The sequence below is a fragment of the Oncorhynchus kisutch genome, linkage group LG28 (assembly GCF_002021735.2).
Source record: "Oncorhynchus kisutch isolate 150728-3 linkage group LG28, Okis_V2, whole genome shotgun sequence".
In the NCBI taxonomy this organism is placed as follows: Eukaryota; Metazoa; Chordata; class Actinopteri; order Salmoniformes; family Salmonidae; genus Oncorhynchus; species Oncorhynchus kisutch.
Window position 1 is genome coordinate 43,193,249 of NC_034201.2, and position 72,089 is coordinate 43,265,337.

A 72,089-nucleotide genomic window follows, 5' to 3' on the forward strand; every position below is an offset into this window, starting at 1 on the left:
TACAACATTAACAATGCCTACACTGATCAATTTGATGTTATTTTAATTGACAGAAAAATGTGATTTTCTTTCAAAAATGTCTAAGTGACCCCAAGCTTCTGAACGGTGGTGTATATGTTCAATTGCATGGATGTTCTCCATTACTGGTTCCATCTGAGCGTGAACAGGATATAATGGAAGAGAATGTAGTTCCATGATCAGAAAGTGCCTCTAAACACTAACGTCACTAAATACTGAATGAGGTGTCGATCCATGTAGCCTGTTCTCTCTCCCTGTTTTTCAACAGGACAATGACCCAACACACTTCCAGGCTGTGTAAGGGCTATTTGCCCAAGAAGGAGAGTGATGGAGTGCTGCATCAGATGACCTGGCCTCCACGATCACCCAACCTCAACCCAATTGAGATGGTTTGGGATGAGTTGGGGAAAATCAGCCAACAAGTGCTCAGCATATGTGGGTAGTCCTTCAAAACTGTTGGAAAGCATTCCAGGTGAAGCTGGTTGAGAGAATGCCAGGAGTGTGCAAAGCTGTCATAAAGGCATAGGGTGGCTACTTTAAAGAATATAAAATATATTTTGATTTGTTTAACACTTTTTTGGTTACTACATGATTCCACATGTGTTATTTCCTTGTGTTGATGTCTTCACTATTATTCTACAATGTCGTAAATAGTCCAAATAAAGAAATACCCTGAATGAGTAGGTGTGTCCAGACTTAGTCTGGTACTGTATTTATATTTAAATGTGCAGTATGTCATTCTGTCCTTGAGCTGTTCTTGTTTACTAATGTTCTGTATTATATCATGTTTTATGTTTTTGTGGACCCCAGAAGAGTAGCTGCTGCTTTCACAACAGATAATAGGATCCCAATAAAATGACAATAACAAATGTCACCTTAATAACTCACTAATGAAAATGGGATTAGGGATCATTGAGCAGCTACTATTTGAAAATAGCCTGGGTTGATATCTTTGCTTCGTGCGGATGATATTACAGCATCCTGTTACATGTCGTTACAACACCATCCCTGGACATGTTACATGTAAGGACAACACCATCCCTGGACATGTTACATGTAAGGACAACACCATCCCTGGACATGTTACATGTAAGGACAACACCATCCCTGGACATGTTACATGTAAGGACAACACCATCCCTGGACATGTTACATGTACGGACAACACCATCCCTGGACATGTTACATGTAAGGACAACACCATCCCTGGACATGTTACATGTAAGGACAACACCATCCCTGGACATGTGACATGTAAGGACAACACCATCCCTGGACATGTTACATGTCTTTACAATACCATCCCTGGACATGTTACATGGAAGGACAACACCATCCCTGGACATGTTACATGTAAGGACAACACCATCCCTGGACATGTTACATGTAAGGACAACACCATCCCTGGACATGTTACATGTCATTACAGCACCATCCCTGAACATGTTACATGTCTTTACAACACCATCCCTGGACATGTTACATGTCTTTACAACACCATCCCTGGACATGTTACATGTAAGGACAACACCATCCCTGGACATGTTACATGTCTCTACAACACCATCCCTGGACATGTTACATGTTTTTACAACACCATCCCTGGACATGTTACATGTCTTTACAACACCATCCCTGGACATGTTACATGTCTTTACAACACCATCCCTGGACATGTTACATGTAAGGACAACACCATCCCTGGACATGTTACATGTAAGGACAACACCATCCCTGGACATGTTACATGTAAGGACAACACCATCCCTGGACATGTTACATGTCTTTACAACACCATCCCTGGACATGTTACATGTCTATACAACACCATCCCTGGACATGTTACATGTCTTTACAACACCATCCCTGGACATGTTACATGTCTATACAACACCATCCCTGGACATGTTACATGTCTCTACAACACCATCCCTGGACATGTTACATGTCTTTACAACACCATCCCTGGACATGTTACATGTAAGGACAACACCATCCCTGGACATGTTACATGTCTTTACAACACCATACCTGGACATGTTACATGTCTATACAACACCATCCCTGGACATGTTACATGTCTCTACAACACCATCCCTGGACATGTTACATGTCTCTACAACACCATCCCTGGACATGTTACATGTCTTTACAACACCATCCCTGGACATGTTACATGTCTTTACAACACCATCCCTGGACATGTTACATGTAAGGACAACACCATCCCTGGACATGTTACATGTAAGGACAACACCATCCCTGGACATGTTACATGTAAGGACAACACCATCCCTGGACATGTTACATGTAAGGACAACACCATCCCTGGACATGTTACATGTAAAGACAACACCATCCCTGGACATGTTACATGTAAGGACAACACCATCCCTGGACATGTTACATGTCTTTACAACACCATCCCTGGACATGTTACATGTCTATACAACACCATCCCTGGACATGTTACTTGTCTCTACAACACCATCCCTGGACATGTTACATGTCTTTACAACACCATCCCTGGACATGTTACATGTCTTTACAACACCATCCCTGGACATGTTACATGACTTTACAACACCATCCCTGGACATGTTACATGTAAGGACAACACCATCCCTGGACATGTTACATGTAAGGACAACACCATCCCTGGACATGTTACATGTAAGGACAACACCATCCCTGGACATGTTACATGTAAGGACAACACCATCCCTGGACATGTTACATGTCTATACAACACCATCCCTGGACATGTTACATGTAAGGACAACACCATCCCTGGACATGTTACATGTCTTTACAACACCATCCCTGGACATGTTACATGTCTATACAACACCATCCCTGGACATGTTACATGTAAGGACAACACCATCCCTGGACATGTTACATGTAAGGACAACACCATCCCTGGACATGTTACATGTCTCTACAACACCATCCCTGGACATGTTACATGTCTTACAACACCATCCCTGGACATGTTACATGTCTCTACAACACCATCCCTGGACATGTTACGTGTCTTTACAACACCATCCCTGGACATGTTACATGTCTTTACAACACCATCCCTGGACATGTTACATGTAAGGACAACACCATCCCTGGACATGTTACATGTAAGGACAACACCATCCCTGGACATGTTACATGTAAGGACAACACCATCCCTGGACATGTTACATGTAAGGACAACACCATCCCTGGACATGTTACATGTAAGGACAACACCATCCCTGGACATGTTACATGTAAGGACAACACCATCCCTGGACATGTTACATGTCTTTACAACACCATCCCTGGACATGGTACATGTAAGGACAACACCATCCCTGGACATGTTACATGTCTTTACAACACCATCCCTGGACATGTTACATGTCTTTACAACACCATCCCTGGACATGTTACATGTCTTTACAACACCATCCCTGGACATGTTACATGTCTTTACAACACCATCCCTGGACATGTTACATGTCTTTACAACACCATCCCTGGACATGTTACATGTCTTTACAACACCATCCTGGACATGTTACATGTCTCTACAACACCATCCCTGGACATGTTACATGTAAGGACAACACCATCCCTGGACATGTTACATGTCTTTACAACACCATCCCTGGACATGTTACATGTAAGGACAACACCATCGCTGGACATGTTACATGTCTTTATAACACCATCCCTGGACATGTTACATGTAAGGACAACACCATCCCTGGACATGTTACATGTAAGGACAACACCATCCCTGGACATGTTACATGTCTTTACAACACCATCCCTGGACATGTTACATGTCTATACAACACCATCCCTGGACATGTTACATGTCTCTACAACACCATCCCTGGACATGTTACATGTCTTTACAACACCATCCCTGGACATGTTACATGTAAGGACAACACCATCCCTGGACATGTTACATGTCTTTATAACACCATCCCTGGACATGTTACATGTAAGGACAACACCATCCCTGGACATGTTACATGTAAGGACAACACCATCCCTGGACATGTTACATGTCTTTACAACACCATCCCTGGACATGTTACATGTCTTTACAACACCATCCCTGGACATGTTACATGTCTTTACAACACCATCCCTGGACATGTTACATGTAAGGACAACACCATCCCTGGACATGTTACATGTAAGGACAACACCATCCCTGGACATGTTACATGTAAGGACAACACCATCCCTGGACATGTTACATGTAAGGACAACACCATCCCTGGACATGTTACATGTAAAGACAACACCATCCCTGGACATGTTACATGTAAGGACAACACCATCCCTGGACATGTTACATGTCTTTACAACACCATCCCTGGACATGTTACATGTCTATACAACACCATCCCTGGACATGTTACTTGTCTCTACAACACCATCCCTGGACATGTTACATGTCTTTACAACACCATCCCTGGACATGTTACATGTCTTTACAACACCATCCCTGGACATGTTACATGACTTTACAACACCATCCCTGGACATGTTACATGTAAGGACAACACCATCCCTGGACATGTTACATGTAAGGACAACACCATCCCTGGACATGTTACATGTAAGGACAACACCATCCCTGGACATGTTACATGTAAGGACAACACCATCCCTGGACATGTTACATGTCTATACAACACCATCCCTGGACATGTTACATGTAAGGACAACACCATCCCTGGACATGTTACATGTCTTTACAACACCATCCCTGGACATGTTACATGTCTATACAACACCATCCCTGGACATGTTACATGTCTATACAACACCATCCCTGGACATGTTACATGTAAGGACAACACCATCCCTGGACATGTTACATGTAAGGACAACACCATCCCTGGACATGTTACATGTCTCTACAACACCATCCCTGGACATGTTACATGTCTTTACAACACCATCCCTGGACATGTTACATGTCTCTACAACACCATCCCTGGACATGTTACATGTCTTTACAACACCATCCCTGGACATGTTACATGTCTTTACAACACCATCCCTGGACATGTTACATGTAAGGACAACACCATCCCTGGACATGTTACATGTAAGGACAACACCATCCCTGGACATGTTACATGTAAGGACAACACCATCCCTGGACATGTTACATGTAAGGACAACACCATCCCTGGACATGTTACATGTAAGGACAAACACCATCCCTGGACATGTTACATGTCTTTACAACACCATCCTGGACATGGTACATGTAAGGACAACACCATCCCTGGACATGTTACATGTCTTTACAACACCATCCCTGGACATGTTACATGTCTTTACAACACCATCCCTGGACATGTTACATGTCTTTACAACACCATCCCTGGACATGTTACATGTCTTTACAACACCATCCCTGGACATGTTACATGTCTTTACAACACCATCCCTGGACATGTTACATGTCTTTACAACACCATCCCTGGACATGTTACATGTCTCTACAACACCATCCCTGGACATGTTACATGTAAGGACAACACCATCCCTGGACATGTTACATGTCTTTACAACACCATCCCTGGACATGTTACATGTAAGGACAACACCATCGCTGGACATGTTACATGTAAGGACAACACCATCCCTGGACATGTTACATGTAAGGACAACACCATCCCTGGACATGTTACATGTAAGGACAACACCATCCCTGGACATGTTACATGTAAGGACAACACCATCCCTGGACATGTTACATGTCTTTACAACACCATCCCTGGACATGGTACATGTAAGGACAACACCATCCCTGGACATGTTACATGTCTTTACAACACCATCCCTGGACATGTTACATGTCTTTACAACACCATCCCTGGACATGTTACATGTCTTTACAACACCATCCCTGGACATGTTACATGTCTTTACAAACACCATCCCTGGACATGTTACATGTCTTTACAACACCATCCCTGGACATGTTACATGTCTCTACAACACCATCCCTGGACATGTTACATGTCTTTACAAACACCATCCCTGGACATGTTACATGTAAGGACAACACCATCCCTGGACATGTTACATGTCTTTACAACACCATACCTGGACATGTTACATGTCTATACAACACCATCCCTGGACATGTTACATGTCTCTACAACACCATCCCTGGACATGTTACATGTCTCTACAACACCATCCCTGGACATGTTACATGTCTTTACAACACCATCCCTGGACATGTTACATGTCTTTACAACACCATCCCTGGACATGTTACATGTAAGGACAACACCATCCCTGGACATGTTACATGTAAGGACAACACCATCCCTGGACATGTTACATGTAAGGACAACACCATCCCTGGACATGTTACATGTAAGGACAACACCATCCCTGGACATGTTACATGTAAAGACAACACCATCCCTGGACATGTTACATGTAAGGACAACACCATCACTGGACATGTTACATGTCTTTACAACACCATCCCTGGACATGTTACATGTCTATACAACACCATCCCTGGACATGTTACATGTCTCTACAACACCATCCCTGGACATTTTACATGTCTTTACAACACCATCCCTGGACATGTTACATGTCTTTACAACACCATCCCTGGACATGTTACATGACTTTACAACACCATCCCTGGACATGTTACATGTAAGGACAACACCATCCCTGGACATGTTACATGTAAGGACAACACCATCCCTGGACATGTTACATGTAAGGACAACACCATCCCTGGACATGTTACATGTAAGAACAACACCATCCCTGGACATGTTACATGTAAGGACAACACCATCCCTGGACATGTTACATGTAAGGACAACACCATCCCTGGACATGTTACATGTCTTTACAACACCATCCCTGGACATGGTACATGTAAGGACAACACCATCCCTGGACATGTTACATGTCTTTACAACACCATCCCTGGACATGTTACATGTCTTTACAACACCATCCCTGGACATGTTACATGTCTTTACAACACCATCCCTGGACATGTTACATGTCTTTACAACACCATCCCTGGACATGTTACATGTCTTTACAACACCATCCCTGGACATGTTACATGTCTTTACAACACCATCCCTGGACATGGTACATGTCTCTACAACACCATCCCTGGACATGTTACATGTCTTTACAACACCATCCCTGGACATGTTACATGTAAGGACAACACCATCCCTGGACATGTTACATGTAAGGACAACACCATCCCTGGACATGTTACATGTAAGGACAACACCATCCCTGGACATGTTACATGTCTTTACAACACCATCCCTGGACATGTTACATGTCTCTACAACACCATCCCTGGACATGTTACATGTCTTTACAACACCATCCCTGGACATGTTACATGTAAGGACAACACCATCCCTGGACATGTTACATGTAAGGACAACACCATCCCTGGACATGTTACATGTAAGGACAACACCATCCCTGGACATGTTACATGTAAGGACAACACCATCCCTGGACATGTTACATGTAAGGACAACACCATCCTGGACATGTTACATGTAAGGACAACACCATCCCTGGACATGTTACATGTAAGGACAACACCATCCCTGGACATGTTACATGTCTTTACAACACCATCCCTGGACATGGTACATGTAAGGACAACACCATCCCTGGACATGTTACATGTCTTTACAACACCATCCCTGGACATGTTACATGTCTTTACAACACCATCCCTGGACATGTTACATGTCTTTACAACACCATCCCTGGACATGTTACATGTCTTTATAACACCATCCCTGGACATGTTACATGTCTTTACAACACCATCCCTGGACATGTTACATGTCTTTACAACACCATCCCTGGACATGTTACATGTCTCTACAACACCATCCCTGGACATGTTACATGTAAGGACAACACCATCCCTGGACATGTTACATGTCTTTACAACACCATCCCTGGACATGTTACATGTAAGGACAACACCATCCCTGGACATGTTACATGTCTTTAAAACACCATCCCTGGACATGTTACATGTCTTTACAACACCATCCCTGGACATGTTACATGTCTTTACAACACCATCCCTGGACATGTTACATGTAAGGACAACACCATCCCTGGACATGTTACATGTAAGGACAACACCATCCCTGGATATGTTACATGTAAGGACAACACCATCCCTGGACATGTTACATGTCTTTACAACACCATCCCTGGACATGTTACATGTAAGGACAACACCATCCCTGGACATGTTACATGTAAGGACAACACCATTCCTGGACATGTTTACATGTCTCTACAACACCATCCCTGGACATGTTACATGTAAGGACAACACCATCCCTGGACATGTTACATGTAAGGACAACACCATCCCTGGACATGTTACATGTAAGGACAACACCATCCCTGGACATGTTACATGTCTCTACAACACCATCCCTGGACATGTTACATGTCTTTACAACACCATCCCTGGACATGTTACATGTCTTTACAACACCATCCCTGGACATGTTACATGTCTTTACAACACCATCCCTGGACATGTTACATGTCTCTACAACACCATCCCTGGACATGTTACATGTCTTTACAACACCATCCCTGAACATGTTACATGTCTCTACAACACCATCCCTGGACATGTTACATGTCTATACAACACCATCCCTGGACATGTTACATGTCTCTACAACACCATCCCTGGACATGTTACATGTCTCTACAACACCATCCCTGGACATGTTACATGTCTCTACAACACCATCCCTGGACATGTTACATGTCTTTACAACACCATCCCTGGACATGTTACATGTCTTTACAACACCATCCCTGGACATGTTACATGTCTCTACAACACCATCCCTGGACATGTTACATGTCTTTACAACACCATCCCTGGACATGTTACATGTAAGGACAACACCATCCCTGGACATGTTACATGTAAGGACAACACCATCCCTGGACATGTTTACATGTCTCTACAACACCATCCCTGGACATGTTACATGTAAGGACAACACCATCCCTGGACATGTTACATGTAAGGACAACACCATCCCTGGACATGTTACATGTAAGGACAACACCATCCCTGGACATGTTACATGTCTCTACAACACCATCCCTGGACATGTTACATGTCTTTACAACACCATCCCTGGACATGTTACATGTCTTTACAACACCATCCCTGACATGTTACATGTCTTTACAACACCATCCCTGGACATGTTACATGTCTCTACAACACCATCCCTGGACATGTTACATGTCTTTACAACACCATCCCTGAACATGTTACATGTCTCTACAACACCATCCCTGGACATGTTACATGTCTATACAACACCATCCCTGGACATGTTACATGTCTCTACAACACCATCCCTGGACATGTTACATGTCTTTACAACACCATCCCTGGACATGTTACATGTCTCTACAACACCATCCATGGACATGTTACATGTCTCTACAACACCATCCCTGGACATGTTACATGTCTCTACAACACCATCCCTGGACATGTTACATGTCTCTACAACACCATCCCTGGACATGTTACATGTCTTTACAACACCATCCCTGGACATGTTACATGTCTCTACAACACCATCCCTGGACATGTTACATGTCTTTACAACACCATCCCTAAACATGTTACATGTCTCTACAAACACCATCCCTGGACATGTTACATGTCTCTACAACACCATCCCTGGACATGTTACATGTCTCTACAAACACCATCCCTGGACATGTTACATGTCTATACAACACCATCCCTGGACATGTTACATGTCTCTACAACACCATCCCTGGACATGTTACATGTCTCTACAACACCATCCCTGGACATGTTACATGTCTCTACAACACCATCCCTGGACATGTTACATGTCTTTACAACACCATCCCTGGACATGTTACATGTCTCTACAACACCATCCCTGGACATGTTACATGTCTTTACAACACCATCCCTGGACATGTTACATGTAGGACAACACCATCCCTGGACATGTTACATGTAAGGACAACACCATCCCTGGACATGTTACATGTAAGGACAACACCATCCCTGGACATGTTACATGTCTTTACAACACCATCCCTGGACATGTTACATGTCTCTACAACACCATTCCTGGACATGTTACATGTCTTTACAACACCATCCCTGGACATGTTACATGTAAGGACAACACCATCCCTGGACATGTTACATGTAAGGACAACACCATCCCTGGACATGTTACATGTAAGGACAACACCATCCCTGGACATGTTACATGTAAGGACAACACCATCCCTGGACATGTTACATGTAAGGACAACACCATCCCTGGACATGTTACATGTAAGGACAACACCATCCCTGGACATGTTACATGTAAGGACAACACCATCCCTGGACATGTTACATGTCTTTACAACACCATCCCTGGACATGGTACATGTAAGGACAACACCATCCCTGGACATGTTACATGTCTTTACAACACCATCCCTGGACATGTTACATGTCTTTACAACACCATCCCTGGACATGTTACATGTCTTTATAACACCATCCCTGGACATGTTACATGTCTTTACAACACCATCCCTGGACATGTTACATGTCTTTACAACACCATCCCTGGACATGTTACATGTCTCTACAACACCATCCCTGGACATGTTACATGTAAGGACAACACCATCCCTGGACATGTTACATGTCTTTACAACACCATCCCTGGACATGTTACATGTAAGGACAACACCATCCCTGGACATGTTACATGTCTTTAAAACACCATCCCTGGACATGTTACATGTCTCTACAACACCATCCCTGGACATGTTACATGTCTTTACAACACCATCCCTGAACATGTTACATGTCTCTACAACACCATCCCTGGACATGTTACATGTCTCTACAACACCATCCCTGGACATGTTACATGTCTCTACAACACCATCCCTGGACATGTTACATGTCTCTACAACACCATCCCTGGACATGTTACATGTCTTTACAACACCATCCCTGGACATGTTACATGTCTATACAACACCATCCCTGGACATGTTACATGTCTTTACAACACCATCCCTGGACATGTTACATGTCTATACAACACCATCCCTGGACATGTTACATGTCTTTACAACACCATCCTGACATGGTACATGTCTATACAACACCATCCCTGGACATGGTACATGTCTTTACAACACCATCCCTGGACATGTTACATGTCTATACAACACCATCCCTGGACATGTTACATGTCTTTACAACACCATCCCTGGACATGTTACATGTCTATACAACACCATCCCTGGACATGTTACATGTCTTTACAACACCATCCCTGGACATGGTACATGTCTATACAACACCATCCCTGGACATGTTACATGTCTATACAACACCATCCCTGGACATGTTACATGTCTTTACAACACCATCCCTGGACATGGTACATGTCTCTACAACACCATCCCTGGACATGTTACATGTCTATACAACACCATCCCTGGACATGTTACATGTCTCTACAACACCATCCCTGGACATGGTGCATGTCTTTACAACACCATCCCTGGACATGTTACATGTCTATACAACACCATCCCTGGACATGTTACATGTCTTTACAACACCATCCCTGGACATGTTACATGTCTTTACAACACCATCCCTGGACATGTTACATGTCTTTACAACACCATCCCTGGACTGTTACATGTCTTTACAACACCATCCCTGGACATGTTACATGTCTTTACATCACCATCCCTGGACATGTTACATGTCTTTACAACACCATCCCTGGACATGTTACATGTCTTTACAACACCATCCCTGGACATGTTACATGTCTATACAACACCATCCCTGGACATGTTACATGTCTTTACAACACCATCCCTGGACATGGTACATGTCTATACAACACCATCCCTGGACATGGTACATGTCTTTACACACCATCCCTGGACATGTTACATGTCTATACAACACCATCCCTGGACATGTTACATGTCTTTACAACACCATCCCTGGACATGGTACATGTCTCTACAACACCATCCCTGGACATGTTACATGTCTATACAACCCCATCCCTGGACATGTTACATGTCTATACAACACCATCCCTGGACATGTTACATGTCTATACAACACCATCCCTGGACATGTACATGTCTTTACAACACCATCCCTGGACATGTTACATGTCTATACAACACCATCCCGTGACATGTTACATGTCTTTACAACACCATCCCTGGACATGGTACATGTCTCTACAACACCATCCCTGGACATGTACATGTCTATACAACACCATCCCTGGACATGTTACATGTCTATACAACACCATCCCTGGACATGTTACATGTCTTTACAACACCATCCCTGGACATGGTACATGTCTCTACAACACCATCCCTGGACATGTTACATGTCTATCAACCACCATCCCTGGACATGTTACATGTCTCTACAACACCATCCCTGGACATGGTAACATGTCTTTACAACACCAATCCCTGGACATGTTACATGTCTATACAACACCATCCTGGACATGTTACATGTCTTTACAACACCATCCCTGGACATGTTACATGTCTTTACAACACCATCCCGTGGACATGTACATGTCTTTACAACACCATCCCTGGACATGTTACATGTCTTTAGAACACCATCCCTGGACATGTTACATGTCTTTACAACACATCCCTGGGACATGTTACATGTCTTTACAACACCATCCCTGGACATGTTACATGTCTTTACAACACCATCCCTGGACATGTTACATGTCTTTACAACACCATCCCTGGACATGTTACATGTCTATACAACACCATCACTGGACATGTTACATGTCTATACAACACCATCCTGTACTGTTACATGTCTATACAACACATCCTGGACATTTACATGTCATACAACCCATCCCTGGACATGTTACATGTCTATACAACACCATCCCTGGACATGTTACATGTCTATACAACACCATCCCTGGACATGTTACATGTCTATACAACACCACACCATCCCTGGACATGTTACATGTCTATACAACACCATCCCCTGGACATGTTACATGGTCTATACAACACCATCCCTGGACATGTTACATGTCTATACAACACCATCCCTGGACATGTTACATGTCTATACAACACCATCCCTGGACATGTTACATGTCTATACAACACCATCCCTGGACATGTTACATGTCTATACAACACCATCCCTGGACATGTTACATGTCTCTACAACACCATCCTGGACATGTTACATGTCTCTACAAACACCATCCCTGGACATGTTACATGTCTATACAACACCATCCCTGGACATGTTACATGTCTATACAACACCATCCCTGGACATGTTACATGTCTATACAACACCATCCCTGGACATGTTACATGTCTTACAACACCATCCCTGGTTACATGTCTATACAACACCATCCCTGGACATGTTACATGTCTTACAACACCATCCCTGGACATGTTACATGTCTTTACAACACCATCCCTGGACATGTTACATGTCTTTACAACACCATCCCTGGACATGTTACATGTCTTTACAACACCATCCCTGGACATGTTACATGTCTTTACAACACCATCCCTGGACATGTTACATGTCTTTACAACACCATCCCTGGACATGTTACATGTCTATACAACACCATCCCTGGACATGTTACATGTCTTTACAACACCATCCCTGGACATGTTACATGTCTTACAACACCATCCCTGGACATGTTACATGTCTTTACAACACCATCCCTGGACATGTTACATGTCTTTACAACACCATCCCTGGACATGTTACATGTCTATACAACACCATCCCTGGACATGTTACATGTCTATACAACACCATCCCTGGACATGTTACATGTCTTTACAACACCATCCCTGGACATGTTACATGTCTTACAACACCATCCCTGGACATGTTACATGTCTTTACAACACCATCCCTGGACATGTTACATGTCTTTACAACACCATCCCTGGACATGTTACATGTCTTTACAACACCATCCCTGGACATGTTACATGTCTTTACAACACCATCCCTGGACATGTTACATGTCTATACAACACCATCCCTGGACATGTTACATGTCTTTACAACACCATCCCTGGACATGTTACATGTCTTTACAACACCATCCCTGGACATGTTACATGTCTTTACAACACCATCCCTGGACATGTTACATGTCTTTACAACACCATCCCTGGACATGTTACATGTCTATACAACACCATCCCTGGACATGTTACATGTCTATACAACACCATCCCTGGACATGTTACATGTCTTTACAACACCATCCCTGGACATGTTACATGTCTATACAACACCATCCCTGGACATGTTACATGTCTATACAACACCATCCCTGGACATGTTACATGTCTTTACAACACCATCCCTGGACATGTTACATGTCTTTACAACACCATCCCTGGACATGTTACATGTCTTTACAACACCATCCCTGGACATGTTACATGTCTTTACAACACCATCCCTGGACATGTTACATGTCTTTACAACACCATCCCTGGACATGTTACATGTCTTTACAACACCATCCCTGGACATGTTACATGTCTATACAACACCATCCCTGGACATGTTACATGTCTTTACAACACCATCCCTGGACATGTTACATGTCTATACAACACCATCCCTGGACATGTTACATGTCTTTACAACACCATCCCTGGACATGTTACATGTCTTTACAACACCATCCCTGGACATGTTACATGTCTCTACAACACCATCCCTGGACATGTTACATGTCTATACAACACCATCCCTGGACATGTTACATGTCTCTACAACACCATCCCTGGACATGTTACATGTCTACAACAACCCATCCCTGGACATGTTACATGTCTATACAACACCAGCCCTGGACTGTTTACATGTCTTTACAACACCCCATCCCTGGACATGTACCATGTCTTACAACACCATCCCTGGTCATGTACATGTCTACAACACCAGTCCCTGGAACATGTTACATGTCTATACAACACCATCCCTGGACATGTTACAATGGTCTTTACAACCACCATCCCTGGACATGTTACATGTCTATACAACACCATCCCTGGACATGTTACATGCTTTACAACACCATCCCTGGGAATGACATGTCTTACAACCACCATCCCTGGAACATGTTACATGTCTATACAACACCCATCCCTGGGACATGTATACATGTTCTTTACAACACCATCCCTGGACATGGTACATGGTCTCCTACAACCACCATCCCTGGGACATGTTACATATCTATACAACACCATCCCCTGGACATGTTACCTGTCTCTACAACACCATCCCTGGACATGCGTACAATGGTCTTTACAACACCATCCCTGGACATGTTACATGTCTATACAACACCATCCCTGGACATGTTACATGTCTTTACAACACCATCCCTGGACATGTTACATGTCTTTACAACACCATCCCTGGACATGTTACATTCTTTAGAACACCATCCCTGGACATGTTACATGTCTTTACAACACCATCCCTGGACATGTTACATGTCTTTACAAACACCATCCCTGGACATGTTACATGTCTTTTACAACACCATCCCTGGACATGTTACATGTCTTTACAACACCATCCCTGGACATGTTACATGTCTATACAACACCATCCCTGGACATGTTACATGTCTATACAACACCATCCCTGGACATGTTACATGTCTATACAACACCATCCCTGGACATGTTACATGTCTATACAACACCATCCCTGACATGTTACATGTCTATACAACACCATCCCTGGACATGTTACATGTCTATACAACACCATCCCTGGACATGTTACATGTCTATAAACACCATCCCTGGACATGTACATGTCTATACAACACCATCCCTGGGGGAAAAAAAAATGTTACATGTCTATACAACACCATCCCTGGACATGTTACATGTCTATACAACACCATCCCTGGACATGTTACATGTCTATACAACACCATCCCTGGACATGTTACATGTCTATACAACACCATCCCTGGACATGTACATGTCTATACAAACACCATCCCTGGACATGTTACATGTCTATACAACACCATCCCTGGACATGTTACATGTCTCTACAACACCATCCCTGGACATGTTACATGTCTATACAACACCATCCCTGGACATGTTACATGTCTATACAACACCATCCCTGGACATGTTACATGTCTATACAACACCATCCCTGGACATGTACATGTCTATAACAACCATCCCTGGACATGTTACATGTCTATACAACACCATCCCTGGACATGTTACATGTCTCTACAACACCATCCCTGGACATGTTACATGTCTTTACAACACCATCCCTGGACGTGTTACATGTCTTTACAACACCATCCCTGGACATGTTACATGTCTTTACAACACCATCCCTGGACATGTTACATGTCTTTACAACACCATCCCTGGACATGTTACATGTCTTTACAACACCATCCCTGGACATGTTACATGTCTTTACAACACCATCCCTGGACATGTTACATGTCTATACAACACCATCCCTGGACATTCATGTCTTACAACACCATCCCCTGACATTTACATTCTACAACCCATCCCTGGACATGTTACATGTTCTCTACAACCACCATCCCTGGACATGTTACATGTCTTTACAACACCATCCCTGGACATGTACATGTCTTTACAACACCATCCCTGGACATGGTACATGTCTATACAACACCATCCCTGGACATGGTACCATGTCTATAACAACACCATCCCTGGACATGTTACATGTCTTTACAACACCATCCCTGGACATGTTACATGTCTATACAACACCATCCCTGGACATGTTTACATGTCTTTAACAACACCATCCCTGGACATGTTACATGTCTTTACAACACCCATCCCTGGACATGGTACATGTCTATACAACACCATCCCTGGACATGGTACATGTCTTTACAACACCATCCCTGGACATGTTACATGTCTATACAACACCATCCCTGGACATGTTACATGTCTTTACAACACCATCCCTGGACATGTTACATGTCTCTACAACACCATCCCTGGACATGTTACATGTCTATACAACACCATCCCTGGACATGTTACATGTCTATACAACACCATCCCTGGACATGTTACATGTCTTTACAACACCATCCCTGGACATGTTACATGTCTATACAACACCATCCCTGGACATGTTACATGTCTTTACAACACCATCCCTGGACATGTTACATGTCTTTACAACACCATCCCTGGACATGTTACATGTCTATACAACACCATCCCTGGACATGTTACATGTCTATACAACACCATCCCTGGACATGTTACATGTCTTTACAACACCATCCCTGGACATGTTACATGTCTTACAACACCATCCCTGGACATGTTACATGTCTATACAACACCATCCCTGGACATGTTACATGTCTCTACAACACCATCCCTGGACCATCGGTACATGTCTTTACAACACCATCCCTGGCACATGTTACATGTCTATACAACACCATCCCTGGACATGTTACATGTCTTTACAACACCATCCTGGACATGTTACATGTCTTTACAACACCATCCTGGACATGTTACATGTCTTTACAACACCATTCCCTGGACATGTTACATGTCTTTTACAACACCATCCCTGGACATGTTACATGTCTTTACATCACCATCCCTGGACATGTTACATGTCTTTACAACACCATCCCTGGACATGTTACATGTCTTTACAACACCATCCCTGGACATGTTACATGTCTATACAACACCATCCCTGGGACATGTTACATGTCTTTACAACACATCCCTGGACATGGTACATGTCTTACAACACCATCCCTGGACATGGTACAGGTCTTTACAACACCATCCCTGGACATGTTACATGTCTATACAACACCATCCCCTGGACATGTTACATGTCTTTACAACACCATCCCTGGACATGGTACATGTCTCTACAACACCATCCCGGACATGTTACATGTCTTACCACAACACCATCCCTGGACATGTTACATGTCTATACACCACCATCCCTGGACTATGTTACATGTCTATAACAACCACCATCCCTGGACATGTTTACATGTCTTTACAACACCATCCCTGGAACATGTTACATGTCTATACACACCATCCCTGGAACATGTTACCATGTCTTTACAAACCACCATCCCTGGACATGGTACAATGTCTACTACAATCCCATCCGCTGGACATGTTACATGTCTATACAACACCCATCCCTGGACATGTTACATGTTATAACAACACCCATCCCGGGACATGTTAATGTCTTTTACAACACCATCCCATGGACATGGTACAATGTCTCTACAACACCATCCCTGGACATGTTACAATGTCTATACAACACCTCCCTGGACATGTTTACATGTCTCTACAAACACCCCATCCCTGGACATGGTACATGTCTTTACCAACACCATCCCTGGACATTCTTAACACCATTCCCTGGACATGTACATGTCTTTACAACACCATCCCCTGGACATGTTACATGCTCTTTACAACACCATCCCTGGACATGTTACATGTCTTTACAACACCATCCCTGGACATGTTACATGTCTTTACAACACCATCCCTGGACATGTTACATGTCTTTACAACACCTCCCTGGACATGTTACATGTCTTTACAACCACCATCCCTGGACATGTTACATGTCTTTACAACACCCATCCCTGGACATGTTACATGTCTTTACAACACCCATCCCTGGACATGTTACATGTCTATACAACACCATCCCTGGACATGTTACATGTCTATACAACACCATCCCTGGACATGTTACATGTCTATACAACACCATCCCTGGACATGTTACATGTCTATACACCACCATCCCTGACATGTACATGTCTATACAACCCATCCCTGACATGTTACATGTCTATACAACACCATCCCTGGACATGTTACATGTCTATACAACACCATCCCTGGACATGTTACATGTCTATACAAACCACCATCCCTGGACATGTTACATGTCTATACAACACCATCCCTGGACATGTTACATGTCTATACAACACCATCCTCTGGACATGTTACATGTCTATACAACACCATCCTGGACATGTTACATGTCTATACAACCCCATCCCTGACATGTACATGTCTATACAACACCATCCCTGGACATGTTACATGTCTATACAACACCATCCCTGGACATGTTACATGTCTATACAACACCATCCCTGGACATGTTACATGTCTCTACAACACCATCCCTGGACATGTTACATGTCTCTACAACACCATCCCTGGACATGTTACATGGTCTCTACAACACCATCCTGGACATGTTACATGTCTCTACAACACCATCCTGGACATGTTACATGTCTCTACAACACCATCCCTGGACATGTTACATGTCTCTAAACACCATCCCTGGACATGTTACATGGTCTATACAACACCATCCCTGGACATCCCTGGACATTACATGTCTATACAACACCATCCCTGGACATGTTACATGTCTATACAACACCATCCCTGGACATGTTACATGTCTCTACAACACCATCCCTGGACATGTTACATGTCTTTACAACACCATCCCTGGACATGTTACATGTCTTTACAACACCATCCCTGGACATGTTACATGTCTTTACAACACCATCCCTGGACATGTTACATGTCTATACAAACCATCCCTGGACATGTTACATGTCTCTACAACACCATCCCTGGACATGTTACATGTCTCTACAACACCATCCCTGAACATGTTACATGTCTTTACAACACCATCCCTGGACATGTTACATGTCTCTACAACACCATCCCTGGACATGTTACATGTCTCTACAACACCATCCCTGGACATGTTACATGTCTTTACAACACCATCCCTGAACATGTTACATGTCTATACAACACCATCCCTGGACATGTTACATGTCTTTACAACACCATCCCTGGACATGTTACATGTCTTTACAACACCATCCCTGGACATGTTACATGTCTTTATAACACCATCCCTGGACATGTTACATGTCTTACAACACCATCCCTGGACATGTTACATGTCTATACAACACCATCCCTGGACATGTTACATGTCTATACAACCACCATCCCTGGACATGTTACATGTCTTTACAAACACCATCCCTGGACATGTTACATGTCTTTATAACACCATCCCTGGACATGTTACATGTCTATACAACACCATCCCTGGACATGTTACATGTCTTTACAACACCATCCCTGGACATGTTACATGTCTCTACAACACCATCCCTGGACATGTTACATGTCTTTACAACACCATCCCTGGACATGTTACATATCTTTACAACACCATCCCTGGGACATGTTACATGTCTTTACAACACCATCCCTGGACATGTTACATGTCTCTACAACACCATCCCTGGACATGTTACATGTCTTTACAACACCATCCCTGGACATGTTACATGTAAGGACAAACACCATCCCTGGACAGTTACATGTCTTTACAAACACCATCCCTGGACATGTTACATGTAAGGACAACACCATCCCTGGACATGTTACATGTCTTTACACCACCATCCCTGGACATGTTACATGTAAGGACAACACCATCCCTGGACATGTTACATGTAAGGACAACACCATCCCTGGACATGTTACATGTAAGGACAACACCATCCCTGGACATGTTACATGTCTCTACAACACCATCCCTGGACATGTTACATGTCTCTACAACACCATCCCTGGACATGTTACATGTCTTTACAACACCATCCCTGGACATGTTACATGTCTTTACAACACCATCCCTGGACATGTTACATGTCTCTACAACACCATCCCTGGACATGTTATATGTCTCTACAACACCATCCCTGGACATGTTACATGTCTCTACAACACCATCCCTGGACATGTTACATGTCTCTACAACACCATCCCTGGACATGTTACATGTCTTTACAACACCATCCCTGGACATGTTACATGTCTTTACAACACCATCCCTGGACATGTTACATGTCTTTACAACACCATCCCTGGACATGTTACATGTCTATACAACACCATCCCTGGACATGTTACATGTCTTTACAACACCATCCCTGGACATGGTACATGTCTCTACAACACCATCCCTGGACATGTTACATGTCTATACAACACCATCCCTGGACATGTTACATGTCTTTACAACACCATCCCTGGACATGTTACATGTCTTTATAACACCATCCCTGGACATGTTACATGTCTATACAACACCATCCCTGGACATGTTACATGTCTTTACAACACCATCCCTGGACATGTTACATGTCTCTACAACACCATCCCTGGACATGTTACATGTCTTTACAACACCATCCCTGGACATGTTACATATCTTTACAACACCATCCCTGGACATGTTACATGTCTTTACAACACCATCCCTGGACATGTTACATGTCTCTACAACACCATCCCTGGACATGTTACATGTCTTTACAACACCATCCCTGGACATGTTACATGTAAGGACAACACCATCCCTGGACATGTTACATGTCTTTACAACACCATCCCTGGACATGTTACATGTAAGGACAACACCATCCCTGGACATGTTACATGTCTTTACAACACCATCCCTGGACATGTTACATGTAAGGACAACACCATCCCTGGACATGTTACATGTAAGGACAACACCATCCCTGGACATGTTACATGTAAGGACAACACCATCCCTGGACATGTTACATGTCTCTACAACACCATCCCTGGACATGTTACATGTCTCTACAACACCATCCCTGGACATGTTACATGTCTTTACAACACCATCCCTGGACATGTTACATGTCTTTACAACACCATCCCTGGACATGTTACATGTCTCTACAACACCATCCCTGGACATGTTATATGTCTCTACAACACCATCCCTGGACATGTTACATGTCTCTACAACACCATCCCTGGACATGTTACATGTCTCTACAACACCATCCCTGGACATGTTACATGTCTTTACAACACCATCCCTGGACATGTTACATGTCTTTACAACACCATCCCTGGACATGTTACATGTCTTTACAACACCATCCCTGGACATGTTACATGTCTATACAACACCATCCCTGGACATGTTACATGTCTTTACAAACACCATCCCTGGACATGGTACATGTCTCTACAACACCATCCCTGGACATGTTACATGTCTATACAACACCATCCCTGGACATGTTACATGTCTATACAACACCATCCCTGGACATGTTACATGTCTTTACAACACCATCCCTGGACATGTTACATATCTTTACAACACCATCCCTGGACATGTTACATGTCTTTACAACACCATCCCTGGACATGTTACATGTCTCTACAACACCATCCCTGGACATGTTACATGTCTTTACAACACCATCCCTGGACATGTTACATGTAAGGACAACACCATCCCTGGACATGTTACATGTCTTTACAACACCATCCCTGGACATGTTACATGTAAGGACAACACCATCCCTGGACATGTTACATGTCTTTACAACACCATCCCTGGACATGTTACATGTAAGGACAACACCATCCCTGGACATGTTACATGTAAGGACAACACCATCCCTGGACATGTTACATGTCTCTACAACACCATCCCTGGACATGTTACATGTCTCTACAACACCATCCCTGGACATGTTACATGTCTTTACAACACCATCCCTGGACATGTTACATGTCTTTACAACACCATCCCTGGACATGTTACATGTCTCTACAACACCATCCCTGGACATGTTACATGTCTCTACAACACCATCCCTGGACATGTTACATGTCTCTACAACACCATCCCTGGACATGTTACATGCCTCTACAACACCATCCCTGGACATGTTACATGTCTATACAACACCATCCCTGGACATGTTACATGTCTATACAACACCATCCCTGGACATGTTACATGTCTTTACAACACCATCCCTGGACATGTTACATGTCTTTACAACACCATCCCTGGACATGTTACATGTCTTTACAACACCATCCCTGGACATGTTACATGTCTATACAACACCATCCCTGGACATGTTACATGTCTATACAACACCATCCCTGGACATGTTACATGCCTCTACAACACCATCCCTGGACATGTTACATGTCTCTACAACACCATCCCTGGACATGTTACATGTCTCTACAACACCATCCCTGGACATGTTACATCCTTTTGAACAAACTCCTTCAAAGTGATATTTAGCCACTCCGAATTTTCATTATTATTGAAAAGAGGAAATCCAAAGGTAATTGGTGACACTGGTGAGTCACGGAACATTGATAGTGGAATATAAAGTCAAAGGTTTTAGTCATTTCCCCCCCATTTTTAAAATAATTAACTTCTCCAGATGTCTCTCATTATTATGCATCACGCTCTACTTCTGATTGGCTCCAGGGGCGCAGTACTGCACCTATGTGACAATAAAACATACTGTATGTAGTATATTTAAGCAATAAGGCACCAGGGGGGTGTGGTATATTGGCCATATACCACAAACCCCCAAGGTGCCTTATTGCTATTATAAACTGCTTACCAACGTAATTAGAACAGTAAAATTACATGTTTTGTCATACCCGTGGTATACGGTCTGATATACCATGGCTGTCAGCCAATCAGCATTCAGAGCTCGAACCACCCAGGTAATAAACACTGACATTAACCCAAACATTAAGAACACCTTCCTAATATTGAGTAGTTCAGTTCTCGACACGAACCGGTGCACCTGGCACCTGCTACCAAACCCCGTTCAAAGGCACTTCAGTCTTTGTCTTGCCCCATTCACCCTCTGAATGACACACACACACAATCCATGTCTCAATTGTCTCAAGGCTTAAAAATCCTTCTTTAACCTGTCTCCCCCTCTTCATGGATAGTCTATGTCACGGAAAGAGCAGGTGTTCATAATGTTTTTTACACTCAGTGTATATGTAAATTAATCTGCAGAAATTCTGAATCCCTCAAAAAAAAAATTACTGTGTCACTGGTTTCATTTAAAGTTTTAATGATGTTACGCTCAGTAAATCAATGGTTTCCATATGGGATTCAGTAATGTTGCACAACCCAGTAGACTTGCTACATCTGTGCATTAGCTGCTTTCAGAGATGTGGTGAACACGTGAAGTACAATACAATTTAAATTCATATACAAGGGTTTCAATAAAAGACAATCATCATATCGACTTCTTTTCAAGACACGAAAAACAACACAATAGAATATACTGAGGGTGTCATTGATGTTTAGCTCAGAGATCTTTTTTTTTTACATACAGTAGGTGATCCACTTCATGGGAAAAGGCCAAGACCGGCAAGGATATCTCACATCGTGTGAGATCATTGTCTATCTACTCCACTCCCAGCAATTATTAACCCACATTAGAATTAAGGTTACATTACGACAAGCCACACTTACTGTTAAGACACCGCTAAAGGTCTGATCTGACTTGTGGAAATGTGTGGGACTTACAAGCCAGAGTTTCAGGAGAGGGGTGCTGTGGTCGGGGTCAGGCCTAACTGTACACTTCAGGCCTGGTTTGAGTGGGCAGCTGGGGAACCAGTATGTGTCAGCGTCACACCTCAGCCCCACACATGTTCCAGTGCAGGCAGATGATTAAATCTGTACTGTAGCACAGGATTAATAGAGTTGGCTGTTGGCGAGGGAAAGTTAATGTCATTTCAGACTGAACTGTTTCTTCTCACGAAAACAATGAGAGTGGGCACCACAGGGTAAACACTGTTCACTGTTATACATTTCAGAGACCAGCACTGTTGTTCTTGGCCAAACAACGGCTACAGTTACTGTGTTGCTATGTCTAAACTCACTGATAGTTTCTACATATTACATACAGGTTGACAATCGGACTACCACAACCCTCATTGATTTCCTAATAAACCATGTGACACTCTAAATACAGATGCAGTATGTACTGTATGCACGGTAATTTGCATCTTATAGAATACATCGAATTTGGAAAGTTCTGTCTGTGTCAGTATTCTAGAGCTTTCTGTTTTTATTCTTTGTGGGCGGGGTCAACTAAGACAAGTAGTCAAGCACCGCCCACTTCTTCCTGATCACACAGAACCATGGCATCCTGTAAACAACATCTTAATGTCAACGATATGTAGGCCACATTATCTAAGGATTTAAGACTTTTATCTCAGTGTGAAACTGCGATTGATCTTGAAAACACACATGGGGTGCGAGGTTGTTCAGAGTGAGGAAGGAGGAATCATAACTATAGGCCACACATGGCAATGCCATTTAGTCCAAACACACACACACACACACACGCACGCACACACACAAACACGCATGCACGCACACACGCACGCACGCACGCACACACACACACACACACACACACACAGATGCTGTGTGCATGTTACTGTCACAGGAGGTTGGTGGCACCTTAATTGGTTAATGACTGGAGCAGAAAGAGTGGAATGGAATCAAATACATCAAACACATTGTTTCCATGGTTTCCAGGTGTTTGATGCCATTCCATTTGCACCGTTCCAGACATTTTTTATGAGCCGTCCTCCCCTCAGCAGCCTCCTGTGGTTACTGTATACAGAAACACAATATTTACAGTTGGTCTATTCCTGTCGTTTATATGAGGAATCGTTCAAGTTAAACCACAACTTGTTTTGCCCTGAGCCGTGTCACTTCCCTTGTGTTTTTCCCCATGCAGTGCACGGTACACACAGGAAGTATCGCAGCAGAAGAGTCCCTGTCACAGTTTCCACACTCTTCAGAAAACCACAGGGGGCTAAATTTGTCAGCCAACCACACCAATAACAGGATGATAGGGTCTCAAAATACAGTATCTATTATTCAATGCTCTTTCAGATATATTTACAGAACTGCTTTGATCATGTACTTGGTTACCCTTTGGTATGTGTTTCTGTATACTGTGACATAGGATAGTAGAGGCCCTGCAGTCATGCATAGCATACACGCACGCACGCATGCACACACACACACACACCCATGCCTGCATTTCCACTTCGCCTATTCTGATAACATCTGTCTAGATCTTAAAAAATGTGAACTACGGCCATATTACAAACGACTAAAGTATTTTCTGTTGTAAGAAAACACACACAAAAAAAGGAATACAGCCTTTATTTCTCAGCTTTGATGTGAATTCTTTGTGTCATGTGAAGTGGGGGGAGGGGGGAGTGGGGGGGAGGGGGAGGGGGGGGTTGAGGAATAGAACAACTTTCAGACTAGACAGACAAGTCTAGGAGCTGGGCAAGATGAACGGTTTGCATGCCAGGAATTACTGGACCAAATGCTACCTAGAATGAGCGCACACACATGCACACACACACACGCACACTCTATTCTTTCACTCTCCCAGAATCCTTTTCTTTTATCTCTCTGAGTTCCTATTATAACTGACATATACACTGCTCAAAAAAATAAAGGGAACACTTAAACAACACAATGTAACTCCAAGTCAATCACACTTCTGTGAAATCAAACTGTCCACTTAGGAAGCAACACTGATTGACAATAAATTTCACATGCTGTTGTGCAAATGGAATAGACAACAGGTGGAAATTATAGGCAATTAGCAAGACACCCCCAATAAAGGAGTGGTTCTGCAGGTGGTGACCACAAATGTGGGTTGTAGAGACGGACTCTACAACCCACATAAGTGGCTCAGGTAGTGCAGCTCATCCAGGATGGCACATCAATGCGAGCTGTGGCAAGAAGGTTTGTTGTGTCTGTCAGCGTAGTGTCCAGAGCATGGAGGTGCTACCAGGAGACAGGCCAGTACATCAGGAGACGTGGAGGAGGCCGTAGGAGGGCAACAACCCAGCAGCAGGACCGCAGGACCGCTACCTCCAGCAAAATGACCTCCAGCAGGCCACAAATGTGCATGTGTCTGTTCAAACGGTCAGAAACAGACTCCATGAGGGTGGTATGAGGGCCCGACGTCCACAGGTGAGGGTTGTGCTTACAGCCCAACACCGTGCAGGATGTTTGGCATTTGTCAGAGAACACCAAGATTGGTAAATATGCTACTGGCGCCCTGTGCTCTTCACAGATGAAAGCAGGTTCACACTGAGCACATGTGACAGACGTGACAGAGTCTGGAGACGCCATGGAGAACGTTCTGCTGCCTGAAACATCCACCAGCATGACCGGTTTGGCGGTGGGTCATTCATGGTGTGGGGTGGCATTTCTTTGGGGGGCCGCACAGCCCTCCATGTGCTCGTAGCCTGACTGCCATTAGGTACCGAGATGAGATCCTAAGACCCCTTGTGAGACCATACGCTGGTGCGGTTGGCCCTGGGTTCCTCCTAATGCAAGACAATGCTAGACCTCATGTGGCTGGAGTGTGTCAGCAGTTCCTGCAAGAGGGAGGCATTGATGCTATGTACTGGCCCGCCTGTTCCTCAGACCTGAATCCAATTGAGCACATCTGGGACATCATGTCTCGCTCCATCCACCAACGCCACGTTGCACCACAGACTGTCCAGGAGTTGGCGGATGCTTTAGTCCAGGTCTGGGAGGAGATCGCTCAGGAGACCATCCGCCACCTCATCAGAAGCATGCCCAGGCGTTGTAGGGAGGTCATACAGGCACGTGGAATCCACACACACTACTGAGCCTCATTTTGACTTGTTTTAAGGACATTACATCAAAGTTGGATCAGCCTGTAGTGTGGTTTTCCACTTTAATTTTGAGTGTGACTCCAAATCCAGACCTCCATGGGTTGATACATTTGATTTCCATTGATCATTTTTGTGTGATTTTGTTGTCAGCACATTCAACTATGTAAAGAAAAAAGTATTTAATAAGAATATTTCATTCATTCAGATCTAGGATGTGTTATTTTAGTGTTCCCTTTATTTTTTTGAGCAGTGTATATATATAGACCCAGTGACCGACACAGAGCTGGCCCTCAGTAGTAAAGCCTGTTATAACTAACATATATATATATATATATATATGTATATAGACCCATGACCGATACAGAGCTGGCCCTCAGTAGTAAAGCCTGTTAAAAGGAAAAGGGAAGAATGGAGAGGCTGATGGAGAGGCTAGAAAGAGTTATATCCTTCTACGTCTGAATAGGGGTCTGTGAAAACAGCCAATTGTAGCTGGGAACTGTTGTTGACTGCCTCACCCCTTCTGTGGGCTCCTTAGCATTCCTCACCACTTCTGTGGGCTCATTAGCCTTCCTCACCACTGCTGTGGGCTCCTTAGCCTTCCTCACCACTTCTGTGGGCTCTTTAGCCTTCCTCACCACTGCTGTGGGCTCCTTAGCCTTCCTCACCACTTCTGTGGGCTCCTTAGCCTTCCTCGCCACTTCTGTGGGATCATTAGCCTTCCTCCGATGTGGAACGATCCACTGGGCTCTCAACTGGGCCTGACACACATGAGCACTGTAAAACTCAGACAGCTGAGCGATCACCAACTTATTAACTAACCTTATAGCTATTCGGGTGGCGGCAGGTTAGCGTAGTGGTTAGAGCGTTGGACTAGTAACCCACTGTTCCTAGATATAAAGTAAAAAATAAAAAATAAAAAAATACATTCTAAAGTCAGAACACAGACGTCCTTTGATACAAGGGCATTGCTAAGAATAATAACACCAATTGAAATAGGATACAGATAAATATGAATGGGAGTATGCAGACACTCCCACGATATCAATAGAAACCAAGGAGATAGTGTGACAACACGCTGGCCTCATAATAAATAAATAACTATGTGAAGTAGTACCACTGTGCAGTAGACTAGTCTTTACATCTAGATTCAGAGTAGTGTTATGTTGACCATCAATCAGTCCTGGCCTAGAGGGGAACTGCTGTACAGTAGAGAGGCCCGACTGACCGCATGCCAATGGCTAACTTACTGATATACAGTAAGCCCTGGTCTGTGTGATTCACTGAGGACCGTGCACGGGCAGCTCATCTACATTATGGCCCTCTTGGAAGAGCTCCAGTACGCTGTCCCTCTCTAGCAAATCACACGGTCTTTACTAGGCCTGTTTAATGACAAACAATGGAGAGTTATTTCCTTATTGATGTGAATAGCACTTATCCAGTCAGACATCCTCTGAATAGGACCAGTGATAATCAGGAGTGATAATCAGGCTCCCTTTGTCACAAGGCTTTTCTGATCTTAACTTTGTGAGTAATATGTGAATTTACATTTTGACTTTTTGGTTTCACTCTGTGTGTTCTTTCCTAGAAATAGATAAATCATTGACAACTCAGTATGAAGAAAGAAAGAACACAATAGGTACAATTGTCCATCCAAGGGCATGTTGGTCCATAATTAATAAAAATCAACATAAAGCTCAAATGTATTAAGTGGAAGTCTATACATCTGATTCTCTTACAGCACAGCAACCACTCCTTCTAGTCCAATAAGTGTCTGTTTGTTTCCTGGAATAGTCATTACATTAAGTTCAAAAAGACGACAAAAGACAAGGCAGAAAGATCACTCGATCAGTATTGGGAGATTACATCTGTTGAGAACTATAACACTCGAGATGTGTAATGTGAAAGCTCAGTTGTGGGTGATAGAACGAAAGGGAAAAGGCTGTGCTCATACATTTGACTCTGGTCTGGTATTCCGCTGTGACAACACGGAGAGCAGGAAACATCATCACTTCCTGTTTTGTGAACTCTGGTACAATGTAAAACGTTAAGACGAAATGTGATGCAGATTATCTCAGATGGAACCCCCCCCCCCCCCCGCTGCCCCATTAGACTGTACCTTGTCACGTCTATTCTCTTTGTAGCAATGCTCCATAATGACCAATAATGTGTCATGTTTGCAATTATCCTTAATGATCATCATTGTGCAGGGAACTTATTTATGAGGCCTTATTTATGATGAGTTCAAAATAGATTTCTATTAAGAAAAATACCCTGATCATATGACGTGGATACCATGGAGACTGGTAATGCTCCCTACTATGGTAACCATTTGAAGTGATTATATAGGCCTGCAGAGTTCTCTCTAAGGACTTCGAAAGCCAAGTTAACAAACAGATCACCGACCATTTTGAATACCACCGTACCTTCTCCGCTATGCAATCTGGTTTCCGAGCTGGTCATGGGTGGACCTCAGCCACGCTCAAGATCCTAAACAAGATCATAACCACCATTGATAAAAGACAATACTATGCAGTCGCATTCATCGACCTGACAAGGCTTTCGACTCTGTCAATCATCACATTCTTATCGGCAGACTCAACGGCCTTGATTTCTCAAATGACTGCCTCGCCTGGTTCACCAACTACTTATCAGACAGAGTTCAGTGTGTCAAATCGGAGGGCCTGTTGTCCGGACCTCTGGCAGTGTCTATGGGGGTGCCACAGGGTTCAATTCTCGGGCCGACTCTTCTCTCTGTATACACCAATGATGTCGCTCTTGCTGCTGGTTGATTCTCTGATCCACCTCTATGCAGACGACACCATTCTGTATACCTCTGGCCCTTCTTTGGACACTGTGTTAACAAACCTCCAGATGAGCTTCAATGCCATACAACTCTCCTTCCGTGGCCTCCAACTGCTCTTAAATGCAAGTAAAATTAAATGCATGCTTTTCAACCGATCGCTGCCTGCACCTACCCACCCGTCCAGCATCATTACTCTGGATGGATCTGACTTAGAATATGTGGACAACTACAAATATCTAGGTGTCTGGTTAGACTGTAAACTCTTGTTCCAGACTCACATTAAGCATCTCCAATCCAAAAGTAAATCTAGAATTGGCTTCCTATTTCGCAACAAAGCATCCTTCACAAATGCTGCCAAACATACCCTTGTAAAACTGACCATCCTACTGATCCTTGACTTCGGCAATGTCATTTACAAAATAGCCTCCAACTCTCTACTCAGCAAATTGGATGCAGTCTATCACAGTGCCATCCGTTCTGTCAACAAAGCCCCATATACTAGCCACCACTGCGACCTGTATGCTCTCGTTGGCTGGCCCTCGCTTCATATTTGTTGCCAAAGCCACTGGCTCCAGGTCATCTATAAGTCTTTGCTAGGTAAAGCCCCGCCTTATCTCAGCTCACTGGTCACCATAGCAGCACCCACTCATAGCACACGCTACAGCAAGTATATTTCACTGGTCACCCCCAAAGCCTTTTCCTCCTTTGGCTGCCTTTCCTTCCAGTTCTCTGCTGCCAATGACTGGAACAAATTGCAAAAATCCCTGAAGCCAGAGACTCATATCTCCCTCACTAACTTTAAGCATCAGCTGTCAGAGCAGCTCACAGGTCATTTTACCTGTACATAGCCCATCTGTAAATAGCCCATCCAACTACCTCATCCCCATATTGTTATTTAAAAAGTGCTCATTTGCACTCCAGTATTTTTACTTGCACATTCATCTTCTGCACATCTATCACTCCAGTGTTTAATTGCTAAATTGTAATTACTTCGCCACTACGGCCTATGTATTGCCTTACCTCCCTAATCTTACCTCATTTGTACACACTGTATGTATATTTTTTCTATTGTGTTATTGACTGTACACTTGTTTATTCCATGTGTTGTTTGTGTCGCACTGCTTTGCTTTATCTTGGCCAGGTCACAGTTGTAAATGAGACCTTGTTCTCAGCTAGTCTACCTGGTTAAATAAAGGTGTTCTCAGCTAGTCTACCTGGTTAAATAAAGGTGTTCTCAGCTAGTCTACCTGGTTAAATAAAGGTGTTCTCAGCTAGTCTACCTGGTTAAATAAAGGTGTTCTCAGCTAGTCTACCTGGTTAAATAAAGGTGTTCTCAGCTAGTCTACCTGGTTAAATAAAGGTGTTCTCAGCTAGTCTACCTGGTTAAATAAAGGTGTTCTCAGCTAGTCTACCTGGTTAAATAAAGGTGTTCTCAGCTAGTCTACCTGGTGAAATAAAGGTGTTCTCAGCTAGTCTACCTGGTGAAATAAAGGTGTTCTCAGCTAGTCTACCTGGTTAAATAAAGGTGTTCTCAGCTAGTCTACCTGGTTAAATAAAGGTGTTCTCAGCTAGTCTACCTGGTTAAATAAAGGTGTTCTCAGCTAGTCTACCTGGTTAAATAAAGGTGTTCTCAGCTAGTCTACCTGGTTAAATAAAGGTGTTCTCAGCTAGTCTACCTGGTTAAATAAAGGTGTTCTCAGCTAGTCTACCTGGTTAAATAAAGGTGTTCTCAGCTAGTCTACCTGGTTAAATAAAGGTGTTCTCAACTAGTCTACCTGGTTAAATAAAGGTGTTCTCAGCTAGTCTACCTGGTGAAATAAAGGTGTTCTCAGCTAGTCTACCTGGTGAAATAAAGGTGTTCTCAGCTAGTCTACCTGGTTAAATAAAGGTGTTCTCAGTTAGTCTACCTGGTTAAATAAAGGTGTTCTCAGCTAGTCTACCTGGTTAAATAAAGGTGTTCTCAGCTAGTCTACCTGGTTAAATAAAGGTGTTCTCAGCTAGTCTACCTGGTTAAATAAAGGTGTTCTCAGCTAGTCTACCTGGTTAAATAAAGGTGTTCTCAGCTAGTCTACCTGGTTAAATAAAGGTGTTCTCAGCTAGTCTACCTGGTTAAATAAAGGTGTTCTCAGCTAGTCTACCTGGTTAAATAAAGGTGTTCTCAGCTAGTCTACCTGGTTAAATAAAGGTGTTCTCAGCTAGCCTATCTGGTTAAATAAAGGTGTTCTCAGCTAGTCTACCTGGTTAAATAAAGGTGTTCTCAGCTAGTCTACCTGGTTAAATAAAGGTGTTCTCAGCTAGTCTACCTGGTTAAATAAAGGTGTTCTCAGCTAGTCTACCTGGTTAAATAAAGGTGTTCTCAGCTAGTCTACCTGGTTAAATAAAGGTGTTCTCAGCTAGTCTACCTGGTTAAATAAAGGTGAAATAAAAATACAATAAAAAACTTGCTCAGTGAATCGACCTCAGTGCATTTTTAATATAGTACGGTGTCTGCCAACATGGTGACATCCTGTAGCTGAGCCAATGCAAACACACTAGACACTTGACTAGTCTGACTGATGTTCATGTGTTTTACGTAGAGCTGCAGAAGATGGGAGAGCCGAGAGTGAGCCTCTCCTCTCTCTCTTATCTGCTGCACTTTATGGGCCGTTGCCATGGGGACACAATGATGCTAAGGAGAGGGGATGGGAAGGGTTTCCCACCTCCGCCCAAACCAATAGAGGAAAATACCACAACAATTTACTGGTCTTAAGCAATGATGTACCACCCCTATATGCATTTTCCACTTGCATCTTCCCTGACTCCCGTCTCTTATCTGAAATACTGGCCTGCATGTTTTAACTTCACATTATATCAAATCAAAGTTTATTGGTTGCATACACAGTTTTACAGATGTTAGGTGCAGCAAAATGGTTATGTTTTTAGCTCCAACATTGCAGGAATATCTAGCAATACAATACCAATGCACACATAATCTAAAAGTTACAAAAAAGAACAAGAAATTAAGACATATCAGAATTAGCCATATCAGAGTTCGGGAATATACATAAATATATATGAATGTGAATGGTGTGTATTGACCAATGATGTATATAAACCCTGGATTGCTGATGCTATGTATTGCTCATTAAGAGGCTTTGAAGCCAACGGTCGGCCATATTGGTACTCCCCAGTAGAAGCAGTGCTCCATAGGTATGAATGGAATTCTACAGTAAGGCTCTCCAGAGGGTAGTGAGGTCTGCACAACGCATCACCGGGGGCAAACTACCTGCCCTCCAGGACACCTACACCACCCGATGTCACAGGAAGGCCATAAAGATCATCAAGGACAACAACCACCCAAGCCACTGCCTGTTCACCCCGCTATCATCCAGAAGGCGAGGTCAGTACAGGTGCATCAAAGCTGGGACCGAGAGACTGAAAAACAGCTTCTATCTCAAGGCCATCAGACTGTTAAACAGCCACCACTAACATTGAGTGGCTGCTGCCAACACACTGACTCAACTCAACCACTTTAATAATGGGAATTGATGGGAAATGATGTAAAATATATGACTAGCCACTTTAAACAATGCTACCTAATATCATGTTTACATACCCTACATTATTCATCTCATATGTATATGTATATACTGTACTCTATATCATCTACTGCATCTTTATGTAATACATGTATCACTAGCCACTTTAACTATGACACTTTGTTTACATACTCATCTCATATGTATATACTGCACTCAATACCATCTACTGTATCTTGCCTATGCCGCTCTGTACCATCACTCATTCATATATCTTTATGTACATATTCTTTATCCCCTTACACTTGTGTCTATAAGGTAGTAGTTTTGGAATTGTTAGCTAGATTACTTGTTGGTTATTACTGCATTGTCGGAACTAGAAGCACAAGCATTTCGCTACACTCGCACTAACATCTGCTAACCATGTGTATGTGACAAATAAAATTTGATTTGATTTGATTTGATAAATGTTTCAAGGACAAAATTCCATGTATTTAAAGCTGCAATATGTAACTTTTTGGGCGACTCAACCAAATTCACATAGAAATGTGTGTTATAGATCTGTCATTCTCATTGAAAGCAAGTCTAATAAGTGGTAGATTGGTTCTACTGTACGTGTGCCATTTCTATGCTTCCCATTCCCATTTTTGTATTGTGGCTTTTACTTTTGGTTTTGCACACCAGCTTCAAACAGCTGAAAATACTATATTTTTGGTTTATTGAAAATATATTTAGATGGTACAATGATTCTATACACTATACTATACCATACATAAACTGAAATTAGGCAAACTATTCACATTTTTGCAGCCAGGAAACGGTGGAGTGATTGGCTATAACCAATAGTGCAAAAAAGGTTATGTTTTCACCTTCTAGACGTTGAACAGGGTATGGCTCGGATGGCTGAAGTCCTTGATGATCTTCTTGGCCTTTCTGTGACACTGAGTGCTGTAGATGTCCTGGAGGGAACTTAATAGATGATTACTGTTCAGAAAAGTATCAGAAAACCTATTGCATCGGCAAAATGCTGTACATTTACTCACATACAAAGGATTCGGAAAGTATTTAGACCCCTTGACTTTTTCCACATTTTGTTACATTACAGCCCTATTCGAAAATGAATAAAATAAAATAAAATTCTCATCAATTTACACAAATTTAGATTTTTTTGCAAATGTATTACAAATAAAAAACAGAAATACCTTATTTACATAAGTATTCAGACCCTTTGCTATTCTATTAGACTTAAGCTCAGGTGCATCCTTTTTCCATTGATCACCCTTGAGATGTTTCTATAACTTGATCACCTGTTGTAAATTCAAATGATTGGACATGATTTGGAAAGGCACACACCTGTCTATAAGGTCCCCCACAGTTGACAGTGCATGTCAGAGCAAAAACCAAGTCATGAGGTCGAAGGAATTGTTTGTCAAGAGCTCCAAGACAGGATTGTGTCGAGACACAGATCTAGGGAAGGGTACCAAAACAGTGGCCTCCATCATTCTTAACTGGAAGAACTACCAAGAAGACTTCCTAGAGCTGGCTGCCTGGCCAAACTGAGCAATCAGAGGACAAGGGCCTTGATTAGGGAGGTGACCAAGAACCCAATGGTCAATATGACAAAGCTCCCGAAGTCCTCTGTGGAGATGGGAGAACCTTCCAGAAGGACAACCATCTCTGCAGCACTCCACCTATCAGGCCTTTATGGTAGAGTGGCCAGACGGAAGCCACTCCTCAGTAAAAGGCACATGGCAGTCCGCTTGGAGTTTGCCAAAAGACACCTAAAGGACTCTCAGACCATGAGAAACAATATTCTCTGGTCTGATGAAAACAAGATTGAACTCTTTGGCCTGAATGCCAAGCGTCACATCTGGAAGAAACCTGGCACCATCCCTACGGTGAAGCATGGTGGTGGTAGCATCATGCTGTGGGGATGTTTTTCAGCAGCAGGGACTGGGAGACTAGTCAGGATCGAGGGGAAATATGAATGGAGCAAAGTACAGAGAGATCCCTGATGAAAACCTGCTCCAGAGTGCTCAGGACCTCAGACTGGGCAAAGGTTCACCTTTCATCAGGACAATGACCCTAAGCACACAGCCAAGACAACCCAGAAGTGGCTTCGGGACAAGTCTCTGAATGTCCTTGTGTGGCCCAGCCAGAGCCCGGACATGAGCCCGATCGAACATCTCTGGAGAGACCTGAAAATAGCTGTGCAGCGACGCTCTCCATCCAACCTGACAGAGCCTGAGAAGATCTGCAGAGAAGCATGGGAGAAACTTCCCAAATACAGGTGTGCCAACCTTGTAGGGTCATACCCAAGAAGACTTGAGGCTGTAATCACTGCCAAAGGTGCTTCAACAAAGTACTGAGGAAAGGGTCTGAATATTTATGTAAATGTTATATTTCCATTTTTTTTTTATTATACATTTGCAAAAATGTATAAAACCTGTTTTTGCTTTGTCATTATGAGGTATTGTGTGTAGATTGATGAGGGGGAAAAAACTATTTAATCCATTTTAGAACTCGCTGTATAGACTAATGGCAGGCAGGCTGGATAGACTAACGCTTGAGAGTGAATCCCTGGACTGGACCCGAGTCAGAAAGTAGGACAGATGACATAACAACCTTTGGGTTAGGGTTATTGTGCACAGCGCATTTGGGCGGAAGTGTCTAGGAACGAGATTAGTCACGTATCAGCCTACTGCAGAAACACTAACCTATTAGTCCAGCAGATATACCCAAATATATCCAAGATCATGCACTTCATGATAAAAGTATCAAACTTGGTACATTATTACTAGATACTTTAAGGAACATTTTAAAGATTGGAGGCAGTCTGGAAAACTTGGCAGTCAACCAGGGTGGCCATTTTAATAAAATGGCTGCCATTCTGATTTTCTTTTAGAAGAAAATAGGGTAAAATAATTCCAAACAAAATCAACAAAATTACTTTTTAATGTTATCTACCCACTAAATAAACCTTAATGGGGGTTCATATTGAGGTCATTTTGATGATAGTCCAGCTACTAAACCCCAAAAAATGGCATATCTTAAGAAGTATTTTTTGGCCATAGTGCTTCCAGAGGCAGTTTGGAACTCGGTAGCGGGTGATGCAACTGAGGGCAGAAGATTTTTACACACTAAATGCTTCAGCACTCGGTGGTCCCGTTCTCTGTGCGCTTGCGCGGTCTACCACTTTGTGGCTGAGCCTAGACGTTTCCACTTCACAATAACAGCACTTACAGTTGACTGGGACAGCTTTAGCAGGGCAGAAATTTGACGAACGGACTTGTTGGAAATGTGACATCATATGATGGTGCCACGTTGAAAGTAAATGAGTTCTTAAGTGAGTCCAGTCTACTGCCAATGTTTGTCTATGGAGATTGCATGGCTGTGTGTTTGATTTTATACACCTGTTTTAAACAACAACAGGTGTGGCTGAAATAGTAGAATCCGCTATTTTGAAGGGATGTCCACATACTTTTGTATATATACAGTAGTGTATAATATTCTGTTTTGTGTCAATTTTAAGAAATGTGACAGGAAACCTGTCCTGTACACTCTTAGAAAAAGGTTTCCAAAAGGGTTCTTCCGCTGTCCATTTTTGGTTCCAAGTAGAAACCTTGTGTGTTCTAGAAAAAAGTGTTCTAGATGGAACTCAAAAAGGGTTCTACCTGGACCCAAAAGGGTTCTACCTGGAACCAAAAAGGGTTCTTCAAAGGGTTCTCCTGTGGGGACAGCCGAAGAACACTTTTAGAAAAAAAATGTTCTTCTAAGTGTACACATCACTTTAGGTAAAATCCCATAGGAATGCATTACGTCAAGCAGAAAGACTGGTAACCCATGATAACAAAATGTTTTTATGATGAGACCTTTCAGCCTTCACAAGTAATGAAAAGTCTAAATAAAGATATTTAGCTATAGCGTCATTGCAGATTTAACCTATCAGTGCTGTAGTGTTATTTTTTGGGGTTCCAGAGAGCAAAATAGTTCATTTCATTTCTCAATCAATGTTTGCACTGTACCTACTGAATAATATAATTTTATATGCATAAAATGCAACATCCAAATGCAGTATCTGCATATGCCTACACATATTGACAAAGACATGTTTGTATTTTTAATACCCTAAAACACCAAATTAGGCCTACATAATTTCAAAATATGCCATCAAGCACTTTCAATTGAAATATTATAATTATTCTTGTTTTACAGATGAAACGTCAAAGCTGGATCTGAATGGCCAACCAAACCCAATTGATCTCACTCAGTTTCATGGGAATATGCATTTAAATCTGCTTGAGTGATAGTGGTGGCAGGGTAGCCTAGTGGTTAGAGCATTGGACTAGTAACCGGAAGGTTGCAAGTTCAAACCCCTGAGGTACAAATCTGTCATTCTGCCCCTGAACAAGGCAGTTAACCCACTGTTCCTAGGCTGTCATTGAAAATAAGAATTTGTTCTTAACTGACTTGCCTGGTTAAATAAAGGTAAAAAACATTGATCCTTGAGAAAAAAAACATGATGGGGTAATGGACAAAATCTGTGATGGCACTACAGCCAAAAGTACTTCTTTATGCATGCCCTAGCCATGTGAAATTTGGTGGGTCTATCACAAAGTCCACAGTTTGTTCGCGTAGCCACTGAAATATGGTCAAAAGAATCTCAATATGACCCCTATTAAGGTCTTAAGAGTACTTTATAATCAGAAGTACTGTCTATATCGTCTGTGGTGTTTATTTAGTGGGTATGTAACAGTTTAACTATCGTCCTGGGCTCGAACCAGGGACCCTCTGCACACACCGACAACAGTTACCCACGGAGCACCGTTACATATCACGCCACAAAAGCCACGGCCCTTGCAGAGCAATTGGAACAACTACTTCAGGTCTCAGAGCAAGTGACGTCACCGATTGAAACGCTATTAGCGCACACCACCGCTAACTAGCTAGCCATTTCATTTCGGTTATAGGTACACAACATTAAAAAGTCATTTTGATATTGTTTTAAATTATTTTACTCTATTTATCCTAATAGAAAGTCTGAATGGTGAACATTTTAATAAAATGGTTGACTGAAAGGCTTTCAAGACTGCACTCAATCCTTAAAATGTTCCTTAAGGTAGCAATTATTAGTGTACCAAGTTTGATACTTTTATCATAAAGTGCACGATTATTTCACCTATCCACTGGACTACAAGGGAAGACTTCTGCCAGACTCTAACTTCTTTCTCTTTTCATGCAGTCAAAAAACATTTGATGGCATTAGAAGAGATGTGACCGCTTTGTTTTGGCCTATTTTCCCATCGCAAACACAAAATCAAGGAAGTCTGCCAGGAACCTCTGACCCAGATAAACAGATTGAAATAGGGAGCATGCTCAGTTGAGACATCGCTGGTCGAAGGCTTTATTGCGCCCTCGGTTTGACTTCAGAGAACCGCCATAGAAAACAAAACAGAGGCAGAACAGAACAGATCTCTATCGGATCGATCACTGTTACTTGTGTTTAAAAAACAACAACATTTTACTCACATATTATCCTAAAGATTGCAGTAAAGTTATATTTGAGCTCTTCATAATTCTTCCAATGTTTGAGCTACAAACGCGGGACAACCCCCAGCACCACTTTCTCACCTAATCAGCATATTGCTCCCATGCAACAGTAGATAGTATCTAATAAATGGATAGTGCCGAGTAAGGGACTCTCGTGTATTGAACAAGAAAAACCCCTCTGCAATAGAGTAGGATTTGGCATCCAATAGCGTACATAAAGAAAGCTTATGCGATCACAGGTTTAGTGAAATACTGTACTGTATAATTAAATATTTTGTGCATCCTACAAATCTGCCATGAACAATTTAATGTAATACAATTTGATTTGGGGACAAAGTGCCCAAGAATAGAATAAGACACCTGATTTGCGCAAAACATCTTGCACCACCTTGTACATCTGACAATGCATATTTCATTGAGTGAGTCTTCCTAAAAATATATTGAGATTTTGTGGAAGGAAATGTTTCTGCGGCCATTTAAATAAATTGATACATTTTACTTCTTAAAGTTTAGATTAAATATCATTGACCTGTCACCGAGCCGCGTGAAATGTCTTTGTGTTGTGATCTATTGCATTACGCTGCTGCTACTCTCTGTTTATCATATATGCATAGTCACTTTACCAGTGACAGATAGCCCGGCTACCCGGGCTATCTGCATTGTGTCCCACCACCCGCCAACCCCTCTTTTACGCTACTGCTACGCTCTGTTCATCATATATGCATAGTCACTTTAACCATGTCTACGTGTACATACTACCTCAATCAGCCTGACTAACCGGTGTCTGTATGTAGCCTCGCTACTGTTATAGCCTCGCTACTGTATGTAGCCTGTCTTTTTACTGTTGTTTTATTTCTTTACCTACCTATTGTATACCTAATACATTTTTTGCACTATTGGTTAGATCCTGTAAGTAAGCATTTCACTGTAAGGTGACCTGTTGTATTCAGCGCACATGACAAATAAACTTTGATTTGATTACAACAATTATTTATTTTTAAAAGTAGCCTATTTACAATAATTCTCACTAGCATAGTTTTAATGGCCCCTTGGAATGTATGTGCATCAAATTCCACTCAACTATTCGCGACATTGACTGTATGTTTGTTTATTCCATGTGTAACTCTGTGTTGTTGTTTGTGTCACACTGCTTTGCTTTATCTTGGCCAGGTCCCAGTTGTAAATGAGAACTTGTTCTCAACTAGCCTACCTGGTTAAATAAAGGTGAAATAAATAAACAAATAAAATCAGAATTGCTTTGGGTGCAGACATGAGTTATTTCCTCAAAACTTGCTGGATCTAAGCAGGTCTCGCACATTTATTGTCGAGCTCTGCTCAGTTTAATATTACCCCCCTCCCCGGGAAATTCCTAATAAGGACAAGGAAGTGGAAACCCACCGGAACTGATCCTTGTGAATGCAAGACCTTATATGGCATGTCGTGGCTGGGGTTTCCGGCAATGGCGGTGCGCTGCATAGATAGGACGTGTGCATTTACTCCGAAAACCACGGCAAAGCAGCAGCAACCTTCGTGTATTTCTAGATTTAAATTATTTTTGTTATAATATGCACCGTGTGAAATCTATGAATATTGCAGAATATGTTGATAAACAGTCTCCAGCTCTCCCCATTTACTCCGACAAGCCTTCGGTGTCCTCAACTGCTCTGTCTAAATATGGTCTTCCTCCTGTCCTTATTTGGACATCTACGTCACGGCAAGAGGCTTTATAAAGTGGTGGGAATCCTCAGCCTAGTGAAACAGCCCTCGGAGTTTAACAGAGCTCATGTCAGTACAGAGCAGGAAGCACCGTAGTACGTTAGCGAAATTATTCGTACCAAACACGTGAACTAAAAGCGAAAAAGTTCATCAAAAGGGAAAACACAACAACTACACATTTCTTTATTACAAATCGGGATAACTAGAAGAAAAAAAAACGTTTTAATTCCTACCGTTATGGGAATGAATGAACCACAAGATCGTTATTGAAGACTGGGAAGTTTTGCGAAATTGAATGCAGCAAAGTCTTGCAGATCTTACAGCATTGGATTCCTCAGACCATCCTCCTCAACAAGAGCAGCAGCAGCATATTCAGCTGGCTGGTAATCTCCTCTCACCTGAGACAAAAAGCTGCAGCGTCAGCTGCGTCTCCACCTCCTCTGTTTCTCCATACAGTCAGAGTACCGGTAGCACAGCACCATGGCTGCAGCCAAGACAGAGATGCTCCCCTCAGCCCTGCAGATCTCAGACCCACTGGGCTTCTCCTACTCTCCCATGGACAGCTACCCCAAGCTGGAGGAGATGATGTTGCTCCACTCAACAGGGACCCCCTTCCTGACTGCCTCTGCACCAGTCGGTGTAGGCTTTGGTACCGGGGAGCCAGGAGACTCATACAACCATCTGACTGGAGGTAAGGGCTGCTCCAACTCCTAACTCTTTATGGTTTTATACATCATACACACTCAGAAATATTACATGGCAATGCGCATAATCAATTAGGTTGCATTTCAGTTCTGACATAGCCTGCAGTCTATGCAAAAAACTATTATAGTGCTTAAAGCTATACTGGTATTTATTTTTTTGATGATTTAAATGATCTTGTAGTGTGTCAGCATTTGCTCCTAGTAACGTGATGTGGGGTATATTTTGTATGAGCCAGCAAGATTGTCCTGTGCTCACCCTCCCCAACAGCAGGGGGGGGGGGGGGGGTCTGCCATCTGTAGAAAATGTTATGTTTAACGCTCGCTGTTTGTTCTTTCAGATACATTGCATGATATCTCTATCGGCTGTGAGAAGTCTCTCATGGAGCAGACCTACTCAACCCCTCGCCTGCCTTCCGTCTCCTACACAGGGAGGTTCACCCTGGAGCCTGCAACCAGTTGCAGCAACAGCCTGTGGCCAGAGCCATTATATAGCCTGGTCAGTGGGCTAATGGGCATGTCCCAACCACCCACCTCAGCTGCCCCATGCTCCTCTGCTGCTCCGGTCAGCTCCTCCTCCCACACCGTGAGCTGGCCCATCCAAATCGGCGACACCAGCACCACCTACTGCAGCGTCAGCCCTGACCTCTTCCCTGACTCCAACCAGTCCTTTCCCAGCCCCTCAAACAGCTCAGTCCAGTACCCACCACCCGCCTACCCCAGCAGCAAGACATGCTCCCCCAACATGTCTCTGCCCATGATACCAGACTATCTATTTCCTCAGCAGCAGGGTGAGATCAGCTTGCTGCCCCCTGACCAGAAGCCTTTCCAGTGTCAGAGCATCCAGCAGCAGCTCTCCCTCACGCCCCTCTCCACCATCAAGGCTTTCGCCACACAGACTGGTTCTCAGGACCTGAAGGGCTCCTACCAGTCTCAGCTGGTGAAGCCTGGTTCTCAGGACCTGAAGGGCTCCTACCAGTCTCAGCTGGTGAAGCCCAGCCGCATGCGCAAGTACCCCAACCGCCAGTGCAAGACTCCGCCTCACGAGCGGCCCTACGCCTGCCCCGTGGAAACATGCGTCCGCCGATTCTCCCGTTCAGACGAGCTGACACGCCACATCCGCATCCACACAGGCCAGAAGCCCTTCCAGTGCCGCATTTGCATGCGCAACTTCAGCCGCAGTGACCACCTGACCACGCACATCCGCACGCACACGGGCGAGAAGCCCTTCCCCTGCGACATCTGCGGCCGCAAGTTTGCCCGCAGCGATGAACGAAAACGGCACACCAAGATCCACTTGAGGCAGAAGGACAAGAAGGTGGAGAAGGCAGGGTCCGCCCCCATGGCCATCCCTTCCCCAGTCTCAGGGTACTCCTCCCCCTCCACATCATACCCCTCTCCCAGCTCCTCATACCCCTCCCCAGTGCCGTCCACATACCCCTCCCCAGTGCCGTCCTCATACCCCTCCCCAGTGCCGTCCTCATACCCCTCCCCAGTGCCGTCCTCATACCCCTCCCCAGTGCCGTCCTCATACCCCTCCCCAGTGCCGTCCTCATACCCCTCCCCAGTGCCCTCCTGCTACTCCTCCCCGGTGCACAGCTCCTATGGCTCCCCATCAGTCAACACCATGTACTCCTCAGCCTCCAGTACATTTCAAACGCACGTATCCACCTCGTACGGTTCCCCCACAAACATTTACAGCTCCCCTGTGGGCACTCCTCAGTCAGACCTGCAGTCCACCCTCTCTCCAAAGAACATTGACATCTACTAAGACTTTCATATCTTTACTTATCATGTATTTCTGTTTGAAAAGAACAAGCAAACATCATTGTTACCTTTTCGAAGGCACTTTTTCTCCCCCTGTGTTCGTACAGCACTTAAAGATCATGAAACCTGACCGATCGCGACAGAGAATGGAAAGGGAACGGTTTCTCTCTTCAACTCAACCCCAGTACTTCAACGAGTCTTCTGATATGTAGAGAGCAAAGGATATTAGGATTTTGGTGGGACACTTTGATACTGATGGCCTGAAATTCAAAAAGACTGATATGCAGACCGCACCGTGTATCTGTGTCCTTTTTGACTTTGTAGATGATTGTTCTTTACATGGTATCATGGGAACTTGTTGGCACCATGTTTCTCTGAATACGTTTTCTCGTATGTAGTAACAATGGTGAAACCACGTTTTATTGGAGAAGTACTCGAGCATGTTTACTGTAAGACACATTTGTTTCTATTGCTTTGTATATTACCCATTGGTACTCTCTTCCCTGTTCCTTTTTCAACATGGATTCATGAAAAAAATAATTTTTAATTACATTTTTTTTGTGCCTTTTTGTGAAGCTCAGCAAACTAAACTCTGTGATTTGGATGCGTTGCATCTGAAGTAGCCTTAGAATGTGAAGTGTATTCTTCACGGATTGTAAGGGATGATTTGGAGGGAACCGAGGTCATAAGTGAAAAAATATATATTTTTATAATTGAAAGCGTAAATATGTACATATTCAGCAGTCAAAATGTTGTTACCTACTGAGTAGGCATGGGATTTTTGCATGTTATTTACATGCAGTTCATTATTTTGTGGTTATTTGTAATTGTAAAACCAAGTGACTGTTTTTGGTTTCTAAAGACATTGACTGCGCTTAACTGCCAAGGATATTGGTGTACATGATATCCTTAAAGAAAAGGGATATTAATAAAGTATCAATATATTATGATAAAATTGAGTTTATATTCAAATGTTCTATATCAATATTTGCCTAATTTTAGCAGAGATATACACTCAAATGAAACCTCCAAAAGCACACATTAATAGTATTTGTTGAAAAGAAAATAATGTAATTTAAACTGAGCAAAAGCACATTAGTCCAGAATATGGCATATTATGTCCAATACCACTAGATAATTTATAGAGCAGAAGCATGGTAGTGGTGGCCCTCTTCTCCTCCCTCGCTATCTGAGAGGAGTCCGACTGAGTGTTGTCGTGATGTGTGCTTCCCTGACGCTGGCTCTATCCCAAATGGCACCATATTCCCCAGGGCCCTGGTCAAAAGTAAGTAGTGTGATATACACAGTGCACAAAACATTAAGAACACCGGCTCTTTCCATGATAGACTGACCAGGTCAACCCAGGTGAAAGCTATGATCCCTTATTGATGTCACTTGTTAAATCCCCTTCAATGGGGTGTAGATGAAGGGGAGGAGACGGGTTAAAGAAGGATTTTTAAGCCTTGAGACCATTGAGACATGGATTGTGTCTGTGTGCCATTCAGAGGCTGAATGGGGAAAGACAAAAGATTTCCGTGCCTTTGAACAGAGTATGGTAGTAGGTGCCAGGTTCAACGCTGCTGGGAACTGCAACACTGCTTAGTTGAACCACCCAAAGGCCATCCAGACAACTTGACACAACTGTGGGAAGCATTGGAATCAACATGGGCCAGAATCCCTGGGGAACACTTTCAACACCTGACAAATTGAGGCTGTTCCGAGGTAAAAAGTTGGGGGTGTTCAACTCAATATTAGGAACGTGTTCCTAATGTTTTGTACAGTCAGTGTTTAAGGAAAAGGGTGCAATTAGGGGGACATCCGGTGTTGTAACAGGACAACAGTTTTAGGTCTCTTCCAAGCTTCTGTCAACTCTCACACACACTGTCAGCTCATAGATCCCATGTGGGATGTTGTTAGCCAATTACAGTGCCTTCACAATGTCTTCATACACCTTGACTTATTCCACATACAGCCTGAATTTAGATTTTTTTGTCACTGGCTTACACACGATACCCATAATGTCAAAGTGGAGTTATGTTTTTTTAGCAATGTTTACAAATGAATCAAATATGAAAAGCTGCAATGTCTTGAGTCATTAAGTATTCAACACCTTTGTTATGGAAAGCCTAAATAAGTTTAACAAGTCACAAGTTGCATGAACGAACTCTGTGTGAAACAATAGTGTTTAACGTGATTTTTGAACGTCTACCTCATCTCTGCACACCACACGTACAATTATCTGTAAGGTTCCTCGGTTGAGATTTTCACAAAAGAAGGGCACCTATTGGTATATTACATTATTTAACCAAGTCAGTTAAGAACACATTCTTATTTTACAATGACGGCCTACCGGGGAACAGTGGGTTAACTGCTTTGTTCAGGGGCAGAACGACAGATTTTTACCTTGTCAGCTCAGAGATTCAATCCAGCAACCTTTCGGTTACTGGACCAACACTCTAACCACTAGGCTACCTGCCACCCCAGGTTTAAAAAAAGAATACAAAATCAGACATTGAATATCTCTTTGATTATGGTGAAGTTATTAATTACACTTTGGATGGTGTATCAATACACCCAGTCACTACAAAGATGCAGGCGTCCTTCCTAACTCAGTTGCCAGAGAGGAAGGAAACCGCTCAGGGATTTCACCATGAAGCCAATGGTGACTTTAAAACAGTTACAGAGTTCAATGGCTGTGATAGGAGAAAACTGAGGATGGATCAACAACATGGTAGTTACTACACAATACAAATGACAGAGTGAAAAGAAGGAAGCCTGTACAGAATAAAAATATTTAAAAACATGCATCCTGTTTGCAACAAGGAACTAAAGTAATACTGCAAAACATGTGGCAAATAAACTTTTTGTCCTGAATACAAAGTGTTATGTTTGGGGCAAATCCAACACAACAAATTACTGAGTACCCCTCTTCATATTTTCAAGCATGGTGGTGGCTGCATCATGTTATAGGTATGCTTGTCAAAGGCAAAGAGTCTTTGACAAGAAATGGAATGGATCTAAGCACAGGCAAAAGCCTTATGGAAAGCGTTGTTCAGTCTGCTTTCCAGCAGACACCCTTGTTCAGTCTGCTTTCCAACAGATACGGTGAGACAAATTCACCTTTCAGCAGGACAATAATCTAAAACACAAGGCCAAATATACACTGGAGTTGCTTACCAGGATGACGGTGAATGTTCCTGAGTGGCCTAGTTTCAATTTTGACTTAAATCGGTTTGAAAATCTATAGGTAAGACTTGCAAATAGCTGTCTTGCAATGATCAACAACCAAGTTGAAAGAGCTTGAAGAATTTTAAAAAGAGACTTACCCAGAAAGCCTCACTGCTTTAATCACTGCCTGAGGTTATTCTAACATGTGTTGACTCAGCGGTGCGAATACTTATGCAAAAGAGATATTTATATATTTCATTTTCAATAAATTTGCTAAACTGTATTAAAACGTGTTCACTTGATCATTATATAGGTATTGTGTGTAGATGGGTGACGAACAAATCAATTTTCTCCATTTTGAATTCGGGCTGTAACACAACAACAAAATGTGGAATAAGTCAAGGGGTCTGAATAGCTTCTGAAGACACTGTATAAGTGTTGCTAGTGTTCTATTAAGGATGCCTTCAATAACGCTTTGTTACTGTCGAATCCCTTCACCATTAAGGATTGTAGACAAACCTTTTGTCACCAAGGTTTTAAAGGAGCAATGGTGTAATCGAGAAAAACACATTTACGTCACAAAATAATGTAGCAGAACTGCTTATTCAAACGAACCCTAAAGCTTATAGGAGCTGACGGTAGAAATAACTTGCAATGTTTATTACAAGCTTGATACATTTTCAGTTATCACAGAGTAGAAAGAATAGACGCGATAGAATTACACAAGGATAGGTGACGTAGAGGACCAAATAAACCTGGACATTTCTTTTGATACCTTCCAAATGATCTAATATTACCCCCACAGTGCAGTGAAATATCTCTCTCAAACCAAATGTCAGATAAAACAGTGGATAACAACAGGCTATAACCAAGGCAACAAAATGTAAATGAGGTGTATTACTTCCAAGTTCATAAACTAACAGTAGCGTGAAGTTATAACGACCATGTGCTTTTGAAATAGATCCAAAAATACATTTCTGGTGTTTTCTTTCAGTCCTGCTTTCTATATCAGCACTATGGCCTCATTACAGGAGAAACTCTCCACTGGGCTCTACCCTGATTCCTCTCCATCAAGCCACTGTAGTGATGGGAACATATGGCATGGAGACTTGAATATGTTAATGTTAGATTCAACCTTTTTTTTTTATGTAGTCTATGTCAGAAACCATCCTATAATGTGACCAGACTAGGTAATGGATATCACAATGGTCTCGATAAGTTTCCAATCCATGAAATAATCTGCTTGGAATTTTACAACTGGAAAAGATGGAGGGTTTTACAGTAATTGATGATTTCATACTTTTCACTTGCTTATTGAATGAATGATTGTAGTAGATTTAGATCCCAGGAGCTAGAACACAGAGGGTCATTGTGGACATGGGACCATAGCCCTCTGTTGTAATAGGACGTGACATCGCATGGTGGGAAATATCTGCAATGATAAAACCACAAGGCTTGTCAAATCTTCCCAATAGCCACGGAGACTTGATCGAATGACTAACATCCGTGACAAATTGGTTTGGACAAGATTTTGTTTATGAGACAGTTTGTGTAAATAGGTCTGATATAAAGATCTGTCTTGGCAGATTTGTGAATTTCGTCACCACCACACACCCACTTGCAAATTCACAATTTTATATTTTATTCTATTAGCTTTCCCTTATTTTCAGGAATCAGTATTAGTTCATGTCGGAGAAAAAAAAGTGTTTATATTAAAGAGAAGAAGGGATACTCAAACTGTTCCACACCTCAAACCTCACTAGGCTTTTGCCATATATCCCGTCTGCAGTATTTGTCTGGATTCTAGAGCCGTTACATAAATGATTAAGAGGGTGAGGAGCCATGGAGGTCTTTCCACCCTCCTTTTGGCAGAGGAACAAGTGGGCCTCAAGGGCCTCTCAACCACAGACTCTCTGGTCCGACACTGACCTGCAGCCCCATTCAACTCACAACCAGACGCGGGGAGTATGCAGTGTGTGCCCTAACTCAAGGCATGGCACAGGCTTTGTCATGCTGGGAATTGCACAACCTATTAGAAACTCAGTTTTACAAGATTGTACTTTCAAATCAAAGCAAATCGTATTTGTCACGTACGCCGAATACAACAGGTGTGTAGATCTTACCGTGAAATGCTTACTTACAAGCCTTTAACCAACAATGCAGTTGAAGAAATAGAGTCAAAGAATATGTTTGCTAAATAAACTAAAGTAGAAAATTAAATAAAAAGTAGCGCAATAAGTTTACATAACAATAATGAGGCTATATACAGGGGGTACCGAGTCAATGTGCGGGGGTACAGGTTAGTAATGAGGCTATATACAGTAGGTACCGGTACCGAGTCAATGTGCGGGGGTACAGGTTAGTAATGAGGCTATATACAGGGGGTACCGAGTCAATGTGCAGGGGTACAGGTTAGTAATGAGGCTATATACAGGGGGTACCGAGTCAATGTGCGGGGGTACAGGTTAGTAATGAGGCTATATACAGGGGGTACCGAGTCAATGTGCGGGGGTACAGGTTAGTAATGAGGCTATATACAGGGGGTACCGAGTCAATGTGCGGGGGTACAGGTTAGTAATGAGGCTATATACAGGGGGTACCGAGTCAATGTGCGGGGGTACAGGTTAGTAATGAGGCTATATACAGGGGGTACCGAGTCAATGTGCGGGGGTACAGGTTAGTAATGAGGCTATATACAGGGGGTACCGAGTCAATGTGCGGGGGTACAGGTTAGTAATGAGGCTATATACAGGGGGTACCGAGTCAATGTGCGGGGGTACAGGTTCGTAATGAGGCTATATACAGTAGGTACCGGTACCGAGTCAATGTGCGGGGGTACAGGTTAGTAATGAGGCTATATACAGTAGGTACCGGTACCGAGTCAATGTGTTAAGTTCACCTGCATTAAAGTCCCCGGCCAATAGGAGCGCCGCTTCTGGATCAGCATATTCTTGTTTGCTTATGGTTTTATACAGCTCGTTGAGTGCGGTCTTAGTGCCAGCATTGGTTTGTGGCAGATAATAGATAAACGAATAATATAGACTGGAACTCTCTTGGTAGATAGTGTGGTCTACAGCTTATCATGAGGCCAGCCTCCCGGAGTCTTACTGTTGACATTGAGACTGGTGTTTTGCGGGTACTATTTAATGAAGCTGCCAGTTGAGGACTTGTGAGGCGTTTGTTTCTCAAACTAGACACTTTAATGTACTTGTCCTCTTGCTCAGTTGTGCACCGGGGCCTCCCACTCCTCTTTCTATTCTGGTTAGAGACAGTTTGCTCTGTTCTGTGAAGGGAGTAGTACACAGCATTGTACGAGATCTTCAGTTTTTTGGCAATTTCTTGCATGGAATAGCATTAATTTCTCAGAACAAGAATAGACTGACAAGTTTCATAATTAAATCTTTGTTTCTGGCCATTTTGAGCCTGTAATCGAGCCCACAAATGTTGATGCTCCAGATACTCAACTAGTCTAAAGAAGGTCAGTTTTATTGCTTCTTTAATCAGGACAATAGTTTTCAGCTGTGCTAACATAATTGCAAAAGGGTTTTTTAATGATTAATTAGCCTTTTAAAATGATAAACTTGGATTAGCTAACACAACGTGCCATTGGAACACAGGAGTGATGGTTGCTGATAATGGGCCTCTGTACGCCTATGTAGATATTCCATACAAAATCAGTCGTTTCCAGCTACAATAGTCATTTACAACATTAACAATGACTACACTGTATTTATGATCAATGTGCTGTTATTTTAATGGACAAAACTGTGCTTTTCTTTCAAAATCAAGGAAATGTCGAAGTGTCCCCAAACCTTTGAACGGTAGTGTAGTTGCTCTGTCCTCCTGATGCACAGAAAACCCAGCCAGCTCTATATTAACCATTTTGACGTTCAGCCATGACTCGGTGTAAGATTAGATAATACAGTTTGTAATGTCCCGTTTGTAGGATAGTCTTGGTTGTAGATAATCCAGTTTATTCTCCAATCATTGCGCGTTGGCCAATAGAACGGATGGTAGTGGCGATTTACTCACTCACCTACGAATCCTCACAAGGCACTCCGACCTCCGCCCCTCGTATCTCTCTATTTTCTTCACGTAAATGACAGGGATTTGGGCCTGGTCTCGGGGAAGCAGTATATCCTTCGCATCGGACTCATTAAAGAAGAAATCCTCATCCAGTTCGAGTTGAGTAATTTCTGTTCTGATGTCCAGAAGATCTTTTCGGTCATAAGAGACAGAAACTTTATGTACAAAACAAGTTACAAACAAATGCGGAAAAAAAAAAAAAAATAGCACAGTTGGTTAGGAGCCCGTAAAATGGCAGCCATCCCCTCCGGCGCCGGAGTGTGCGTGTTAACACTTAATGTTGTGCTCCTAAATATCAAACCTAGAACCCCTCTGTTTGTAGCAGTGGCTGTAGTTATCCAGATGCAGAGTACTCCTTTTACATGGATGGTTTAGTGAGGTCCTCGGATCGGCCCCGCTGAGGTCGGTCACGGCCCTGGCGGAGCGCAGAGAAGACGATCAAACTTGACTATCTAGAGGAAGTAAAAGTCAGAAAAAGACTAAACAGAAATCTAAGTCTTAGAATGGGGTAGTCTCTCTCCCTATGAACAACAGGTATCCCTGAACAACAGGTATCCCTGAACAACAGGTATCCCTGAGCAACAGGTATCCCTGAACAACAGGTATCCCTGAACAACAGGTATCCCTGAACAACAGGTATCCCTGAGCAACAGGTATCCCTGAACAATAGGTATCCCTGAACAACAAGTATCCCTGAGCAACAGGTATCCCTGAACAACAGGTATCCCTGAACAACAGGTATCCCTGAACAACAGGTATCCCTGAACAACAGGTATCCCTGAGCAACAGGTATCCCTGAACAACAGGTATCCCTCCAATCCCTGTCCATGTCTCTGGTGCATGCGGCAACAGGCCCAAAAGCAGGTCTATAGGGATGATATCAACGTTGGTGTCAGACACACAGAAAATAAAAACAATTGGGAAAACATTTTTGGACTGGACTCAATGGTGCTCCTTGATGTTGTAGAGCAGAATATGGGGTCTTATATACCTTAGGGTTGGTAGAGCATCCCCTCTGTCTGGCACCCAACAACTATCAAAGAGCTTGTTTGCTAAGATCGCTTTTCACACTCGACTAAATATTGTATTGTACGGTTTAGCAGCGTTGCAGGCGGTGGTGAACTTTCAAACACCATCACTGTGAGTCTTACAGTATGTTACATATTTTCCCTCATCTTTAAAAGATGGGAGGCTATTCTCTTGGGTCAGAAATATGGAATACATAGAGTATACTGTAAACTCTCTTTCATACGTTTCTGCTGTGTTATAGTGTAGTATAACCTTTAATAGACACAGCTATTAATTGACCTTTATTTTCTCTTATGCTTCTCTTCTCTGGGAATGTATACCGTGGGAGTTGAATATCATTCATTATTTGGGGTAATGAGTTCCGGCAAGTTTAATCAAGTTTAGTAAGCAACACATAGGTCATGCCTGATTAACAGTAGCATTCTCATAGAACTGGCACTCTAGGATAATTTATCAGGCACAACACTTACATGCCTAACGTCTCTTTCTGTATTATCTCAAATGATCCCTGTTACAAATATGAACCTCAGTAACTACAGTATATGATGGTCTGAATCACAGTAATGCTTCAGTTATAGAACTGTCCTAACTGTGATTTGCAATATAATTACTTGAGAATAATTGCATATTACACCGTGAGCCAATGTAAGCACTGTGTTCTGAAGAGTGTGGATCCTGCTGCTTTGAAATTAAGGCCTGTTCACATTTTTGTATAAGACTCTGCCAATTATGACATCGTGCATCACCAATTTGCAAGCTAAAAATCAGTGTGAGTGAGTATGGCTCTCTTTATGAATCTTTCGAAATATGTCACACAGGAGAAAAGCACAGATTTTCACACCGAATATTGGCAGTTATAACAAAAGCTATAAAAATGCATTTGACAGCAATTAAAGCTATGTTGTGGGAACGAGGAGTGGGTGGGCTGCAATGTACTGAACAAGTGCAAATGTCTGGCCTTCTCCCACTATCCATCTCACCTACAGCTGTCCCCATCTTGGTGAAATTTGACCAGGCTAATTTTAGACCCCAAAAAATGACAAAGTCTGCAAAGTTGGTTTCGCGCATAGTGATGTCACAAAGAAACGGTTACAGAATCATTGGACAGATGGGAACGTCCTCTCTCAAGAATATAAAAAGTGACCCATCTCAGCTGTCCCTACAACAGATATTGAAATATGGGTGAGGGACTGGGTATACAGTATGCTGCCCGGCATCTGAGATGATTCCCATAACTCTTCATAGTTAATGGTATTTTCTGCACAGTGGCACTTGTTTTGTCCCCCAAGGCTGATCCCTGATGAAGAACCCCTAATTTTCCCATAATGAGGTTGTGTAATAGGAGCATAGAGTGTTGACACCGTCTGTAGCGAAGATGAAGGTAAAGCATTGTCTTCTCTTTAACGCTTTTACAGGGCTGTCCCCCCCTGACGACCATATTTCTCTCTGAAAGCTGCGTTTCCATGTCAACCAACCTAAGCTCCTATGGAACAGAAGTGTGGGGGTGTGCAGGTTCTCTCTGGTCCCTGGAAAGCTTTGTATAATTTTGATATTCATGATGTCCATGAAGAACTCTTTTAGTCTCTCCATTAAATCTTTTGATGAGACTCTGGAGTGTGGAGGCCTAACCACTGTGTGTCAAACGTGTTACCCCTCTCTCCCTCCCACTGGCCACTTTCCTTCCTGTAATATTACTGAAGCCTCTGATAGTTACACTGAAGAACAGAAGAGTGGTATACCCATAATCAACACTCTTAGTAAAAAAAAAGTGACTATCTAGAACCTAAAAAGAGTTCTTCAGCTGTCCCAGGTAGAACCCTATTGGATTATAGAGGTGCAGGGTGCTGCCTTAATCGACGTCCATGACATCAACACCAGGTGGGCAGTTGTCCTTAACTGCCATGCTCAAAGGCAGAACAGCAGATTTTTCCTCACCTTACCGGCTCGGGGATTTCAACCAGCAACCTATCAGTTACTGTCCCAACGTTCTTAACTGCTAGGCCACCTGCATTACATGTGTGCTCCGTGCTCACCAGGTCCACATTAAGTGTAATTTACGCAGTCGATTTCTCCCCACCTTGGAACCTTATAATTCTCCATTATACATTATCACCCAATCATCACCATTGCTGTTATTTTTTGTAGAAACTAGATTTAGCATGAACGTTCAGATGATATCACTGTTTCTTCCCCCCTGCCCAGTTTCCTTGTTACAGTATAAGTCCCTGCTTATATCAAACATTATTCTAATTAATGCTTTTGTTGTTGTTTCAATTTATGTACATATGTATGTAGAGGCCCTCAATCAAAGGTGTTGCAAATTGTATATCCCCTGTCCCTGAGTTGCTAGTCTCTTCTCTGTAGGTTAGTGAGAGAGTGCTTGTAAATGTATTTTAATGGTTCAGTATGTGTCTCTCTCCTGTCTCTGTTACTCTGTTAAACAGCAGCTGGGTGATATATAATCCCTGACATTCTGACCATGTTCAGCACCACCACTCTAACTCTCTCTCCACTCCACACACCATTATGCCATAAATCAAATATGGACTTCCCCAGTTTCTCATAGATCAGTGAGAGCAGTACCAAAATCTGCCCTGGTTTAGGCATGCTCCAAAGGCCTTCTCCAAGACACACAGTATTGGTATGCCAGATAGTTCTTAGAATGCCCCCTCTACTCAAGTTGTCATCCGGAACTGACTACTAGAGAGCTTTTTGCAATCTCCCATTTTAATCAAAGACTTTTCAATTGCATCATTTGTTTAGGGATCACAATGGAAATCAGTCTGTGACATTTTTGTTGTTGTAATATCCCTGTCATGTTTTTTAAAATGTATACTGTGTTTTTTTTGTTTTTTTAAACTGGCAAACAACATCTATCGATCAGAAACCACTAGGATTGACTCATGGCAATATTGGCTAATTCCACACATAAATGATTCACACTCTTATTTGTGTTGCTGGGAATCCGAATCCTAAACGTTTCTCTTTTTTACTGGAAGGCTCATTTCACAATATGGAAAGTGATAGTAACCCCAAATCATTTATACTTTTTCTTTAGAAGCAGTAATACAGAAGGTCAGTAAATAGAATTAGTTATTAACAAGTTATTTGAGAAAAGGCATTCAAAGGACGATATGGTGTAAGCTGTTTAAACCTACAAAGTCAAAGTCTAATAAACCCCAGTGGAACACAGGCCTGTACACTCTCTTCCCTCATTAGACTTTAACCTGATTGTTTCTCTTGACCTTTACATTATCAAGTCTACTGTGCACATGAGGCACGAACTTGCTAAACCTCTTCTCCTTCCAAGTGTATGCTCCCTCTGCCACTTGCCCCACCCCCTGGCTCTCTGTCTCCCCAGCCCTGTCTGTGGCCTGGCTGTGCCCTCCCTGTCTCCAGGCCTGTGGAATGGGGAGTGGCTTTGGATCAGGTCAGTCCCTGCCTGCCTGCCACTGCAGCCCGCCTCCCAGCAGTCCTCAGGAGCCAATAGGCATAGGTAATGTCACCGGCTGTTCCAGCCAGCCAGGAAACCTTTCTGCCCATACAAGGCTCTTCCTGTCCCAGTGTCGGACATCCTGATGGCTATGTATGGTGCTTCCTGAGCTCCTTTGGCTGCCTGCCCTGGCAAACGGGTGCAGGCCTTATCCCCTTCTCTTTTTGTGACTGGAGAGAAAAACTTTGTATTGTAGATAGATGATAGCTGCCGTGTAAGGGAATGACTGTTGGTAATTATTATCCAACTCAACAAATAGGGGGAATGGGAGTTGGCTATGTCGTAGGAACTGGGATGACAGGGTTTTCAGGTTTTAGCCTATGGGGGGAGGAGTTTGTGTGTAAAGAGTGAGAGGGGATCTTGTAACATGATTTGTGAATGCCAGGATGTAGAACAAAGACTAGGGTTTGTCTCACAGGCTATCCCAGGATATGGAGAGAGATTGAGAGTTACTGTATGTATGTATGTATGTATTTAAAATAAAAACTTTCATTTAACCAGGCAAGTCAGTTAATTAAGAACAAATTCTTATTTTCAATGATGGCCTAGGAACAGTAGGTTAACTGCCTGTTCAGGGGCAGAACGACAGATTTGTACCTTGTCACCTCGGTGATTTGAACTTCCAACCTTCCGGTTACTAGTCCAATGCTCTAACCACTAGGCTACCCTGCCACCCCTCTATCTATGTATGTATGTATGTATGTATGTATGTGTGTATGTATGTATGTATGTATGTATGTATGTATGTATGTATGTATGTATGTATGTATGTATGTATGTATGTGTGTGTGTGTGTGTGTGTGTGTGTGTGTGTGTGTGTGTGTGTGTGTGTGTGTGTGTGTGTGTGTGTGTGTGTGTGTGTGTGTGTGTGTGTGTGTGTGTGTGTGTGTGTATGTATGTATGTATGTATGTATGTATGTATGTATGTATGTGTGTATGTGTGTATGTGTGTATGTGTGTGTGTGTGTGTGTGTGTGTGTGTGTGTGTGTGTGTGTGTGTGTGTGTGTGTGTGTGTATGTATGTATGTATGTATGTATGTATGTATGGTATGTATGTATGTATGTATGTATGGTATGTATGTATGTATATGTATGTATGTGTGGAAACCAGTCCCATGTTGCTACAGATCAATACAACACAGGCTTTATGTAACATCATTATGCATCCGGGCACAGTCTGTCATGTGATCACTGGAATTAATGTCAGCGGGACTCTATCTTCTGAGATTAGAATGCACTCTCAAGGCTTAGTCCTGTCTTTACAGTGTGACAGTCTCAAGGCTTAGTCCTGTCTTTACAGTGTGACAGTCTCAAGGCTTAGTCCTGTCTTTACAGTGTGACAGTCTCAAGGCTTAGTCTTGTCTTTACAGTGTGACAGTCTCAAGACTTAGTCTTGTCTTTACAGTGTGCACTCTCAAGGCTTAGTCTTGTCTTTACAGTGTAACAGTCTCAAGGTTTAGTCCTGTCTTTACAGTGTGACAGTCTCAAGGCTTAGTCCTTACAGTCTAACAGTCTCAAGGTTTAGTCCTGTCTTTACAGTGTGACAGTCTCAAGGCTTAATCCTTACAGTGTGACAGTCTCAAGGCTTAGTCCTGTCTTTACAGTGTGACAGTCTCAAGGTTTAGTCCTGTCTTTACAGTGTGACAGTCTCAAGGTTTAGTCTTTACAGTGTGACAGTGTCAAGGATAGTCTTGTCTTTACAGTGTAACAGTCTCAAGGTTTAGTCCTGTCTTTACAGTGTGACAGTCTCAAGGCTTAGTCCTTACAGTGTGACAGTCTCAAGGCTTAGTCCTGTCTTTACAGTGTGACAGTCTCAAGGCTTAGTCCTTACAGTGTGACAGTCTCAAGACTTAGTCCTGTCTTTACAGTGTGACAGTCACAAGGGTTAGTCTTGTCTTTACAGTCTAACAGTCTCAAGGTTTAGTCCTGTCTTTACAGTGTGACAGTCTCAAGGCTTAATCCTTACAGTGTGACAGTCTCAAGGCTTAGTCCTGTCTTTACAGTGTGACAGTCTCAATGATTAGTCTTTACAGTGTGACAGTCTCAAGGATAGTCTTGTCTTTACAGTGTAACAGTCTCAAGGTTTAGTCCTGTCTTTACAGTGTGACAGTCTCAAGGCTTAGTCCTGTCTTTACAGTGTGACAGTCTCAAGGCTTAGTCTTGTCTTTACAGTGTGACAGTCTCAAGACTTAGTCTTGTCTTTACAGTGTGCACTCTCAAGGCTTAGTCTTGTCTTTACAGTGTAACAGTCTCAAGGTTTAGTCCTGTCTTTACAGTGTGACAGTCTCAAGGCTTAGTCCTTACAGTCTAACAGTCTCAAGGTTTAGTCCTGTCTTTACAGTGTGACAGTCTCAAGGCTTAATCCTTACAGTGTGACAGTCTCAAGGCTTAGTCCTGTCTTTACAGTGTGACAGTCTCAAGGTTTAGTCCTGTCTTTACAGTGTGACAGTCTCAAGGTTTAGTCTTTACAGTGTGACAGTGTCAAGGATAATCTTGTCTTTACAGTGTAACAGTCTCAAGGTTTAGTCCTGTCTTTACAGTGTGACAGTCTCAAGGCTTAGTCCTTACAGTGTGACAGTCTCAAGGCTTAGTCCTGTCTTTACAGTGTGACAGTCTCAAGGTTTAGTCTTTACAGTGTGACAGTCTCAAGGATAGTCTTGTCTTTACAGTGTAACAGTCTCAAGGTTTAGTCCTGTCTTTACAGTGTGACAGTCTCAAGGTTTAGTCCTGTCTTTACAGTGTGCAGTCTCAAGGCTTAGTCCTTACAGTGTGACAGTCTCAAGACTTAGTCCTGTCTTTACAGTGTGACAGTCTCAAGGCTTAGTCCTTACAGTGTGACAGTCTCAAGGTTTAGTCCTGTCTTTACAGTGTAACAGTCTCAAGACTTAGTCCTGTCTTTACAGTGTGACAGTCACAAAAGTTTCTCCTAAATTAATGCCCTTTTTAAAATGTCCTGTGAATACCTGTATCTGTGTGTCCATTACAGTTTTTTTTAATATAAATGTAATCTTTATTTAACTAGGAAAGTCAGTTAAGAACAAAGTCTTATTTCCTGTGTCGGCCTACCCTGGACCAACCCTAACCTGGATGACACTAGGCCAATTGTGTGCCGCCCTATGGGACCCCGAATTACGGCCGGTTTTGATACAGCCTGGAATCTAACCAGGGTCTGTAGTGACACCTCTAGCACTGAGACGCAGTGCCTCAGACCGAGCCCCCTGAGCATCATTAGCCTATGAGGAGTCGCCAGAAAGCGCTAACATCCAGTTTTCAGGAATACAGTGTTATCAACCTTCCATTTCCCCTGAATAACGGAAATGGGAATTCCGCTCAAATGTCTTTCTACGTCTCTTACCGTTAGGTTACAATATCATTAACGACACATGCACTTTACAAGCTTAATATCCAGAAACAGACAGCTTTTCTAATCCGTACACTGTGCAAGGGCAGCAGGTTCCCACTACAGTGTGATATTACAACACCGTCCTCTGACTAGCTGCATGAGACGTTTTTAAAGCAGCCTGCACTTCTATTTCACAACTTTTGCGACACTTTCACAGTGTTCTTGGTTTTATCACAGTCTGTCCTCTGAGGGTATACGGAGAGCAGAACTAGAGTAGCTACCCAACAGTGTGCTCTTTGTGTGTCTGTGACTTTGTATTGTTGTTGTGAAAAGCATCATGGGAATTATGTGTTAGCTAAAGGGTACGCGTGATATTCTGTAAACATTTTTTCAATTTGGTTTACATTTGACATTTTATGGACTTTGAGATTATTCGGTATAATGAAAAAAAATGCTTTACAAATGTAATACATTGAATTCTAATTGTTATAATAATTATAATTTTCATTCAAATTTTTAGAATTACTGTTATTATTATTATATTGAGACAAGGATACTGTTTCATAAGAACAGACACACACACACACACACACACACACACACACACACACACACACACACACACACACACACACACACACACACACACACACACACACACACACACACACACACACACACACACACACACACACACACACACACACACACAGGCACAGTAGCAGCCTGTTTAAGTTTTCTGTCCACCAGCAATTACATTATACACACTAATTGCAGTCTTTCATCCAGGCCATTCACATCCACTTCACAGGGATTTGAACAGCATCCACTGTGGTAATTAGTCAATTCAACAGAGCCATGAGCTCGTCAGTCTCAGTCTGGCTCCTGGGTCTTTGCCCTATCACTATGCTTACAGGAGGACAGGAACAGCCCGGCATTATACCTAAAGCGGACATTGCCATTGGCTGTACAGACTTGCATTAACAGAATCCCATACAGCCTTGTTTACAAGTTCAAACAGTGGAATTTGAGATGTATTCTACACCTGCATTAGGGTGATAGAAATACAAATGATTTAGGTTAATGATTTTTCAATTTGAGTATAATTATATGTGTACAACCTAAACGTTCTCATTTTCAACTTCTAATGTGAGTGGGGCAGGTGTGGCTTCATGACAATGATTGCAAGAACAGCTTCTCACCAATTTAACGGGTCCAATGTAGTTTCACCTCTGACACCTCCAAAACATCTGTTATGTGGGTGTCTGCTATCGCTGGTTAACGTTAATTGATCTGATTGTATCTAGGCCTACATTTCTAATTCCTAATTCTGGGCACAGCACCACTCTGCTGACCCCTAGAGGTCACTCTGCTGACCCCTAGAGGTCACTCTGCTGACCCCTAGAGGTCACTCTGCTGATCCCTAGAGGTCACTCTGCTTTTCACAGTGTCCACTACTAGATTACACTGCGTTCTGACTGGGAATGTACATGAAGGCTACAGTAGTTCAGCATACCTCGATAAGAACCCATTACTTTTCTTCTCGTGGCAGAAACCACTCTCAAATGAGGGCTAATGCAGAATAGGGGCATAATACATACAGTTGAAGTCTGAAGTTTACAAACACCTTAGCCAAATACATTTAAACTAATTTTTTCACAATTCCTGATATTTAATCCTAATAAAAATCCCTGTTTTAGGTCAGTTAGGATCACCACTCTATTTTAAGAATGTAAAATTTCAGAATAATAGTAGAGAATGATTTATTTCAGCTTTTATTTATTTCATCACATCCCCAGTGGGTCAGAAGTTTACATACACTCAATTAGTATTTGGTAGCATTGCCTTTAAATTGTTTAACTTGGGTCAAATGTTTCAGGTAGCCTCCCACGATAAATTTCCTGCATTTTGGCCCATTCCTCCTGTCAGAACTGATGTAACTGAGTCAGGTTTGTAGGCCTCCTTGCTCGCACACACTTTTTCAGTTCTGCCCACAAATTCTCTATGGGATTGAGGTCAGGGCTTTGTGATGGCCACTCCAATACCTTGACTTTGTTGTCCTTCAGCCATTTTGCCACAACTTTGGAAGTGTGCTTGGGGTCATTGTCCATTTGGAAGACCCATTTGTGACCAAGCTTGAACTTCCTGACTGATGTCTTGAGATGTTGCTTCAATATATCAACACAATTTTCTGTCCTCATGATGACATCTATTTTGTGAAGTGCACCAGTCCCTCCTGCAGCAAGCACCCCCACAACATGATGCTGCCACACCCGTGCTTCACTGTTGAGATGGTGTTCTTCGGCTTGCAAGCCTCCCCCTTTTTCCTCCAAACATAACGATGGTCATTACAGCCAAACAGTTCTATTTTTGTTTCATCAGACCAGAGGACATTTCTCCAAAAAATACGATCTTTGTCCCCATGTGCAGTTGCAAACAATAGTCTGGCTTTGTTATGGCGGTTTTGGAGCAGTGGCTTCTTCCTTGCTGAGCGGCCTTTCAGGTTATGTTGATATAGGACTCATTTTACTGTGTATATAGATACTTTGGTACCTGTTTCCTCCAGCATCTTCACAAGGTCCTTTGCTGTTGTTCTCGGATTGATTTGGACTTTCACATCAAAGTACGTTTTTCTCTAGGAGACAGCACATTTCCTTCCTGAGGGCTATGACGGCTGCGTAGGCCCATCAAATCAAATCAAATGTATTTATACAGCTCTTCGTACATCAGCTGGTATCTCAAAGTGCTGTACAGAAACCCAGTCTAAAACCCCAAACAGCAAGCAATGCAGGTGTAGAAGCACGGTGGCTAGGAAAAACTCCCTAGAAAGGCCGAAACCTAGAGAGGAACCAGGCTATGTGGGGTGGCCAGTCCTCTTCTGGCTGTGCCGGGGGGAGATTATAACAGAACATGGCCAAGATGTTCAAATGTTCATAAATGACCAGCATGGTCAAATAATAATAATCACAGGCAGAACAGTTGAAACTGGAGCAGCAGCACGGCCAGGTGGACTGGGGACAGCAGGGAGTCATCATGTCAGGTAGTCCTGAGGCATGGTCCTAGGGCTCAGGTCCTCCGAGAGAGAGAGAGAAAAAAGAGAGAAAGAGAGAATTAGAGAAAGCATACTTAAATTCACACAGGACACCGGATAGGACAGGAGAAGTACTCCAGATATAACAAACTGACCCTAGCCCCCCGACACATAAACTACTGCAGCATAATACTGGAGGCTGAGACAGGAGGGGTCAGGAGACACTGTGGCCCCATCCGATGACACCCCTGGACAGGGCCAAACAGGAAGGATATAACCCCACCCACTTTGCCAAAGCACAGCCCCCACACCACTATAGGGATATCTTCAACCACCAACTTACCATCCTGAGACACTGTGTTTATACTTGCGTACTATTGTTTGTAAAGATGAACGTGGTACCTTCAGGCATTTGGAAATTGCTCCCAAGGATGAACCAGACTTGTGGAGGTCTACAGTTTTATTTCTGAGGTCTTGGCGGATTTCTTTTGATTTTCCCATGATGTCAAGCAAAGAGCACTGAGTTTGAAGGTAGGTATAATGCATACTATTGTTTATTTTTTTTAAATTTCAGTTGTTTTCGGTGGACCGCAGTAGACATGTTGTGGTCATTTAGCCCACGTGTCTGTGTGAAGGTCAGACAGTGTTGTGTAGGTCAGACAGTGTTGTGTAGGTCATACAGTGTTGTGTAGGTCAGACAGTGTTGTGTAGGTCAGACAGTGTTCATGTGTTTGTCTGTCTGTATGAGACACCAGGCCTCTCCTCTCCCAGTGATTTACTGGCCACTAGCTTGAGTTCCAGCTTTTGGGGTCTCAGACATTTCGCTCAACACAAAACCCAGTCTTGGTATATTATTGCTAGAAGGAATATGAAACTGTGGTCTGTGTGTACCGCTGCCAGTAAATTGCAGGAGTCACATGCTCAGCCATCCACAACACACTGGAGACATAAGTGTTTGTGTTCAGGAGGGTTTGTGTGTCTTCATCGCAGCTTGTATACAATGAAATAACGGTGAGCAATGTCATCAGGGGTTGATACACTTTTCAAAACAATCATGACCTTAAATGGGTGCCAGGGTGGGAGTGCCCTCATTTGAGTGAGTGGGTGCGTGCTGAGCGTGTTTCATCAACATGACGCAGGTCTTTGTTAGTAACTGCTCACAGTTTACATTTAGGCCAACTGAATCATCAGAGCATTGCAGCGTTCTCTACAATAATTATTGCATTCCCTGGATTATAGATGATTATGGAAGTTGCCTTAGATTAGATCATTGATCTTACCTCGTTACGTGTGTGACATACTCTACAATGGCTATTTCTACTGTATGAACAGATGGTCGGTTTGTGAAATATTTTTAAAGAAACAATGTAGTTTGAGAAGCACTCTATTGAGTTATACAATCATTTCAGTCTTACACATAGATTCTGTTATTTTGTTTGTGGAGACATAGATTCTGTGCTGCCTGCTGTCTGTGGCTGGCACCTCGGTACTCTGGCGCCCAGGCCTGGGACTGGCGCAATGCTCAGTCTGCCCCTGGTATCAGCATTGTGAGAAACAACACATTTCAGGTTAGCACTTGGAACTGAGGAGCTGTTGAACCTGGCACAAATAAACAGTGGGACATAGCCTCGCTACTTTATATAGCCTCGCTACTTTATATAGCCTCGCTACTTTATATAGCCTCGCTACTTTATATAGCCTCGCTACTGTATATAGCCTCGCTACTTTATATAGCCTCGCTACTGTATATAGCCTCGCTACTGTATATAGCCTCGCTACTTTATATAGCCTCGCTACTTTATATAGCCTCGCTACTTTATATAACCTCGCTACTTCATATAGCCTCGCTACTTCATATAGCCTCGCTACTTTATATAGCCTCGCTACTGTATATAGCCTCGCTACTGTATATAGCCTCGCTACTTTATATAGCCTCGCTACTTTATATAGCCTCGCTACTTTATATAGCCTCGCTCCTGTATAAAGCCTCGCTCCTTTATATAGCCTCGCTACTTTATATAGCCTCGGTACTTTATATAGCCTCGCTACTTTATATAGCCTCACTACTTTATATAGCCTCGCTACTTTATATAGCCTCGCTACTTTATATAGCCTCGCTACTGTATATAGCCTCGCTACTTTATATAGCCTCGCTACTTTATATAGCCTCGCTTCTTTATATAGCCTCGCTACTTTATATAGCCTCGCTCCTGTATAAAGCCTCGCTACTTTATATAGCCTCGCTACTTTATATAGCCTCGCTCCTGTACAAAGCCTCGCTACTTTATACAGCCTCGCTACTTTATATAGCGTCACTAGTGTATATAGCCTCAATCAGCCTGACTAACCGGTGTCTGTCTGTAGCCTCGCTACTGTATATAGCCTCGCTACTGTATATAGCCTCGCTACTTTATATAGCCTCGCTACTGTATATAGCCTCGCTCCTGTATAAAGCCTCGCTACTTTATATAGCCTCGCTCCTGTATATAGCCTCGCTCCTGTATAAAGCCTCGCTACTTTATATAGCCTCGCTCCTGTTAAAAGCCTCGCTAGTGTATATAGCATCGCTACTTTATATAGCCTCGCTACTGTATATAGCCTCGCTCCTGTATAAAGCCTCGCTACTTTATATAGCCTCGCTCCTGTTAAAAGCCTCGCTAGTGTATATAGCATCGCTACTTTATATAGCCTCGCTACTTTATATAGTCTCGCTACTGTATATAGCCTCGCTACTGTATATAGCCTCGCTCCTGTATAGAGCCTCGCTAGTGTATATAGCCTCAATCAGCCTGACTAACCGGTGTCTGTCTGTAGCCTCACTACTGTATATAGCCTCGCTACTTTATATAGCCTCGCTACTTTTATAGCCTCGCTACTGTATATAGCCTCGCTACTGTATATAGCCTCGCTACTGTATATAGCATCGCTACTGTATATAGCCTCGCTACTTTTATAGCCTCGCTACTGTATATTGCCTCGCTACTGTATATAGCCTCGCTACTGTATATAGCCTCTCTACTGTATATAGCCTCACTACTGTATATATCCTCACTACTTTTATAGCCTCGCTACTGTATATAGCCTCTCTACTGTATATAGCCTCGCTACTGTATATAGCCTCGCTACTTTTATAGCCTCGCTACTGTATATAGCCTCGCTACTGTATATAGCCTCGCTACTTTTATAGCCTCGCTACTGTATATAGCCTCTCTACTGTATATAGCCTCACTACTGTATATAGCCTCGCTACTTTATATAGCCTCGCTACTTTATATAGCCTCGCTACTTTATATAGCCTCACTACTGTATATAGCCTCGCTACTTTATATAGCCTCGCTACTGTATATAGCCTCACTACTGTATATAGCCTCGCTACTTTATATAGCCTCGCTACTTTATATAGCCTCGCTACTTTATATAACCTCGCTACTTCATATAGCCTCGCTACTTCATATAGCCTCGCTACTTTATATAGCCTCGCTACTGTATATAGCCTCGCTACTGTATATAGCCTCGCTACTTTATATAGCCTCGCTACTTTATATAGCCTCGCTACTTTATATAGCCTCGCTCCTGTATAAAGCCTCGCTCCTTTATATAGCCTCGCTACTTTATATAGCCTCGGTACTTTATATAGCCTCGCTACTTTATATAGCCTCACTACTTTATATAGCCTCGCTACTTTATATAGCCTCGCTACTTTATATAGCCTCGCTACTGTATATAGCCTCGCTACTTTATATAGCCTCGCTACTTTATATAGCCTCGCTTCTTTATATAGCCTCGCTACTTTATATAGCCTCGCTCCTGTATAAAGCCTCGCTACTTTATATAGCCTCGCTACTTTATATAGCCTCGCTCCTGTACAAAGCCTCGCTACTTTATACAGCCTCGCTACTTTATATAGCGTCACTAGTGTATATAGCCTCAATCAGCCTGACTAACCGGTGTCTGTCTGTAGCCTCGCTACTGTATATAGCCTCGCTACTGTATATAGCCTCGCTACTTTATATAGCCTCGCTACTGTATATAGCCTCGCTCCTGTATAAAGCCTCGCTACTTTATATAGCCTCGCTCCTGTATAAAGCCTCGCTACTGTATATAGCCTCGCTACTTTATATAGCCTCGCTACTGTATATAGCCTCGCTCCTGTATAGAGCCTCGCTAGTGTATATAGCCTCAATCAGCCTGACTAACCGGTGTCTGTCTGTAGCCTCACTACTGTATATAGCCTCGCTACTTTATATAGCCTCGCTACTTTTATAGCCTCGCTACTGTATATAGCCTCGCTACTTTATATAGTCTCGCTACTGTATATAGCCTCGCTACTGTATATAGCCTCGCTACTTTATATAGCCTCGCTACTGTATATAGCCTCGCTCCTGTATAAAGCCTCGCTACTTTATATAGCCTCGCTCCTGTATAAAGCCTCGCTACTGTATATAGCCTCGCTACTTTATATAGCCTCGCTACTTTATATAGTCTCGCTACTGTATATAGCCTCGCTACTGTATATAGCCTCGCTCCTGTATAGAGCCTCGCTAGTGTATATAGCCTCAATCAGCCTGACTAACCGGTGTCTGTCTGTAGCCTCACTACTGTATATAGCCTCGCTACTTTATATAGCCTCGCTACTTTTATAGCCTCGCTACTGTATATAGCCTCGCTACTTTTATAGCCTCGCTACTGTATATAGCATCGCTACTGTATATAGCCTCGCTACTTTTATAGCCTCGCTACTGTATATTGCCTCGCTACTGTATATAGCCTCGCTACTGTATATAGCCTCTCTACTGTATATAGCCTCACTACTGTATATATCCTCACTACTTTTATAGCCTCGCTACTGTATATAGCCTCTCTACTGTATATAGCCTCGCTACTTTTATAGCCTCGCTACTGTGTATAGCCTCGCTACTGTATATAGCCTCGCTACTTTTATAGCCTCGCTACTGTATATAGCCTCTCTACTGTATATAGCCTCACTACTGTATATAGCCTCGCTACTTTTATAGCCTCACTACTGTATATAGCCTCGCTACTGTATATAGCCTCGCTACTGTATATAGCCTCGCTACTTTTATAGCCTCGCTGCTTTTATAGCCTCACTACTTTTATAGCCACGCTACTTTATATAGCCTCGCTACTGTATATAGCCTCGCTACTGTAAATAGCCTCTCTACTTTTATAGCGTCGCTACTTTATATAGCCTCGCTACTTTTATAGCCTCGCTGCTTTTATAGCCTCACTACTTTTATAGCCACGCTACTTTATATAGCCTCGCTACTGTATATAGCCTCGCTACTGTAAATAGCCTCGCTTCTTTATATAGCCTCGCTACTTTATATAGCCTCGCTCCTGTATAAAGCCTCGCTCCTTTATATAGCCTCGCTACTTTATATAGCCTCGGTACTTTATATAGCCTCGCTACTTTATATAGCCTCGCTACTTTATATAGCCTCACTACTTTATATAGCCTCGCTACTTTATATAGCCTCGTTACTTTATATAGCCTCGCTACTTTATATAGCCTCGCTACTGTATATAGCCTCGCTACTTTATATAGCCTCACTACTTTATATAGCCTCGCTACTTTATATAGCCTCGCTACTGTATATAGCCTCGCTCCTGTATAAAGCCTCGCTACTTTATATAGCCTCGCTACTTTATATAGCCTCGCTACTTTATATAGCCTCGCTCCTGTATAAAGCCTCGCTACTTTATATAGCCTCGCTACTGTATATAGCCTCGCTCCTGTATAAAGCCTCGCTACTTTATATAGCCTCGCTACTTTATATAGCCTCGCTACTTTATATAGCCTCGCTCCTGTATAAAGCCTCGCTACTTTATATAGCCTCGCTACTTTATATAGCCTCGCTCCTGTACAAAGCCTCGCTACTTTATACAGCCTCGCTACTTTATATAGCGTCACTAGTGTATATAGCCTCAATCAGCCTGACTAACCGGTGTCTGTCTGTAGCCTCGCTACTGTATATAGCCTCGCTACTGTATATAGCCTCGCTACTTTATATAGCCTCGCTACTGTATATAGCCTCGCTCCTGTATAAAGCCTCGCTACTTTATATAGCCTCGCTCCTGTATAAAGCCTCGCTACTGTATATAGCCTCGCTACTTTATATAGCCTCGCTACTTTATATAGCCTCGCTACTGTATATAGCCTCGCTACTTTATATAGCCTCGCTCCTGTATAAAGCCTCGCTCCTGTATATAGCCTCGCTACTGTATATAGCCTCGCTACTGTATATAGCTTCGCTCCTGTATAAAGCCTCGCTAGTGTATATAGCCTCAATCAGCCTGACTAACCGGTGTCTGTCTGTAGCCTCACTACTGTATATAGCCTCGCTACTGTATATAGCCTCGCTACTGTTTATAGCCTCGCTACTTTTATAGCCTCGCTACTTTTATAGCCTCGCTACTGTATATAGCCTCGCTACTTTTATAGCCTCGCTACTGTATATAGCCTCGCTACTGTATATAGCCTCGCTACTTTTATAGCCTCGCTACTGTATATAGCCTCGCTACTGTATATAGCCTCGCTACTTTTATAGCCTCGCTACTGTATATAGCCTCTCTACTGTATATAGCCTCACTACTGTATATATCCTCACTACTTTTATAGCCTCGCTACTGTATATAGCCTCTCTACTGTATATAGCCTCGCTACTGTATATAGCCTCGCTACTTTTATAGCCTCGCTACTGTATATATCCTCGCTACTGTATATAGCCTCGCTACTTTTATAGCCTCGCTACTGTATATAGCCTCTCTACTGTATATAGCCTCACTACTGTATATAGCCTCGCTACTTTTATAGCCTCACTACTGTATATAGCCTCGCTACTGTATATAGCCTCGCTACTGTATATAGCCTCGCTACTTTTATAGCCTCGCTGCTTTTATAGCCTCACTACTTTTATAGCCACGCTACTTTATATAGTCTCGCTACTGTATATAGCCTCGCTACTGTAAATAGCCTCTCTACTTTTATAGCGTCGCTACTTTATATAGCCTCGCTACTTTTATAGCCTCGCTGCTTTTATAGCCTCACTACTTTTATAGCCACGCTACTTTATATAGCCTCGCTACTGTATATAGCCTCGCTACTGTATATAGCTTCGCTCCTGTATAAAGCCTCGCTACTGTATATAGCCTCAATCAGCCTGACTAACCGGTGTCTGTCTGTAGCCTCACTACTGTATATAGCCTCGCTACTTTATATAGCCTCGCTACTTTTATAGCCTCGCTACTTTTATAGCCTCGCTACTGTATATAGCCTCGCTACTGTATATAGCCTCGCTACTGTATATAGCCTCGCTACTTTTATAGCCTCGCTACTGTATATAGCCTCGCTACTGTATATAGCCTCGCTACTTTTATAGCCTCGCTACTGTATATAGCCTCTCTACTGTATATAGCCTCACTACTGTATATATCCTCACTACTTTTATAGCCTCGCTACTGTATATAGCCTCTCTACTGTATATAGCCTCGCTTCTGTATATAGCCTCGCTACTTTTATAGCCTCGCTACTGTATATAGCCTCGCTACTGTATATAGCCTCGCTACTTTTATAGCCTCGCTACTGTATATAGCCTCTCTACTGTATATAGCCTCACTACTGTATATAGCCTCGCTACTGTATATAGCCTCTCTACTGTATATAGCCTCGCTACTGTATATAGCCTCGCTACTGTATATAGCCTCGCTACTTTTATAGCCTCACTACTGTATATAGCCTCGCTACTGTATATAGCCTCGCTACTGTATATAGCCTCGCTACTTTTATAGCCTCGCTGCTTTTATAGCCTCACTACTTTTATAGCCACGCTACTTTATATAGCCTCGCTACTGTATATAGCCTCGCTACTGTAAATAGCCTCTCTACTTTTATAGCGTCGCTACTTTATATAGCCTCGCTACTTTATATAGACTCGCTACTGTATATAGCCTCGCTACTTTTATAGCCTCGCTACTTTTATAGCCTCGCTACTTTATATAGCCTCTCTACTTTATATAGCGTCGATACTTTTATAGCCTCGCTACTGTATATAGCCTCTCTACTTTTATAGCGTCGCTACTTTATATAGCCTCGCTACTTTATATAGACTCTCTACTGTATATAGCCTCTCTACTGTATATAGCCTCGCTACTTTTATAGCCTCGCTACTTTTATAGCCTCGCTACTGTATATAGCCTCGCTACTGTATATAGCCTCGCTACTGTATGTAGCCTCACTACTGTATATAGGCTCTCTACTGTATATAGCCTCGCTACTGTATATAGCCTCTCTACTGTATATAGCCTCGCTACTGTATGTAGCCTCACTACTGTATATAGCCTCTCTACTGTATATAGCCTCGCTACTGTATATAGCCTCGCTACTGTATATAGCCTCACTACTGTATATAGCCTCACTACTTTATATAGCCTCGCTACTGTATATAGCCTCGCTACTTTATACATTTTTTGCACTATTGATTAAAACCTGTAAGTAAGCATTTCACTGCAAGGTCTACACCTGTTGTATTCGGCGCACGTAACACATTAACTTTGATTTGATAGAAGATCCAAAGACATACATTCGACATCTTGTCCCAGAGAGTAGTGTGATGCATATGCTTTTATAAGTGTGTACATAATACGACACAGGGAGGAGATGGGAAATCATATGGCTGTGGCCAGAATTAAAATGAATTGTGATCATGGGTGTAATGCCATGACTCCAGAGATCTATTGCATGTTCTGAAAACCGTGATATAGAAACAAAACAGCGCTTGATAGTGTTCTAATCTATGACACTATAGTGTTCTAATCTATGACACTATAGTGTTCTAATCTATGACACTATAGTGTTCTAATCTATGACACTATAGTGTTCTAATCTATGACACTATAGTGTTCTAATCTACGACACTATAGTGTTCTAATCTACGACACTATAGTGTTCTAATCTACGACACTATAGTGTTCTAATCTACGACACTATAGTGTTCTAATCTACGACACAATAGTGTTCTAACCTACGACACTATAGTGTTCTAATCTATGACACTATAGTGTTCTAATCTACGACACTATAGTGTTCTAATCTACGACACTATAGTGTTCTAATCTACGACACTATAGTGTTCTAATCTACGACACTATAGTGTTCTAATCTACGACACTATAGTGTTCTAATCTATGACACTATAGTGTTCTAATCTACGACACTATAGTGTTCTAATCTACGACACTATAGTGTTCTAATCTACGACACTATAGTGTTCTAATCTACGACACTATAGTGTTCTAATCTACGACACTATAGTGTTCTAATCTATGACACTATAGTGTTCTAATCTACGACACTATAGTGTTCTAATCTACGACACTATAGTGTTCTAATCTATGACACAATATTAGTTGACCTTGCTGGTCATCTATGAACGTTTGAACATCTTGACCATGTACTGTTATAATCTCCACTCGACACAGCCAGAAGAGGACTGGCCACCCCTCAGAGCCTGGTTCCTCTCTAGATTCTTCCTAGGTTCCTGCCTTTCTAGGGAGTTTTGCTTCTACATCTGCATTGCTTGCTGTTTGGGGTTTTAGGCTGGGTTTCTGTACAGTTTTGTGACTTTAAAAAAAGGACTTGATGTAAAAAGGAGTTTATAAATACGTTTGATTGATTTATTGATTGTTCTAATCTATGACACAATAGTGTTCTAATCTATGACACAATAGTGCTCTAATCTATGACACAATTGTGATCTATTCTGACACAATAGAGTTCCAATCTATGACACAATAGTGTTATAATCTATGACAAAATTGTGTTCTAATCTGACACTATAGTGTTCTAATCTACGACACTATAGTGTTCTAATCTACGACACTATAGTGTTCTAATCTACGACACTATAGTGTTCTAATCTACGACACTATAGTGTTCTA

General features: G+C 42.7%; 1 protein-coding gene across 1 annotated transcript; it reads left to right on the top strand.

Annotated features, from left to right (window-relative positions):
* The first annotated feature begins 41,541 nt into the window (after positions 1 to 41,541).
* On the top strand, positions 41,542 to 44,942 carry LOC109873057 (early growth response protein 1). Its single transcript, XM_020464573.2, has 2 exons — positions 41,542 to 42,205; positions 42,557 to 44,942. Exons 1-2 carry the CDS (start codon positions 41,995 to 41,997, stop codon positions 43,984 to 43,986), a joined length of 1,641 nt encoding a protein of 546 aa, XP_020320162.2. The 5' UTR covers positions 41,542 to 41,994; the 3' UTR covers positions 43,987 to 44,942.
* The last annotated feature ends 27,147 nt before the right edge of the window (positions 44,943 to 72,089 follow it).

What these genes read in the sequence shown, in the direction of transcription:
- LOC109873057 (XM_020464573.2), top strand. Translation starts at nt 41,995, where the DNA reads ATGGCTGCAGCCAAGACAGAGATGCTCCCCTCAGCCCTGCAGATCTCA. An exon ending in ATACAACCATCTGACTGGAG is followed by an intron (nt 42,206 to 42,556) that starts GTAAGGGCTGCT and finishes TTGTTCTTTCAG; the next exon opens with ATACATTGCATGATATCTCT.